Source organism: Acomys minous (assembly GCF_964271855.1).
Source record: "Acomys minous genome assembly, chromosome: 16".
NCBI lineage: Eukaryota > Metazoa > Chordata > Mammalia > Rodentia > Muridae > Acomys > Acomys minous.
In genome coordinates, this window is record NC_140498.1 from 3,317,350 (window position 1) to 3,378,540 (window position 61,191).

Genomic DNA, 61,191 nt, shown 5'->3' on the forward strand with positions numbered 1-61,191 from the left:
GTTCCAGGCCCTGGCATCCGACAGTCACTCTCCCTCCTTCCCGTGTTTTCTACACTTAAACTCCCAGGCCCTCAGCATCTCTTTCCTCTCTAACGCCATGTTCCCAGGATGTGAAGTGCAGCGGGAACTGGATGTGGGCAGCCAAGCTCCCAGGTGAGGGTGCAGCGCTGGCCGATGCCTGTGAGGCTATGGTGACAGTGATGGCAGCGCTGGGTGTGGCAGTAGATGGTGGCAAGGATTCCCTCAGCATGGCTGCTCGGGTTGGCACTGAGACCGTGCAGGCGCCTGGTAAGGAGGAGGCCCTTGTGAGAGGGAGGAAGGGGCTGCGGGCCTGGGCGGGGCCTCGCTTAGTCTTACTTCTCCTTGCCTGTAGGGTCACTGGTCATCTCAGCATATGCTGTCTGCCCAGACATCACAGCCACCGTGACCCCAGACCTCAAGCATCCTGGAGGGAGAGGTATGGCTTCGTCTCCCTCGTGCTTGTGTGTGTCTGAGCTTGTTCCTTAGCTTGGGTCTATGTTATGAGTCCTGGTCCTCCCCCTCTCGGCCCTGAGCTGTGTTGCTTCTAGGACTGGCAGTTGGCGGTGTCTTACTGTGCAATGATTGGCAGTGCTGGGGACACTTTGAGGCGTGCTCTGGAGCTGCCCTCCCCTTCCTTGTTTCCTCAGGTCGGCTGCTCTATGTGCCTCTGAGCCCTGGCCAGCACCGGCTGGGGGGCACGGCTCTGGCCCAGTGTTTCTCCCAGCTCGGGGAGCACCCTCCTGACCTAGACCTTCCGGAGAACCTCGTGCGTGCCTTTCGAATCACCCAGGGGCTGCTGAAAGGTGAGGGGGCCCTGCTGTGTGGTGGCAGACATGTGGCAGGCGCTTGCCTCCTGACCAGTGAGTGTGGGCTGCCTGCCTTCTCACACTCACTGGCTCTCCAGATGCTGTGGAGCTTTGATGGCTGAACTGTATCTTTCCTTGTTCCTCCAGATCGCCGTCTTTGCTCAGGGCATGATGTCAGCGATGGAGGGCTTGTCACCTGCCTGCTAGAGATGGCCTTCGCTGGGAATTGTGGGATGGAGGTGGATGTGCCTGCCCCCGGAGTCCATGGTGAGAAGCTTGAGGTCTAGCGGAAGGCCTGTGCTGCCGTCCTTCCTTGTAGATCTGCTGGGGTAGAGAACGTGATCTCTCTGACCGTTGCTCCTGAGTCTGAGCTGAATCCTCCCTTGCTGTCTCCACTTCTGAGCTGTGCTCTTCTAAGACTCTCACAGCCTCTGCTGCAGCTTCCAGGGACGGCACCTGCTCATCCTCACTCAGCCCCGCTTCCCTTCCAGCGCTGCCTGTGCTGTTTGCTGAGGAGCCTGGCCTGGTGTTGGAGGTACAAGAGGCAGATGTAGCCGGAGTCCTGCAGCGGTACCAGAGTGCAGGCCTACACTGTCTGGAGCTGGGCCACACTGGTGCTGCTGGGCCGCAGGCCATGGTGAGGAAGCCAAGGAGAGGATAGTATGCAAACCTGTCAGCAAGTGCCACTCTGGAACCATCATGGGGCCACACTTTCTCCTGGCCCTTCATCACTGTCCCCTCTCCAGGTCCGAGTGTCAGTGAATGGGGCTGTAGTGGTAGAGCAGCCTGTTGGGCAGTTGAGAGCCCTCTGGGAAGAGACAAGTTTCCAGCTGGACCTCCTGCAGGCTGAGCCACGCTGTGTGACAGAGGAGAATCGGGGCCTGAAGGAGAGGACAGGACCCAGCTACTGCCTGCCACCTACCTTCCCCGTGGCCTCTGTGCCCTGCAACCCTGGTAAGGGAGTGTGGACGGACCTGCCCTGGGGTTTTGGGGTGGATAGGTGCCCTTCTACTCAGAGACACATCTTCCAGGTGGCCTCATCCCCCGAGTTGCCATCTTGCGAGAAGAGGGCAGTAATGGAGACCGGGAGATGGCTGACGCCTTTCACCTGGCTGGGTTTGAGGTAGGCGCGGTGCCTAGCAGAGCTGGACATCTCGAGCTCATCTTGGCTGTGTGTCGCCTGACAGTTTCCTCCCTGTGCTATTAGGTGTGGGATGTGACCATGCAGGATCTCTGCTCTGGGGCCATCAAGCTGGACACGTTCCGCGGTGTGGCCTTTGTGGGCGGCTTCAGCTATGCAGACGTCCTGGGCTCTGCCAAAGGTCAGTGTGCAGACTCCTTGAGAAAATGTCTTCGGCTCCTTCTCCCCAGCCTGGGGCTGGCTTGTCACCCCCACAGAGTCAGGCAAAGTGTTCCACTTCAGGGCCAGAGGCCAGCAGAAGGAGTAAGGTATCTGAAATGAGGCAGGTGGCTTTGCAGAGCTGTGCAAGCCTGGGTGGCCTAGTCCATCTGAACAGGTGGCTGCGCGTCAACTTGGTCAGATTGCCCTGCTCTGTGGGGAGGTGGCTGAGCACAACGAGGCCTTCGAGTTCAAGTGAGGCCAAAAGTTCAGGCTTTTTATGTGTGATTTTTAAAAATTTTTTATTTTATTATTATTATTTTTTAAAGATTTATTTATCATTCTGTATACAGTGCTCTCCTTGCATGTACACCTGCAGGCCAGAAGAGGGCAGCAGATCACACTACAGATGGTTGTGATCCACCATGTGGTTGCTGGGAATTGAACTCAGGATGTTTGGAAGAGCAGGTGGCGCTATTAACCACTGAGCCTTTATTTTTTATTTTAAATGAAATAGGATTTCACAAAGCTCAAACGCACAAAATGGCCTTGGAAGCCATCTTCTTACTCTGGCCTTTCAGGTATTGGGATTTGCAGGTGTGAGCTACCCACACTCAATTGAAATCTTACTAATGAATCTTGGACAACTACATAAAATTGTTAACAAATGTTTTGGCTTCGTGTAAAGACTGTGTCAGGCTTTCTTCCCTCGGGTTTGCCCCAGGCTCTGCAGAGGGGGCCTGGCTGCTAGAGTGAAGGCTGCTGTCTCCTTCATCCCCTGCTTCTGCTTTTCTCAGGGCCCTTTACATCTCACTCTGACCTACTGTTCTTCCTAGGTTGGGCAGCTGCAGTGACCTTTAACCCACAGGCCAGGGCAGAGCTGGGCCGCTTCCGCAGGCGGCCAGACACCTTCAGCCTGGGCGTGTGCAATGGCTGTCAGCTGCTGGCCCTTCTGGGCTGGGTGGGAGGTGACCCCGATGCAGAGCAAGACGCGCCAGGCCAGGCCTCCCGACCAGTCCAGCCGGGCCTCCTCCTCCGCCACAATCTGTCTGGGCGCTATGAGTCCCGGTGGGCCACTGTGCGTGTGGGGCCCGGGCCAGCCCTGATGCTTCAAGGGATGGCAGGCTCTGTGCTGCCTGTGTGGAGCGCTCATGGGGAAGGTGAGGCTGGGGAGGGCGGGGCTGGGGCTGGGGCTGAGGCCTGGGCTGGGCCTGAAGAGGCTTGGCCTTCACTTTCCTCTCCTTTGCTCCCAGGTTACATGGCGTTTTCTTCTCCTGAACTCCAAGCCAAGATCAAGGCCAGGGGCTTAGTTCCTCTGCACTGGGCAGACGACGATGGGAACCCCACAGAGCAGTACCCCTTGAACCCCAATGGGTCTCCAGGGGGCATGGCTGGCATCTGCTCCCAGGATGGCCGCCACCTGGCGCTCATGCCGCACCCCGAGCGGGCTGTGAGGCTCTGGCAGTGGGCGTGGCGGCCCGCTCCCTGTGCTGCCCTGGCCTCCTCCCCGTGGCTGCAGCTCTTCATCAACGCCTGGAACTGGACCCAGCAGGACAGCTGCTGAGGAGGCTGCGTGACCACCCTGGCCACAGCTCATCTTCTGAGTCGGCTGTCCTCTTCCCATGTGCTTTCCAGAAGCATCTTAGACAAGAACCAAAATACTAGGACGATATCAGCTGCTCTGCTCATTTTAGCCTTGCACCTGCTGGAGCTGCCCTCAGTTCTTGAGTTAACATGGCTCCCCGGCACCAGCCTCAGGCTCCAAGGACGGCTGGCAGTGCAGTGGGTGGGCCGGCTGCGCTGCCCTTCTTGCCAGTGATCATCACCATGTCACCCTCTTTCTCTCGTTTTTGAACTCCGAATGAAGTTTTATATCCCCGTTTCTTTCTTTGGCTTTTGAGACAGTCGTTCTGTCTGCAGCCCAGGCTGGTCCTGAACTCACGGATCTCTAGCTTCAGCCTCTGGTGAGGGCCACTGTGCTTGGCGCTGTTGAGGGTCTAGGAAAACTTGCAGCAGCGCCCCCCCTCCCCCGCCCACCCCTCCCAGTCTCCTTGCTCTCATCTGAAGGAGCAGCTTTCTGGACTCCTTCTCAGCCTGTCGCTGCTGGTTGTTGCTTCTGACCATGCTGAGGGGCTAGCCTGCGCCACCTCAGACCTCGTCTCTGATTCTTGGTTCTCATAATTGAGCAGCCACCCTTCCTAGAGCAGCCCCTTAGCTTGTTGGCGTACTGCCTCTGCCGCTCAGTCTGGTTGTTTGTTTTTCGAGACAGGGTTTTTCTGTGCAGCCTTGGCTGTCTTGGTGCTCACGCTGTAGACCAGGCCGGCTTCAAGCAGCCTCTGCCTCCTAAGTCTGGATTAAAGACGCGCTCGCCCACTGTCCGGCCATTCATTCTGTTGTTGTTCCCGCACTGGCACTGCCTCATGGAGTTTATAGTCTTAACTGCAGTGTACTGCCCAGCTAAGGAGATGCTGGGTTATTTGTGTGTCTGAATTCTCATAAAGATTAAGAAAAGTAAGCCCGGCATGGTGGCACACGCCTTTAATCCCAGCACTCAGGGAGGCAGAGGCAGGCAGATCTCTTAGAGGTCAAGGCCAGCCTGGTCTACAAAGTGAGGACAGCCAAGGCTACACAGAGAAACCCTGTCTCAAACCAAAACAAAAAACAAAACAAAATAAAAAATTGAAAGGCAATTTCCAGTTAAAAGGAAAGTGTAATTTTTTACAACTTGAAAAGGACAGCAAGGTGCCCCACCCCCGGGAAGCTCTCCATCATGATTAAAGGAGTTTCTTTATTAAAAACACATTGCATCTTGGATCTCTAAAGGCATGAGGGCTTGGGGGGAGATAGTCATAGTTGAGGGTGTGGTAGAGCGCTTGCCGCGCATGCCGGATGTGTGAGTTCCTGAATTTGATCATCCTCCAGCACCACAGAAGGGAGAGGTGGAGACAGGAGATCAGGTCTTTTTGCTTTGCTTTGTGTATTTCTGAGATTCTTACGTTGTCCTGGCTGGCCTTGAACTCATGTAGCTGAGAATAATCTTTAAATCCTGGTCTTCTAAGTACCATTTTGGGCATGTGAACATTCCCTTTGTTGCTGTACAGGAATTTATATTTTGCCAGTCAGGATGGTACATGTCTTTAATCTCAGCACTTAGGAGGCAGGGGCAGGTGGCTATTTGTAAGTTCAAGGCCAGCCTAATCTGCATAGTGAGTTCCAGGCTAGCCAGGGCACACTGTCTCAAAAGTTACATAGAATATAACATAAATCTATAAACAATATATTTAAACCTGAGCTGGCAAAATGGCTTGGTGTGGCCCTTTAATACAGTTCCTCATGTTTTGACTGCCTCCCAACCATAAAATTATTTTTGCTGCTGTATCTGTGTTTTCTGACAATCTTAGGCAACCCCTCTGAAAGGGGGCATTCAGCACACGCCCAAAGTCACGACCCACAGGTTGAGAACCCCTGACTTTGTGGGTACAGGTGTTTGCCACTGAGTCTAAAGGCTTGAGTTCAATCCCTGGAGCCCACATGGTAAAAGGGAAGAACCAGCTGTCCAAAAGCTGTCTGATGCCTCACACGCATAAAGCCATGGCACTTGTACACGTGCACATCTGTTACCCGCTGTGCAGCAAACTGCTGGTGCATGCCTTTGATCCAGTCAGTGATATTTTAAGGAACTTTTTGACACTGGGAAATCTTAAGTGAACAAAAGTAGGTCCATAATAGTGAGCACCTGTCACTCATCACCTGGCTCCAGCAGAGGCCGCCCGTGTGGCCCACACCTTCTCACCGCCACCTGGCGCTCCGGCTGAGGCTGCCCGTGTGCCCCACACCTTACTATGGCCACCGTTTTGCAGCAAATGTTAGTTCTTCAGCCATAAATACTTAAGCATGTATCTCTAAGGATGAGATTTTTAAAAAAATATATAAGCCACTTAAAAGCCAGGTGTGGGAGGTTGAGAGCATTGGCTGCTCCTCCAGAGGTCCTGAGTTCAATTCCCAGCAACCACTTGGTGGCTTACAACCATCTGTAATGTGATCTGGTGCCCTCTTCTTGTGTGCAGCTGTTATATGTGAATACATTGTATACATAAATAAATTTTTTTAAAAAAATTTTTTACATGCAGAGCTGGGCATGGTGGCACACACCTGTAATCCCTGCACTCAGGAGGCAGAGACAGGCAGGTCTCTGTGAGTTTGAGGCCAGCCTGGTCTACAAAGTGAGTCCAGGACAGCCAAGGATGCACAGAGAGACCCCATCTCAAAACAAACAAACAAAAAAAGATGTGTGTGTGTGCGCGTGCGTGTGTGGCTTGCCTGCATTTATGTGCACTGTGTGTGTGTGTGTGTGTGTGTGTGCACCTAGTATCAGAAGAGGGCATTTCATCCTCTAGAACAGAGTTACCAGTGGTTGCAAACACCGTGTGAGTATGAGTTGAAGCCAGGTCCTCTGCAAGAGCATCAAGTGCTCTTAACGGAGCCATCTCTCCAACCCTCATACCGGATTTTTAAAATTTTTTATTTACTTTTATGTGCATTAGTGTAAATGTTTCAAATCCCTTGGAACTGGAGTTACAGACAGGTGTGAGCTGCCATGTGGGTGCAGGGAAGTGAACCCAGGTCATTTGGAAGAGCAGACCGTTCTCTTTACCACTGAGCTGTCTCTCCTCCATCTGTGCCTCTGCCTCCTGAGTGCTGGGACCAAAGGTGTGCACCACTGACCCCAGCTGCAGTCCTGCCTTAAACAATGCTTTTATTATCAAAGATCTTTCTCCCCAGCATAGTACAAACTCATGACCCTAGGAACTGATTTTATTCTGCTTATTCTACCAATGCCTGACAGCTAAGTGACCAGTAAGTCTATGTTGAACAAATGCGTGACTATGAAAGCTGAAAACTGGCATCAATTTCAAAATGATTTTTTAAGCCAGGCATGGTGGCGCACCCCTTTAATCCCAGCACTCATGAGGCAGAATCAGGTGGATCTCTGTGAGTTCCAGGACAGCCTGGTCTACAAAGGGAGTCCAGGACAGCTGAGACTACACAGAGAAACCCTGACTCAAAAAAAAAAAAAAAAACAACCAACAATAAACAAAAATAAAATGATTTTTAAAAATATTATTATTATGTATACAGTGCTCTTCATGTACACCTGCAGCCAGAAGAGGGCACCAGATCACATTATAGATGGTTGTGAGCCACCATGTGGTTGCTGGGAATTGAACTCAGGCCCTCTGGAAGAGGAGTCAGTGCTCTTAACCTTTGAGCCATCTCTCCAGGCCTAAAATGGTTTTTTAAAGATGTATTTATTAGGCCGGGCGTGGTGGCGCATGCCTTTAATCCCAGCACTCGGGAGGCAGAGGCAGGCGGATCGCTGTGAGTTCGAGGCCAGCCTGGTCTACAAAGTGAGTCCAGGATGGCCAAGGCTACACAGAGAAACCCTGTCTCGAAAAACCAAAAAAAAAAAAAAAAATAAAATAAAGATGTATTTATTTACTGTAGAGTGCTCTATTACCATGTACACCTGCATGCCAGAAGAGGGCACCAGCTCCCAGTGTAGGCGGTTGTCAGCCAGCATGAGACACACCTTTTATCTCAGTACTCGGGAGACACAGGCTGTGAATTCAAGTCCAGGACAGCCAGGGCTCTGTGTAACAGAGAAACCCTGTTCTCGAAAAAACAAAATAAATAAAAAAGGGCAGGCTGGCCTACAGAATGAGTTCCAGGACAGCTAATGTTACACAGAGAAACCTTGCTTCCAAAACCAAACCAAACCAACAACAAACACTGGTTTTTAGTGCACTGGGTTTGTAGATTGGCTGTGCGGCTCCCCTCAGGCACTTCCCCTTTTTATCTCCTTTGGTGTGCCTAGTTACAAAGTTCTTGCCGTCAGGTCAATGGAGGGTACTACCTTGACATTATTAGTGCTTCTTTCTCTTCCCTTCTTCCTCTGTAGCTCTCCTCTCCCCTCCCTCTCTTCTCCCTTCAGTTTTTCAGGAGGATTTATTACAGAACTAGGCACAGTACTGTCCCTTTCCATCTGTGCCCAGGTGCCAGAAGGGGACACCAATGCAGGGGTGGCAGCGGGAGGCTTGTGGACAGAAGGGCCCATTGGGGACTACCAGATGAGAGCTGCCTTCTCCAGGAAGGCCCCCAGCCGGGGTACCCTCTGCTCTCTACTACACTAGCCCCGCTCTGTTTCCCTCCAAATTGCCACTGGCATCTTTCTCTCTCGCAGTACAGTACAAACAAGGCACTGTGACCAGAAAAGGAGGGGGTTCTAGGCAGCAAGCAGTGAGCCTGTGGACAGAGCAAGATGTTGCCTTTGCAGGAGGATCTCTATACATTTGAGACCAGCCTGGTCTACAAAGCGGGTCTAGGGCAGCCAAGATTACACAGAGAAATCCTGTCTCGAAAAACCAAAAAAATAAAAATAAATAAATAAAATAAAAAGATGCTGCCTCTGGAAGCGGAGCCAGGGTTTGTCTTAACAAGCAAGAACGTTCTGGTCCAGCATTGGACACTTGGGGGCAGCAAAGAGCCAGAGAAGGCACTCCATAGGCCTGCTCCGTGGGCCTCAGCATCTCTGGGGCTTCAAAAAAATCAGTCCAGGTAAGCCGGTCACTAGGGTTCACCCAGCACAAACAGACATGGACGACATCATCTATCTGGTCTGGCTTCGGGAGCAGAAAGGGTGGGACAGAGGGCTGTGGCCCTGGGGCCTGCCCACCAGGTAACAACTGTGCAGAACCTTGGCACTGTGGCACAACGGAGGGAGGCTGGCTTGGAATAAGTGATGTCTTTCTTTTACGTTGAAAGCTCTCAACAACACAGGATTCTAGGGGCGAGAACACACAACAGTTTGCTTGCATAAAGGGCGGACGGAGTGTGGAAAACAATATTTGCAGAGCCCCAGAGGCTGGACGGGGTACACTAAGGAACTGAGCAAATGAAAATGACTCTGTCGGGGACACGAAGAGCAAACCCGATCGTGCGGAGACCTAACGGAACATGCTAAGGAACCAGGACAAAGCCAGGCGGTGGTTGGTGGCACACGCCATAATCCTGGCGAAGAGGTGGACACAGGAGATACAGGTGTGAACAGATCTGGCCTTTGGCTGTCTTGAGATAGGAAGGCGTATGATCTACACTGGCCTCAAATCCACTGTGGAGCTGAGAATGACGTTGAACTCCCAGTCCTCTGTCCTTCACTTGTGGAGGGCCGTGGCTACAGGAGCGCACAACCACAGCTGGCTTACGGGAGCGCGCAACCACAGCTGGCTTACAATGTGGTGCTCAGGATGGAACCCAGGACTTCATGCATGCTAGGCAAACTACAGTACTGAGGGAGTGATACCCTCAGTCCCAGACTTGAGACCTACAGAGAGTAGCTGCAGAGCAGGAAAGAGGGTGGGAGGCGGAGAGAGTGCGGTGTGGAAGCTATACAGTGACCGCATAGCAGCTGTGTTGGTCTGGAACGGCCGTGGGACTTAGAGAGATGGAGAGAAACGGGAGGATTTGAGAGCCAGGGGAAGGTGAAAGAGCCAGAGTGAATGTGGAGGGCTAAGTGTGAGGCTGGGATAAGGAAGAAGATGGCGGAGAAGAAAGCAAGCCAGCCATGTTTGGTTTGGTTTGGTTTTGGGTTTTGACAGAGTTTCTCTGTGTAGCCCTGGCAGTCCTGGACTCACTTTGTAGACCAGGCTGGCCTCGAACTCGCAGAGATCCACCAGCCTCTGCCTCCCTGAGTGCTGGGATTACAGGCGTGCGCCACCATGCCTGGCTGAAAGGCAGTTATAAAGCCCAGAGCTCTGGCCTGGCCCCTGGCCCACTGAGTATACAGTCTCTTCACTAAAGGCAAGACACATTTGGGAGGCAATCTTACACTTTGCTTGGGAATCACTGAGTTTGCGCTGTCAATGGGCCATGCTGGTGGAAGCAGTTAGAGGCAGTACCCTGCAGGCAGTTAGGAGGAACCGAGGTCCAGGGATGTGGATGGATGAGGAAGTTTATTTAGGGGGAGTATGCAGGTCTAAGAGCTCAGCACCAAAGGACTTGCCAGAGATTGGCTATTACGATCAGGTCTAACCTGTTGAGTGGCTTTCTGCTGCCTGAGTATGCTGGGAAACCTGGAAGGTATCCAGGGCGACAGAAGAGTGTTCTGTTTCTCCCCCTCCATCTCCTCCCCCCCGCCCCGCCCCCAAGGAGTCCCAGCAGAGCTGGAGGCAAAGTCCTTGCTTCACCACTACTGTGTGGTAGGCCCTCCCTACCTCCCAACAGCTCGCCTGTGGGCATTTGCAAAGAATTGGCCTTGGCCAAATAAAGCAGGTGAGAAGGTTCTGCTGAATAGAGCTTTGTAGACTTGATCCTGCGGGCTTCCAAAATGGACCCCTTTCCTTAAGAACCCTAAGAGGTTTCTTTTTTCTTTTCTTTTTTTTTTTTTTATGGCTATTTTCTTTCTTTTTTGGGTTTCTTGGTTTTGTTTTTGTTTTTGTTTTTTGTTTTTTTTTTTTTTGGTTTTTCAAGACAGGGTTTCTCTATGTAGCCTTGGCTGTCCTGGACTCGCTTTGTAGACCAGGCTGGCCTCAAACTCACAGCAATCCACCTGCCTCTGCCTCCCGAGTGCTGGGATTAAAGGCATACACCACCACGGCCAGCCTGGGGTTCCTTTCTTATGGAAAGGACAGGTGCAGCCCCACAGGGTCCTGGCCTGGGTTGTAGGTCAGGGAACCTCCCCCCCACTTGGCCTGTCATTGTGGGTGACTCTTCCCCACTGAGGTCCGTGGGATCCTGAAGAGCTGGCGTGGGAAAGCACACTCCACACCTTTCCTCACCCTCGGCAGGCCACAGGCTGGACTCTCACACCACACACCGTGTCATCCATTCCCCTGTCCAAATCTTGTCCTCCCTCCACCTCGGGGATATGTGGTGCGACAGGTAAGGGGGGCAGGGGGCCACAACTGGTGAGAAGACTCAAGAGTTTCCAGAGCTGATTATATAACTTGCTTTGTGGTGGTATGAGCTGTTACTGGCTCCAGGCTCCTGGTGACAAAGGTTACAGAGCACTGAGTCCTTGGTCCTCGGTTTGAATAGGCTTGCCCCCCACTACTCACAATGAAGCCTGGGCTCCCGAGCTAGGAGGTGGGACTAGTGGCGCTCGGGCCCACAATAATCGGTAACCGTTTTCCTCAGTTCTCCCTGGTAGTGTAAGGGAGCAGGTGAAAACGAGAACTCGGGGTGGGGGTGGGGTGGGGTGGGTGGGGGTGTAGGTGGGGTGGCTCACACTGTAGCCCCCGGCTAGCTTGAAACTTACTACGTAGCCCAGGATGGCCTCAAACTTGAGGAGATCCCACTTCAGCCTCTGGAGTAGTGGAAATACAGGTCCTAACCACACCTGCATTAAGAACCATGCGCTAAGTATGAGGAGCCATGATGTTTACCTCAGCCTTAGAGGACATGAAAATAAGATTGCCTGGACAGGGCTCTGCCAGCTACGGTGGCCTTGCGTCCTGTGCGATGGCTTTGAAGGCAATGTAAACAGAATGGGAAAGAAAAGGTGGGTTCCAGCTGCCGCCTTTCTCCTTATCTTTCCCCCCAGTGCTCCGGGTTGAACAGAAGGCCCTCTTCCGCTAAGCTGGGTCCTCGTCCTCGGTCCTGCCAGAGTCCCAGGGCTTTGCACTCACTATGAAGCCAAGGACAACCTTGAACTTCCTAAAAGATTTATTATCACAGGGCTGGAGAGAAGACTCAGACACTGAGACTCTGGTAGAGGACTGCAGTTTGGTTCCCAGCGCGCGCACACGCACACACACACACACACACACACACAAACACACACACACATACACACACACACACACACACACACACACACACACACACACACACGGCAGCTCATGACCAGGATCTGGTGTCCTCATCTGGCCTCAGGCACCAGGCACACACAGAGTACACACATGGTATATACACAGATAAGCAGGTACACGTGAGTACATGTACTTTTTTTAAATTTTTTTTTATTTTTTGGTTTTTCAAGACAGGGTTTCTCTGTGTAGCCTTGGCTGTCCTGGACTCACTTTGTAGACCAGGCTGGCCTCGAACTCACAGTGATCCGCCTGCCTCTGCCTCCTGAGTGCTGGGTTTAAAGGCATATGACACCACACCCGGCTTTATAAATTTTTTTTTTTTAATTAAAAAGATTTCTTATGTTTCATCCTGTTTTGGTTTTATTTTTGTGGTGGTTTGATAAAAATGCCCCTTGCAGGTGGGGGTGGGGTGTCTTACATTTGAATACCTTCTCCCTAGTTGGTGGCTGGGAAGGCTCAGGAGGTGTGACCTTGCTGGAGGAGGCATGTGTCTGACGGAGGGCCTTGAAGTCCCCAAAGACTCTTGTGTTAGGATTCTGCTTCACTTTGCCTGCCTGTGATGTCATTGCCTGCCTGTGATGTCATTGCCTGCCTGTGATGTCATTGCCTGCCTGTGATGTCATTGCCTGCCTGTGATGTCATTGCCTGCCTGTGATGTCACTGCCTGCCTGTGATGTCACTGCCTACCTGCCATGGGGTGGGAGGAGCTGGGCATAGCCCTATATAAAAGGGCAAACTCACCTACCACACTCTTACCTCCTTTCCCTCTCCCTCTTCTCTCTGTCTCTCTGTCTCTGTCTCTGTCTCTGTCTCTCTCTCTCTCTCTCTCTCTCTCTCTGTCTCTCTGGGGTACCCCTTCCTCCTTTCTTTCTCTCCCCATGCTAATACAATAAAACAACTCCATCTAATATCTGTTGCATGGGCATCTTATTTTCTTGTTTTTTAAATTATTAAACTCTGGCTATTCCCCCCCCCCCTTTTTTTTCTTTTCCTTCTTAAAAATGATTTTACTTATTTATTTTATGTATATGAGTGCTCTGACCGTACACCTGCATGCCAAAAAAGGGCACCAGATCCCAATACAGATGGTTGTGAGCCATTATGTGGTTGCTGGGAATTGAACTGACCTCTGGAAAAGCAGACAGTGCTCCTAGCTGCTGAGCCATCTCTCCTGCCCCTCCTCCTCCTCCTCTTTTTCTTTTTTTCTTTTTTGAGACAGTTCTTCTTTTTTCAAGACAGGGTTTCTCTGAAATTTGCTCTGTAGGACAGATTGGCCTGAAACTCAAGAGAGCCACTGGCCTCTGTCTTCCAAGTGCTGAAATTATGGGCGTGCGCCATCACCGCCCAGTGCTCTGGCTATTTCTAAATCGGCTCTCTGTGTCTCCTGCTTTTGGCTTAAGCTCTCTCACCCGTGGCTCCAGTCCCCTGCCACCTGCTACGTCTGCTCCACTAGCATGGCCTCAAACCCTCGGAAACCAGAAGCCTGTAATCTACTCCTGTAGATTCCCTTGGTCAGCGTGTCCTATCTCAGCCATAGAGCAGTAACTAACCCAGTTGTGTTTTGTCGTTGTGAGGCAGAGTCCTGCTGCATAGCCATGGTTGACCTGAAATTCACTATGTAGACCAGGCTGGTCTCAAGCTCACAGATCCACCTGCCCCTGCCTCCTGAATGCTAGAATGGAAGGACACGCGCTACCACACCTGGCTATTTAGTTTTGAGTTGTGTGTCTGTGTGACACATATGTGAGTGTAGGTGTCACAGAGTCCAGAAGAGGGGGTTGGATCCCCTGGAACTGGAGTTGCAAATGACACTGCTGCCTGAGATGGGTGCTGGCCACCACACTCAGGTCCTCTGCTAGAGCAGTCTACAGTCAAGAGCACTGAGCCGCCATCTCTCCAGCCATGGCCTTGCACTTCCTATCCTCCTTCCTGTTCCCCAAGAGCCACCAGGACTGGTTCATTTGTGACTGGACCACTTTTGCTGTAGTCCAGGCTGGCCTTGAGCTGAAGATGCTCCTACCTCAGCCTCTCGAGTGCCGGGCTAACAGTAGTGAGCGCCCGAGCCCGGCTCAGCTCTGGACTTCAATGAGCGCATTTTACGTACTTTATGCTGCTTTAGCTTGAGCAGATGAGGCGGCATGTGTCTTTAATTCTAGCACTCTTGGGAGAGCCTGAGAGAAGGCTATCCGGAGGAAGACCTTGTCTCAAGAACCAAACAAATAGTAAGTGACTAATATATAATACACTGGGGGGCGGGGAACTGAGCCGTTAAGAGCACTGGCTGCACCTGGTGGCGATGGCACACACCTTTAGTCCCAGCACTTGGGAGGCAGAGGCAGGTGGATCTCCATGAGCTCAAGACCAGCCTGGTCTACAACAGACAGAGTTCTAGGACAGCCAAGGCTACACAGAGAAAACCCTGTCTTGAAAAACAAAAACAAAAGCACTGGCTGCTCCTCCAGAGGACCTGGGTTCCTAGAACCCACATGGTGGCTCACAACCATCTCTATGTAACCATGGTTACATAGCAGCTCAGAACTGTCTGTAGCTCCAGCTCCAGGGGGTCCATCGCGTCAGGGATGCATGTGGTGCACATACATGTGCATGCAGGCAAAATACTCCTACACAGGAAACAATAAATTTTTTTCCTTTTTGGTTTTTTATTTTTGTTTTTTCGAGACAGGGTTTCTCTGTGTAGCTCTGGTTGTCCTGGACTCACTTTGTAGACCAGGGTGACTCACAGAGATCCGCCTGCCTCAGCCTCCCAAGTGCTAGGATTAAAGGCACGCACCACCACACCCAGCTTCCTTTTTGTTTTTTTTTTGTTTTTTTTTGTTTTCTTTTTATTAAATTCTGGGATTAAAGGTATGTACCATTATGCACAGCAAAATAAATAAATCTTTTAAAAATACAATAATATACTTTTGTTTTAGTGAGGCATGGTGGCACACGTGAAACTCCAGCACTTGGGAGGCTATGGCACAAGGAATTACTAACTCAAATTCAAGGTCAGATTGGACCAACAAGACACTGCCTCAGACAGAACCAGGAGGCTGGAGAGATGGCTTGGAGGCGGCACTCACTGATACTGCAGAGGACCCGGTGCAGCAGCATCCACATGGTGGTCTGTACCTCCAGTCTCAGAGGTTCTGGCACCCTCTGGGCGGCAGGCACACGGGCGGTGTACATACATATGCAAATAGAAGGCTCATGCACATAGAGTAAAATCTAGAAAATAATGAAAAACAAAACTCCACCATCATAATGTGGCTGGAGAGATGTGTGTAGCCTAGCACCCATGTTAGGCAGCTCACAGATGCTTGTAACTCCAGCTCCCAGGGGATCTGACACCTTCTTCTGGCCTCCCAAACACACACACACACACACACACACACACACACACACACACACACGGTGCACATACATTCAGTGGCAGCCTGGTCTACATATTAAGTTCCAGGCCAGGCAAGACTACATAGTGAAAAACAAACCAGTTGCCCTTCTGTTTTTATACATTTTATTTTACAATTTACAAACATCTTTCAGAGTTAAGTACTCATGAATTTCACCAAAATTCCAAAGAGACCCATGGTAGGACTGAGGACTTAAAACTGCTACATATGCTGCCGTGGGCTGGAGAGATGGCTCAGTGGTTAAGAGCACTGCCTGCTCTTCCAAAGGACTCCGGGATCAATTCCCAGCACCCACATGGCAGCTCACAATTGTAACTCCAAGATCTGACACCCCCACACCAATGCACATAAATTAAAATTAAATATTTTAAACAAAAAACAACAAAAAGAAAAGAAATATGCTGCCTTAAACTCTCCCATAGAGAAGGATGTTTGCACCAGTTGCTGCATCACTGGGGGACAAAGTCCTTTTTTTTCCCTTTATATCTATTTATTTTATTTTATGAACTTGGTGTACCTGGTGCCTGTGTAGGTCAGAAGAGGGTACAGGTTCCCCCAGAACTGGCGTTGCAGATGCTTGTGAGCCACCGTGCGGGTGCTGGGTACAGAACCCAGGTCCTCTACAAGGACAGTAAGTGCTGACCCATCTCTGCAGCTGCCTCTAAGTCTGTCTTTTGGTTCTTCCATCCCAGAGCACAGAACCACCTGTCGCAGTCGTAGGTTTTGCTGCCACCGTAGGCTGAGGGCTGGAGACACTCTTACTATGAGAAGAGCAGTTGCGGTCGTCTGAGATTTGTCCCATGATACTGGTCCTAGCTACAGCCGTGCCAAGAGTTTCACTGGACTCTGGCTGGGCGCCTCGGAAGATGTAATCCGGAGAGCTTGCCAAATAGGTACTGCCAGATTCAGTGCCAACAGACTGACCACGGAAGCTCCAGTTTCTTGGGGACTTTGAACACCCTGAGGTGCCAGCATTGAAAAGACCAAAAGAGATGGCACATACCAAGGGACGGATATAGAGATCTGCCAAGACAAGGTGGCCTTCCACCCCACTCTTCCAGGGGAGATCTGCCCCTGGGCCTTGGGACATCTCTGCTCCCTACTGTCCTGTCCCAAGAGCTCCGAGGCTGGGGAAAGGCAGAGGTCTCCAGCGAACTGTAGCCCACACCAGAACATGAGGCATGCGAGGAAGAAACCCTCTCCTCCTTCCTCAGGCTCATGAGTGGGTCTCCTTTCCTGGTACTTGGTGCTATGACCTTGGAGGTCTCCATCTCTGATCTGCTTGACTGTGTACAAGGCACAGTTAACGCTGTTGATGCTCCGGGTGGGGAGGAGAGACAGAGAGGTCTACACAGAGAGACCTCTGTGGCAGAGGGGCCTGCAGCACCCCTTCTCCTTAAAGAGTAAACCTAGTTACAGTACCCAGAAACAGATGGATCAACTATATTTCCCCCCCGCCCCCCGCTTCTATTTCTTCCTCAAGATAGGGTTTCTCTGTGTAGTCTTGACTGTCCTGGACTCACTTTGTAGACCAGGCTGACCTTGAACTCACAGAGCTCCACCTGCCTCTGCCTCCCCAGTGCTGGGATTAAAGGGGTGCACCACCACGTCCCGGCATTCTTTCTTTTCTTTTTCTTTTTAATGTGCACTGGTGTTTTGTCTGCGTGTATGTCTGTGTGAGGGTGTCAGATCTTGGAGTTACAGACAGTTGTGAGCTGCCATGTGGGTGCCAGGAACTGAACCCAGGTTCTTTGGAAGAGCAGCCAGTGCTTTTAACTGCTGAGCCGTCTCTCCAGCCCTTTCTTTTCTTTCTTTCCTTCTTTCTTCCTTTCTTTGACAAAGGGTCTCGCTATGTGACTCTGGCTGGCCTGAAACTACGCAGAACAGGATGGTCTCTAACTACAGAGATGGGATTACTTTTGCCTCTTCAGTGCTGGCATTAAAGGCATGTGCCACCACACCTGGACACCTTCAATCCTAACAGTGGTTTAGAGATGAAGAAACGCCAGGAGAAAAGCCAGATGCCTATGGTAAGAAACAAGGAGTCCAAACTGTGATAGTGGCACATACTCAGTGCACTTAGGAGGCTAAGATGGGAAGAGTGCAGTTACAAAGGGAGGAGAGGAGAGCGGGACAGGGAGGGAGGGGAGGGAGGGTAGAGAGAGGGGGGGAGCGGGGGGAGGGAGGGGGAGAGAGAGGGGGGAGGGAGGGAGGGAGGGAGGGAGAGAGGGAGAGAGGGGGGGAGAAATATGAATCTAATAGTAGAGCAGCCTGGGTTCAAGCCCTAGCATTGCAAACAAGTAACTAAACAAAATCTTCCATGCTTGGCTATCTTCACAACTCCCTGGCACCCATCTTTTTGCCCTCCCCCACGTTTATTTGCATTTCCTAGAATACACACTCTCACCTCCAAGTCACTACACCTATGCCCTGGCTGGAATACCTCTAGGATGCCCTCAGGAGCTCTGCAAATATAACTTTCAGACTCAAAGCAAACTCCACTGGTAGTTTCTCAGCTCAGTAAGATGTACCTTTCTATTGCCTACGAAGGAAACGGTCTATATAGCACCAGGAAACACGGAACCCTTGGCTACGTTTCAGTAAATTATAAGGGGTCCATTTGGCCAGGATGAGAACCCCTTTTCCCGGTTCTCAGCTAGGAAGCCACGAGGGAAGGAGTGGCCTCGTGGCTCCCAGGCACTGGCACTAGCAGATCTACTCAGCAGTGTAACTATATACCTCCACGACTATTATGTTCTAAACATTACGCCAGGTGCTGGGGATCAGGGATGAATGGGGAAATCAACTGGAAGGATAAAGTTTGAACAAATACTTAAAGAACACTCTAAAAGTCTGTAAAGGAAAAACAACAGTTTAATCCGTGCTTTGATCCAGGTGTACTGGGAGAGCGCTTCCCCTCGGCCCTCCCAAGGGGACGACTTGAGGGGATTAGAACGTTAATCCTCAGGTTAGGTGTCAAGGCTTGAGGTCCGAATCCTAACCCAGACCCACACACCTGGGCCTGTTGTTTCCCTAATTCCCAGCACGAGATCCGGAAACTAGTGGTCAGCCCACTGGGGTCAAGTGGCCGCAGAACACCCTTTACTCCGGAGACCCCCACCTAGACAGGCCCTTTAATGCAACAACTGTTCTTAAGGACGGTCTCAAGTGACCTTCTTAGAAGGTACGAACCCTTTAAAATGAAGGAGCGAGTGGGCACCAGCGATTAACCCGTCGCTAGTATCACAAACTTCGACCCCAAGTAGGATCGCAAGCCAGACCCCCAAACTACGCCCAGACTAAAAGCCGGGCTTTAGAAAACAGCCAAGGATAGCCCCGCCCCGCCCCCGAGCGCGGGCGGCGATTGGTTAGCGTGATCGTGGGGCGTGGCTAGGTCTTAAAGGTACCAGATCCTAGTAGGCCGGGAGGAGGTGGTGGCTGCTCCAGGAACCCGGGGGGCAGGTAATGCCTCGGAGGCCCGTGTAGATTTCTTTAAAACCTCGCTAATGTCCAGACTCAAGTCCTAGATCTATGGAGCCTACCAGAAACTGTCCACTGTTCGGAGGCGCCTTCTCCGCCATCCTCCCCCCTGGGGCCATTGATGTGAGGTAAGAAAGCCCGGGCGGCCCGGAGGCCTGTCGTCGGGTGGGTTTCAAGAAGAAGCCAGAGACAACTAGAGTGTCCCTGCCCCTCTCCAGTGACCTCCGACCGGTCCCGGATAACCAAGAAGTTTTCTGCCATCCCGTGACCGACCAGAGTGTGATCGTGGAACTTCTGGAGCTGCAGGCCCATGTGCGAGGCGAAGCGGCTGCGCGGTGAGAAAGCTAGCCAATGGGAGGCCGGGAGCCGAGGAAGTGGGCGGGGCCTGTGACGGGACGGTTATTCAGGACGGAAAAAAAACTCCAAGGGCAGTAGCAGGCTGGCCACAAGAGAGCCTGTCTCGAGGGTGGTGATGGGTCATTCAGAGATGCCCCTTCCTACCTCTGTCCCCCCAACTTCAGGTACCATTTTGAGGACGTTGGCGGGGTGCAGGGGGCTAGGGCCGTGCACGTGTTATCTGTGCAGCCTCTCTGTTTGGAGAACTTATCCCTGAGGGGCTGCTGTCAAGATGCCTGGTTCCTTTCTGGCAAGCAGCAGGTAGCTAAAGAAAACCAGCAGGTGAGGGCCACGGCTACTGGGATGCCCTGGAGTGGGGGAGGGGAAGCCCCAGGTACCCCGTTAGCATGGCGATTCTGATCTCTTTAGGTAGCAAAGGATGTCACACTGCATCAGGCCTTGCTTCGGCTGCCCCGGTACCAGACTGACCTCCTGCTCACCTTCAACCAGCCCCCGTAAGGACGAATGAAAGGGGGGCGGGGAGCTCGCAATTGGGTCCCCATGACAGGTTGGGTGGGTCAAACTAGGAAGAGTGGCTTGTGGGCCCCTTCAAGGAAGCAGAACCGGGTCCCAGGCTGAGAGGTCAGGGATACCTGGTCTTGTGGGGACTAGGACGTGCGATCTCCAAAAACCTCAAGCTGCAGCGTTCTCTTTCTCCCTGTAAGGTCTAACAGCAGGTCTCTTGGCCCTGAAAGTCTGACACGTCCACCTTGGAGCCTGGATAACTTTCAACAACTGGTGACTAGCTTGACTCTCCATGACCCCAACATCTTTGGTCCCCAGTAAAGATGGTTAAAAAACACAACATACTGCTGCTGAGGCCTCGGGGACCCAGTTCTGAGAGTGGGAGCTCCCTTCCGCTTCTTCCCTGGAAGTAAACGTAAGACACTTCCTCTGCAGAAATAAACTTGCTTTATGAACAATAGCGTTTCTGTGGGCTTTGAATCTGAGGGGACACCTGGGTCTCCCCATTCCCCTTTGGTCTTGGAGAGGGGAGTTTTAAAGCTGTGCACAGGAGCAGGAGGGACCCAAGAATGACAGTAGAAAATATACTTTGGAGTGACTGATTCAACCCTGAGCTGGGTGTGAAGTACAGAGGGGAACTTGTGGGGGCAATTTAAAGCAGCACTCAAGGGAAGGAATATAAATTACCGCTCAAATGATTCAACCCTAAAGGAGCAGAGAAAAAGTGGGCACAGCTGTCCCCCTAAAATGGATGAAAAGTCCATCTGTCAGTAAATAGTCACCGAGATAGGAAGTAGTGGAGGCAGAGGTGCCCAGAGAGAGCTGGCTGGTCTGGAGTGCAGGCGAGCGACTGTCAGTTAGCGTATGTGTTGTAAAGGAAGCGCAGCTGATCCCAGAAGAAGAGGGAGAGGATAGTGTGGGGGCCGAGGCGAAAATAGGAGGCACCTATGCCCTTGTACATGCCAAAGAGGCCCTCTGTCCGAGCTGTCTGCAGCAGAGCGTCCAAGATCCCCCGGTACATGAGGCCCTGGAGCGTGTTGGAGAGGGAGGGAGAGCACGGGGAGCAGGTCAGAGCCCACCTGCGCAGGCAGCGTCTGCACACCTGCTTCTCCGCCCCCAGCTCTTCCTGCCAGCCCGCGTCCTCCGGTACGCCCTTACCTTGCCTTGAGTGTCCGTGGGTTGGTTATAAAGCCTTGTGCTAGCCACATCAAAGGGCGTCATGGCCAGGACAACTGCCACGCCACTCACCATGGCAGCCGCCAGAGCCACCTTCCAGCTCTGGGGAGGAAAAATCTGTAAGAAAGAGAACGAATTTTATTAACCACACAGTCGTTCAACCTTGGAGCAGGAGAGGCCCCGCCCTGGGAACATAACTGGTAATTCTGGGAGCTTCCATAGCACCAGAGATAGCAATGTGATAGCTAGCCCTGAAGGAGGGTGTCCGGAGGGCTGAGGTACCCTTTCTTAGGCTGTGACAACAGAGTCCAATCTAAGGAGTCTGGTTCCCACGCCCTCCTGCTCCCTCGCCTTTGGCACCAGGGCCCACCCCCCTTTTCCCGCCCTTGTTCCCCACTTCAGGGATGGCCCCACCCCTCCCAGGCAGTACCTCCCACTGGCTCAGGAGGTCCTTGGCGGATGAGAAGGTGCACAGCTGCGTGGAGGAGCCGATGACAACTCTGGGCAGGCCGCCCACGGCCCCACGCCACAACCCCACTAGACCATGTTTCTGGCCAATCTCGGTTAGTGCCTGAAACATGCCCTGGGGGGGGGGAGACCACGGGGTTGGAGTTCAGTCACCCCAGCATCAGGGACTGCCTCCTGCTAACACTGTCAAGGATCACGCACCTGCTGTCCAGACAGCACAGGCTTAGAGCCAGAACGGGGGGCCCTCAGGTATCTATTGACTCTTGTCAATCCCAAATTCAGGTACATAAATGAGGCCATCACCAGGCCAAGAGGATGGGCAGGAGAAACAGGAGCGGGGGATTTGAGGATCGAGGGCGAATGAGGGTCAGGGTGGGCTCCAGGGTCTGATGGGTGAAACTTGATGGGGCTGGGCAGAGCAGTGGCTAGGGTTGGCGCTCGCTGCCAGGCCAGAAGTTGGGAGAAAATGGGGGAGATGGTTGCTTTGGGGACCCCCCTCACCTGATGCTTATACTGGTGCCCTACAGCAATTTCAGAGGTTGCCTGTGCCTGTAGGTGTGTCTTCACCTGGAGACAAGAAAGTGTCACAGCCTGTGCCCCACTGGTCATCCTCCCACCCCGGAGACCAAAACACCTGAACCCCCACTTCCTCTAGGGTATTAAGCAGTGAATATATTCTCTTAATCTGGTAATTACTGTTGCTCCCACTTAACAAGTTGGTCATGAGACTCTGTCTCTTGGCTGCACTCCCAGGGGACAGACCTCCCAGCACTGCAAGACACCCTGCCCCCTCCACATCCTCCTTCCCTTGGGGCTGGGGGTGGGGAGTGGAAGTTGGGGAGTAGCAGTATTTCCTAAGTATTTCCTAAGACTTCATGTTAGGCAAGGTCTGGATGTCCAGCCTCTTATGCCAGCTTCCAGATCAGCTCTCCAGCTGCCACCTCCACCTGCCTGGCTGTCAGACTGCCTAAAACCTGTCCTTCGGCTCCCACAGCCCAAAGCGGGTCTGAATTCCGCTGATTTTTGGAAATGCTTTTGCCCTCAAATCTCATACGCCAGGGACGAGACCGAGTTGGCCTCCCCATAGCTCACCTCATTCTCTGAGCTGCACTGTGCCTGGCCGAGTCCCAACAACAGCAGCTGTGTGACCTTGAGCAGGGAAACCTACCATCTCTGGGTCTCAGCATCCCAACCCTTCACCCAGATCTGATCACTCAAAGAACTAAACTATGAGACTGCGATCCTGCGATGCCCAGGACTTTCCTGAGCCTACACTCAGGCTGCTCTGCTCGTCCTGCTCCACAAAGTCAACCTCAGTGTTAGTAATAAGATAAGTTACAGGGTCACAGGGCGTGGGGCACAGGTCTGTAGTCGAAGCACTCCCGTGGCACACGCAAGGAGAATCAAGAGTTTGAAGCCAGCTTGGGCTCATAGTGAGTTTCAGTTTAGCCTGGTCTATACAGCCAGACACTGTATTTAAACAGAAAAGAAGCTGGGTGTGGTGGCGCATGCCTTCAATCCCAGCACTCCGGAGGCAGATGCAGGTGGATCTCTGTGTGTTCGAGGCCAGCCTGGTGTACAAAGTGAGTCCAGGACAGACAAAGCTAACACAGAGAGACTCAAGTCTCGAAAAACCAAAAAAAAAAAAAAAGAAAAAGAAAAAGAAAAAGAAAAAGGAAGCTTGCCAACCACTTGCCCTCAGCCAGGACCTACATTGATGCTTCACATGTGTCTTATTTGCCTCCCTTCATCCTCCTGACAACCACACAAAAGTCTGTACTTAGTCCTGCTTTATAGATGTGGCAACAACGAATAATTTTCAAAGCCAGGGTTGGAATTCCAGAAAGCCTGATTCCAAAGCTCAGGGGTAGGTAGATACGAATCACACCTCTTAGCTGGAGCACAGAGATGGCTGAGGTTGGGCTGTGGTTTGAAGCCAGGCTGTGCTCCAGAAACTACAATATGGGGAGACCCTGCCTCAACAAACTAGCAACACCAGCACTCCAAAGAAAGTGCCCGGAAGCAAACTCTGTAATCTCCAGCAAGTCAGTGGGGTGGGGATGCATAAGGCAGATCAGAAGGCCTTGATGCTCACCCGCACTTTCCTGTGCCTTTGCCTGCTTACAGGGAACAGCACCCTGTCACTAATGCCCTTTGGAAGGCCAGGCTCCCACTCGACACCAAGGTCCTGACAAGACCCCCGCCTCCTCTTACCATGTAGATTGGACTTCCCAAATAGGCTCCCATGACCCCAGCTAGAGCCCCCGCTGCGGCGCTGCGGACAGGACTGTGGGTGCCTTCGTCGGTACGCAGGTATCCCCTAGCCTCCGCCAGCCCGTAGGTGCCCAGTCGGATGCCATTCATCAGGAACTGGTACAAGAGCGCTGGGGCCAGGCCCTTCTGCAGGGCAGCCAGGCCATCCACCCTGCCGATGGTGACGAAGGCGTGGAAGACGTTTCGGTAGTGGCGCTGGTAGGTGCCAGGGGCCCGCAGTTCTCCCTGCAATTGCATTCTGGTCTTCACGACCTCCAGGGGATTGGTGAACACACAGGCCCCGCAGGCAGCCAGACCACTCATCAAGAAATCCATGGTAAGGGTAGCAATCGCCTCAGAAAGCAGGGGTGGATACCAGGGCAACACCTGGCTTCCTGAAGCCCAGGCTGCGACAGATAGAAATTTACAGGGCTAAAGTGCCAGGGTCGAAAGTCAAGCAGTGAAGTAAAGTTAGAGGGAATTTGGGGGTCAGAGGGTGGCAAAGAGGCACGAAAGTGGAGTGGAGTGGAGTGTGGCAGGAAGGCGCCGTTGACCAAGGGATCTGAGGTCAGGGAGAAGCAGAAGTTAGAAGCTGGCAGGCGGGGATGCCTGGGATGACAGGCTATAAGGACCGGGGAGTTATCTTAGGAAAACGCGGGGCTGGGAAACGGTAGCTGGGGAAGCAAGAAAAAAAAAAAGGCAACAGGAGGAAAAGACTCAGAGGGAAGACCCGGAGGTGGCTCGGCGACAGCAAGAGGAGCGTGGCGAAGAGAGTTAGGGTCCCGGGGCTGAGGATGAGCGGTGGCCACGGGAGCAGGAGCACCTTTCCCCGGAGGTAGCCTGCCGAGGCCGGGCCGCCACTCTCAGGTCTCTGGATCGTAGCGCCAATGAGGACTCCGGGGGGGGAGCCGCAGCCGAGCGCCTCAGCCAATGAGCGCAGAGCCGGCTCGGCGACCAATGGGAGCGCTCCCAGCGGCCCGGCCCTCGGCCGCGGCACGAGCAGCTCGAGTTAACTCTCCTCGCCCCGGCTCCAAGGCCAGGCGCTCGCCCCTGGGTACCCGGAGCTGCGGTGGGCACGGGATGCTGAGCGCCCGAGGTTGGGCAGTTCCTCCAGCGGCTGGCGGCCTTCCCGGAGGTAGTCCTCCAACCCAGAACGGGACACACCTGCTCACAGGCACCCATCCCCTAAGGCCCAATAAAGTGTTTGTAAGATCTCGCACCGGGGTGTGGCCAGCGGCGGGCGCCGAGGGAGGGGAAGCCTGAAAGGCCAGCCAGCGAACGGAGCTCGATTTTATTAAGCTCTTGATCCTCACGATGACCTAGAGGAGGCGGAGGCAGGCCAAGACAAGGATTTCCATCTCCTGCTCTCCAGCGAGGCTTAGGTTACAGAGGACAAACGTGTCTCTTGTCCTTGCTTCATTCGTGTGGATAATTATGAAAGGACCCGTGGGAAAGAACCGGGAAAGAGCGGAGAGGGAAAGCTTGGGAGAAGGAAGACAGGCACTTAGGGCTTGTCATCCGGGGGCGGGTGGGGGGAGGAGGGGGGAAGGGGAGGAGAAGCAGAGGGTTCGCTCACCGGAGGAACCCTAAGGACCCTGCTGAGCGCTGAGTTTCGACTTGAGTGTTCCTTCCTGCCATCTGGATCACCCTGGGCAAGTTCTCCTGTAAAAGGAGAAAGACTGCCTGTGGGACAAACTTGAGGAAACTGTAAACGGAACTTTTCTTCGCCTGCTTCAGTTGTTGTCTGGGTTACTGCCTCTGTCTGCTAACCTGGGCCTAGTCCTGGAAGCTTCTAGCCTCCATACAATTCTAACCTAGGCCTGGAATGTTTTCAGCCCGGAGATTTATGCTTAATAAGTTACGAGCTTATTTTTCCGTTCTGCGCTCTGGGCTGGGTGGTTCAACTCAGCTGTTCCGGCTCAAACTCCTCTCCCAGCTGATTTACTCAATCCGACTTCTCTCTCAGCCCAGAACTGAGCTCTGCTTGGCCTCAGACTAACTCTAGTAACCTGCTCTAATCTCATTGGCTCCTTCTCAGTCTCTGGCTCCGTTGGTCTTCCTTCACCTGTGGTCTCTCTCCACCCCGTGTCTCTCTATTGCTGTCCCGGCAAAGCTGTCTTCTCTCCCTCTCTCTCTGCACTGCTCTCCTAGGCGACTGCCTTTCCTCTCTCTTCTCCTGAGTGTTGGGCATCTCCTATTCTGTTAAATGTTTCTCTGATTTGTCACTTGTCTGCTTCTCAGACTTCACTTTCAAACGTGGTGCTGCGTGCTTCCTTCCACAAGCTAACTTTACCTTCATTGTTTGGGATTACAGGTGTGTACTGGGGGTGTGTCTGTATTAACAGCCTGAGGAACCCTGCTGTCGGATCAAAACTCCTCCACAAGAAAGGATGTACTGGTGTTACAACTTAGTAATTTCCTGGAAAGTAACTTTTATTTCCCTGTTCTTTTTTTTGGGGGGGGTTTGGTTTTGGTTTTTCAAGACAGGGTTTCTCTGTGTAGCCTTAACTATTCTGGACTCGATTTGTAGACCAGGCTGGCCTTGAACTCATAGAGATCTGCCTGCCTCTGCCTCCCAAGTACTGGGATTCAGGCATGCACCACCATTGCCCTGCAATTTTTTTTTTCCTTTTTAAGGGTTTTTTGAGATAAGGTTTCTCTGTAACAGTCCTACCTGTCCTGGAACCACTTTTGTAGACCAGGCTGGCCTCGAACTCACAGAGAGCTACCTGCCTCTGCCTCCCGAGTGTTGGAAATAAAGGCGTGCGCCACCAAACCCGGCCTTCCTACTCAGTTGTTGTCTGAGGCTCACTGCCTCCTCTGCTAACCTAGGCCTAGTCCTGGCAGCTTCTAGCCTCCACACAATCTAACCTAGGCTTAGAATGTTTTCTTTCTTTCTTTCTTTCTTTTTTGGTTTTTTTGTTTGTTTGTTTTTGAGGTAGAATGTTTTCAGCCTCTGAGACAAACTACTTAATAAGCTCACACTTCCTTGTTCTTTCTGAGCTCTGGGCTGGCTGGTTCAACTCAGCTGTTCTGGCTCAAATTCTTCTCCCAGCTGGCTTATTTAATTTGGCTTCTCTCTCTGTCTGGCATTGCTCTGCTTGGCCTCAAACTAACTCCAACAACCGGCTCTAATCTTCTGGCTCCTTCTGTCTTCACCTGAATTCTCTCTCTCTGCAAACCATCTCTTTATTGCTGTCCTGTTAAAACTTAAGTAGTATCCTATTCTGTTAAATCTGCTCTGGTTCGCTACTCGACTAGACATCACTTTCAAACATGGGTGCTTCCTTCTACAAACTATCTTTACCTCAGTTTGGGATAGAAGGCACGTACCACCACGCCTGGACCTAAGCTTTTCTTTACCTGATACTTGCTCTATACCAGGCTGGCCTTGAACTCAGATCTGTTTGCCTCTGTCTCCTGGATTAAAGGTGTGTTTGTATTCCAGCAGGATCACACAGACCTAGAAGATCTTTGGATGTGATCTCTTGCCAGGACAACCAAGTTCTGAACTAACATTCCTCTACAGTTGACAGAGCTCTTCCCACTTCCTGGAGGTCCTTGCTCCTTTCTTTGGTGATGTCCCGTCAGAATGCACCTTGAACATCTTCTGATGGCTTTCCCCAATTGTCCTTATTCACTCTCATCCTCTGTCGCGCCCTCCCGCTGGCAGGAACGACGCAGACACCAGGATTCTTCTCAATCGCGTTTTATTGGGAGCACCCTTGAAGCTGAAGCGAAAGACCCCGAATGCCCACGAGCACGTCGTTTAAATACTGTCTGTATGTGGTGTGTCAAAGTCTCATTGGTTGCATTTGGATGCCTCATTAGCATGCCTACAGTCGAGAGTGCTTCATTTGCATACCCCTGTTCGGGAGGGGTGCATTGAGAGGGCTTATGTCTGCGTATGCGCTGGAGCGTTAACGGTCGACGCCAAGTGGTAACGGTCGCCGCCATTATCAGGTGCGGCCACGCCTTACAATCCTCCTTTGTTCCTATTTTAGGGACACCTCAGGAATGTTCCTATTGTCCTCAGTTAGCAGTTGCCAATTTCCCTGCCTCACTAGCCTGGAAGCTCCTAGAAGGCCTGGGGATCAAATCTGAGTCATATAATTTGTTGTTTGTAAGACAACCTTACTGTGTGCAGCCTAAATGGGCCTCAAACTCAAATCCTCCTGCCTCAGCGTGTGGAATACTGGAGCTTTCAGGACTGCCGCCATAGCAGGTGACAGGGTGACACCACACATCCATGCCGCTTTCCATATTATTCTACCTGTCACTATTATCATATACTGCTGTGTGGTTTTTTGTTTTTTTCCCAAGACAGGCTTCCTCTGTGTAACATCCCTGGCTGTCCTGGACTCACTTTGTAAACCCTTGAACTCGGAGCTGGAGAGATGGCTCAGAGGTAAGAGCACTGACTGCTCTTCCAGAGGTCTTGAGTTCAATTCCCAGCAACCACATGGTGGCTCACAGCCATCTATAATGAGATCTGATGCTCTCTTCTGGCTTGCAGGCAGAATACTGTATACATAATAAATAAATAAATCTTTAAAAAAAAGCCCTTGAACTCACAGAGATCCACCTGCCTCTGCCTCCCAAGTGCCGAGATTATTAGTGTGCCCCACCACTGCCAGCTACCGCTATGACATTTGTGTTTGTTTGTTTTTCCAGTCAGGGTTTCTCTGTGTAGCCTTGGCTGTCCTGGACTTGCTTTGTAGACCAGGCTGGCCTCGAACTCAGAGCAATCTGCCTGCCTCTGCCTCCTGAGTGCTGGGATTAAAGGCGTGCGCCACCATGCCCAACCTGTGTTATGATTCTTTAAAAAAAAGATTTATTTATTAATTATTATGTATACAGTACTCTGCCTGCATGTATACCTGCAGGCCAGAAGAAGGCATCAGATCACATCATAAATGGTTGTGAGCCACCATGTAGTTGCTGGGAATTGAACTCAGGGCCTCTGGAAGAATAGTTGATGCTCTTAACCTCTGAGCCATCTCTCCAGCCCCCACATACTGCTATGATTAGTGAAACAACATTGAAGCGTTTTTGTTTTTGTTTTTGTTTTTCGAGATAGTGTCTCTCTGTGTTAGCTTTGGCTGTCCTGGACTCGCTTTGTAGACCAGGCTGGCCTCGAACTCACAGCGATCCACCTGCCTCTGCCTCCCGAGTGCTGGGATTAAAGGCGTGCGCCACCACTCCCGGTTCATTGAAGCATTTTTAATTGAAGTCCAAACTGTATTCAAATTTCTTTGACTCCTTTTCTGTTCCAGGACCACATACAGAATATTAAATTACATTTAATTGTCACAGTTCCTTCTTCTCAATTATGGCAGTTCCTCAAGCTTCCTTTGTTTTGTTTCTGCTTTTTTGTTTTTAAGATTTAACCTTTGTTAAATCTTGTTTATAGATAGGGTCTTACTATGTAGCCTTGGCTGTCCTCAAACTCAGATCTGCCTGCTTCTGTCTCCTGAGTGCTGCCATTAAAGGCATTCACAACTATTGCTGGTCTCCAGAGGACCCGGTTTTAATTCTCAGCACCACATGACAGCTCATAATCCCTCCATAACGTCAATTCTAGGGGTATTTGATTCCCCCTTCTGGCCTCTGATGGTACTGCATGCACTTGTATAAGTACACAGAGGTGAATAAATAATAAAAATACCTCTTTTTAAAAAACAAAATAATGGCTGCATGTGGTGGCCCACGCCTTTAATCACAGCACTCAGGAGGCAGAGGCAGGCGGATCTCTGTGAGTTGGAGGCCAGCCTTGTCTACAAGGTGAAGCCAAGACAGCCAAGGCTACACGGAGAAACCTTGTCAGTAAAACCAAAAATAAATAAGCCATCACCAGATGGGTGCTTTTGGCATTGGTCGGAGCTCTGCTACTTTTCCCCTTGCTGTGACCGCATGCCTCACAAGGAACAAATTAAGGGAGGAGAGGAGTGTTCGGCCTCACGGCTCAAGAGACGGAGCCCATCGTGACAAGCAAGGCTGGCCCCCTGTATCCAGTCAGGAAGCAGAGAAAGACGAATGGTAATGTGTAGTGGAAAGTGCTGGTGTCTTTAAAAACTCAGTTATGTTATGTAAACATGTTTTTGTTTTACTACCAGGTGTAGGATATGGGCCTGATTCAGATTGTCCACAGCAGCAAACTATTTGCCTCCTGTGGGCTCCGAGAGGGGCTCTTGGCCAGCTGCAGATAGTTTAATTCTGAGGACTCTGGAGAATAAATAAAGGGGGGTGGGGGTGATGGTGGGGGTAGGGAGTGGGAAAGAGGAAGGCTGCTGCTGCTGCTCCCCCATTGCTGCTGCTCCCCCATTGCTGCTCCCGGTTGCTATCATCGACGTAGTTTGAGGAAGCTGGAGATATCTGGAGATGGAGACCGGCTTAACCCAAGGAACCAGCAACGCTAACCACCTGGAACTAACTAAGGAGAATTCTGCTGCCTCCGCCCACGAACCTTCTTTCTCTCCTACCTGGTGTCTGGGTGTTGGAAGATCGGAGTGGCAAAGGGAAAAAGAGACATAAGGAGCCCAATTAAAATAGAATAAAAGGGCTGGAGAGATGGCTCAGAGGTTAAGGGCACTGCCTGCTCTTTGAAAGGTCCTTAGTTCAATTCCCAGCAACCACATGGTGTCTCACAACCATCTACGATGAGATCTTGTGCCCCCTTTTGGCCTGCAGGCATTACATGCAGGCAGAACACTGTATAAATAATAAATAAATCTTAAAAAAATAAAATAAAATAAAAAGCGGGGCGTGGTGGCGCACACCTTTAATCCCAGCACTCGGGAGGCAGAGGCAGGTGGATCGCTGTGAGTTCGAGGCCAGCCTGGTCTACAAAGCGAGTCCAGGATAGCCAGGGCTATCCAGAGAGACTCTGTCTCGAAAAACAAAAATAAAACAAAAACAAAGACAAAAGGGTCTCAGAATGTAGCCCTGGTTGGCCTGGCACTTCCTATGCAGACCAGCCTGGCCTCGAACTCACAGAGATTAAGCTGCTGCCTCTTAAGTTTTGGAGTTAAAGGTATGCACCACTGTGCCCAGCTTCATCTTTGTTGTTGCTGCCATTTATTTTTATATTTCACGTATACAGGTGTTTTACCTTCATGTATGTCTTTGCGCCACATTCATGGCTGGTGGCCCTGGGGGTCCAAAGAGGTGTTGTATTTCCTGGAACTGGAGTTACAGGGAGTTTGTGAGCCGTCATTGTAGGAGCTGGGAACTGAACCCGGATCCTCTGCAAGAACAGCAAGTGCTCTTGACCACTGCGCCGTCTCTCCAATCCTGTTGTGCTGGCTTGGTTATTGTAAAAGGGTTACTTCCCCCCTGAAGTCTCTCTACAGATTTGAGGCAAGCTGCACAGGGAGCGGAAAGGTCCCTAAATGCCGGGTTGAAAGCCACGGTAGCATAGAGGAAGGTGCAGCCCCCGGGAGGGTCACCACAGCTTTGCCTCGATCGCTTCTGGGCTGCCAGAAGGGACACCTGAAGTACTGGACTCCAGCCAGTGGCAGTTCAGCAGCATCTTCCTGCCTCAGCTTCCTGGTGCTGGGACCTTCAAAATGTTACTTTTGTAAGCGGCAAAACTAAAAACAAAACAAAACAAAACCCCACCCCCAAATAAATGAAAAACAAACAAACAAGAAAACCCTTAACATTTCAGTCAAAATAAATGAATACATGACTTGTTTGTCTACATAAATGTATAGTTGCTATAGTCTCCAAAACTCTTAGGGGAAAATATTTCTTCTCCTTAAATGCCTGAAGGACCTAGAGGTGGGTGCTTGGCTCTAGAGTGGGCTGTAAGGGGACCCCAGATTATAGATGCTCTGGGGCTGGAGAGATGGCTCAGAGGTTGGGAGCACCACCTGCTCATCCAGAGGTCCTGGGTTCAATTCCCAGCAACCACATGGTGGCTCACAACCATCTATAATGTGATCTGATGCCCTCTTCTGACATGCAGGTGTACATGCAGGCAAAGCACTGTATACATAATAATAGATAAATACATCTTTGAAAAATGTAACAATTAAGCTTTCATTAAGCCAACTATTGTATGCCTGACCCTGTTTCAAAACTTTCGGAATACATTACATTATTAGTCTGTCTTTGTTAATTTTTATTGATTGATTGATTGATTGATTGATTGATTGGTTTTTCTAGACAGGGTTTCTCTGTGTTAGCCTTGGCTGTCCTGGACTCCTGCTTTGTAGACCAGGCTGACCTTGAACTCACAGCAATCCATCTGCCTCTGCCTCCCAAGTGCTGGGTGAACCATGGCTTATTGGGAACAGAACTCAGGTCCTTTGAAGTCTCTCAGCCACTGAGCCATCATCTCTCTCGCTCCCTTAGTCTCCTTTCTTTGCCTTTGCAGGACTCAGATGAGGCACAGAGCCTCATAAGGCACTCAACAGGAGCCCTACTGCTAACTCATGTGTTCTTCAGTCTGGATTCCCTCTCCACCCCCACCCCACCCCACCCCCTTTTTTTTTTTTAAGACAATGCTTCACCATGTAGCCCATTGGACTAATTTTTTTTTTCAAGACAGGGTTTCTCTGTCTCTAGCTTTGTAGACCAGGGTGGCCTTGAACTCATAGTGATCCGCCTGCCTCTGCTTCCCAAGTGCTGGGATTAAAGACATGCGCCACCACCGCCTGGCTGGACTGAATTTTTAGAGTGGCGGGGAAAAACCTCTTTGAGAGAGTTTCTCCTGACTGCCTGGAGGAGGGGAAGGGATGCTTCATGGAGCTTTTTCAGGACGATTTCCAGGCATCAGGCACAACTCCAAGAACCCTAAGGCAGGAGCAGGCCTGAAGGGAGAAGCAGGGGAATAGGGTAGATTGTGTAGTTCCTTAGAAAGACTTCATGCTGCCGTGCGTGGTGGCGCACCCCTTTAATCCCAGCACTCAGGGAGGCAGAGGCAGGTGGATCGCTGTGAGTTTGAGGCCAGCCTGGTCTACAAGTGAGTCCAGGACAGCCAGGACTGTTACACACAGAAACCCTCTCTCAGAAAAACAAAAACAAAGAAAACCAAACAAAAAGAAAGACTTGGGCTGGAGAGATGGCTCACAGGTTTAAGAGCACCGGCTGCTCTTCTGAAGGTCCCGAGTTCAATTCCCGGCAACCACATGGTGGCTTACAACCATCTGTAATGAGATCTGGTTCCTTCTTCTTCTTCTTCTTCTTCTTCTTCTTCTTCTTCTTCTTCTTCTTCTTCTTCTTCTTCTTCTTCTTCTTCTTCGTTGTTGTTTTTTGGGAGACAGGGTTTCTCTGTGTAGCCTTGGCTGTCCTGGACTCACTCTGAAGACCAGGCTGGCCTCGAACTCACAGCGATCCGCCTGCCTCTGCCTCCCGAGTGCTGGGATTAAAGGCGTGCGTCACCACGCCCGGCCTGGTTCCTTCTTGTGGTGGGCAGGCACACATGTGGGCAGAATAATAAATAATAAATAAATCTTAAAAAAAAAAAAAGACTTGTGCTTTTGACATTGAGCAAAAAGGCACTTAAAACATCCTTCAATACTAGTTTATGGGATTTTCTTCCCAGTGTCTGGCTTGGAGATTAGAGATGTGTGTCCAGGTGACATGAGGGCTGACAGGGACCTGCCCCTGCAACTCCCACCACTATCCCTCCCAGGCTGGGGTGTGGCTCACTTCCACCCCTTTCAGTTGTTTTTATGACACATTCCCAGCCCTGGGGACTCAGTTTCCCAATGAGAGAGGAAATTAAAGGTATCTGGTGTGTGTTGTGTGTGAGGTGCAGACTCCACAACCTGTCTCCCTTTCCCCGCAGGCACGCGTTGACTTCTGGGACAATCACTGTGGGAGCCTCCCAGTGGGGCAGGGACTGGGAGTCAAGAGAAACTAGGAATAAAGAAGAGTGGGCGGCAGGTCACCCTGCAAATCTGCAAGACCCCCCTTCCCCACCTCTCCTGGCCTGACACAATGGCTGGGTGGGGCGGAGGAACCAGCTTCCTCTGTGGAGATGGAAATCTAGGCCTTCAGTTCCCGCCCCAAAGACTCAGGAACAGTTATTTGGAGTTACAGACCTTGGTGCAGGCATTTGGTGCTCCAAGGGGACAGGAAGATAGGCCGAAAACAGAAACCCCTTCAAACCATAAAGGTAAATTCCTGGGGTGGGGGGGGTCCTCTGCAGATGGCAGGGGGTTGGCGGAATGAAGAGAGGTTCCCTCCCTCGGTGCGAAGTGTGCTTGGCTCACCCCAAGGCAATCCGTTGGAAATCGGGGTGATAGACAGTTATTCAAGTGGTAGGAGCCACGGCCAGACATCCCTTAGCTAAGAGGGAGGCACGCGGATGGGCATGCCGCACTGTATCGCCAGCCTGGCTTGCCAGGGCCACCCCATCCTCTTCCAACCCCGCCACACAGCAGAACAGGTGAAGGCGGGGTGGAGGTGGGGGTGTCACAAAGCAGCCTCTTCCCTCCATACCTGGCCTCCAGCCTTTTCAAACCTCGGACACCTTGGGTGCGGGATTCCTCCCATCCTCTAGGCCCGGTGTGCGCATGTGGAGCACCGTGGTGCGGCTGAGGGGGGTGTCGTCCGGTTGGGAGGAGGATCGGATTCCTGTTTCCTGCCCCTACTCACACAGCCCGAGGAGGTGACTGAGAGTGGAGGGAACTGGAGGGTAAGTGCCTGGGGCCTCCCACTATCCGGGCCCTGTAAACCGCCTGAGTCTGGAGCAGGCAAGGAAGTGAAATGCAGGTCCCTGGGACGGGGGAAGAGTGGGTTCGCGGAAGGGGCAGAGGCTGGGAACAGGAGGGCAAGCTTGGGTGACCTCACTGAAGGGTTGGCTTCCTGGCAGCATGTAGGGGCCACTGAGCGAGCTGTGATCTAAGGGGTCCCCGCTACCCATCTTTTCTCAAGAACCTAACCTGGGACCTGGAAGGCTATGACTTCTGACTGCTCCAGGGAACTTAGGGGCACTCTTGTGTCCGAGCTCTGGTCCCCCACCCTCCTTGTCCCCAAGAGGAAGAGAAGCGTAGGACCCAGCGTCCCAGGACCACTGGTCCTGTGCTTCGGCCCGGCTTGCGGCCACCTCCCTGGCATCCAGACAGGACCCAGCGTCCCACTGGAGCCTCTCTCTGTGACCAGACCTAGGTGCGGCAGGAACCAGGATGGGGAGCAGAAGAGACCAGGCTGGGGCCCCCTGGTCTCCTGGGGTCAGAGGCTCCAGGAATCTTCATGGCAGGAAAAGGAGACTAAAAATAATCCGGAAAGGGAGGGAGAGTCAGTCGGGAGAGAGGAACTGGGAAATGGGAGGGGGAGGAGGGGCAGCCGGAGCCGGGAAACAGTGATGCATCCCTCAGCTCAGCCGCCACAGAACCACAGAACGCGGGCCACAGCCACTCACTTCTCGGTGCATCCGTGACACGTCACGATTCACCCCCCTCACCCACGGCACACCCAAGCCCCACTCGTCCAGGACTATAAACCCCTACACACACACACACACACACACACACACACACACACACACACACTGGTTAAACCAGCAAGCTGAGTTCCCCTGGCTGCGCCTTACTGGTTCTCTGTCACCCCATACTCCCCAACTGCTTGTCCTTAGCCCCGCTGTGTCCTCTGGCCTGACTCCCAGCGAATGTCAAAACACACAAAAGCTGGGCATTGCGGGCACAGGTCTGTAATCCCAGCAGCGCTCCGCTTCGGAGGGAGGCTGAGGCAGGAGGATCAGAAGTATGAGGCCAGTCTGCGATGCCTAATGAGAGACCTTATCTTTAAAAAGGAAAAACTAGGCTGGGGTGTGGTGGCGCCGTCTTTAATCCCAGCACTGGGGAGGCAGAGGCAGGAGGAACGCTGTGAGTTCGAGGGCAGCCTGGTCTAAAAAGCGAGTCTAGGACAGCCAAAGGCTACCATAGAGACCCTGTCTCGAAAACCCAAAAAACAAACAAACAAACGCATAGAAGAGGGGAAAAAAGGAGGGAAGTGCACCAGCCTTCAATCTCCACTCAAAAACATGGCCCCAGTCCACCCACCAGGGGAGACACTGAGGGCCACTTTCTCCCTCCACCCTCCTCAGGGATGACTTTCTCAGAACACTCCACTTCTCGGAAACACTCAGAAGACGATGTCAGCGCAGTCTCTTCCTGCAGCCACACCCCCTACCCTGAAGCCCCCTCGGATCATCCGCCCCCGGCCCCCTTCTCGCCACAGAGCTCCACACTCGCCTGGGCCTCCTCACAATGGCTCCTCCCCGAAAGCATGTCCTCAGATTTCCAACGATGCCCCTTCGGCTCCGATGTGCACCTCCATCTTCTGGGAACCCCCCACCGCTTCCCTGAAGCCCTCTGCCCTTCTACCCCCCTCGGCTTCTAGAGCCAGCCTGGATTCTCAGACTTCCGACTCACCTTCCAGCACACCCAGTCCCAGCCCAGTGTCCCGGCGCTCCGCCTCCCCGGAGCCGGCTCCCTGCTCTCCTGTACCCCCACCCAAGCCCTCGGGGTCTCCCCGAACACCGCTGCCCTCGCTCCCTGTGCCTCTCCAGGATGGCTCGGCCTCGGCCCCTGGCACGGTTCGCAGGCTGGCGGGCAAGTTTGAATGGGGGGCTGACGGCAAGGCCAGGTCCTCAGACTCTCTGGAGCGATGCTCCCAAGGGAGCGCGGACGTGAATGGGGAGAGAGAGACCCCCCTAGTCGCCCTTCCCGGGACCGGGTCGCAGGAGAACGGCGCTCCCGGAGGTAAGCTTATGCTGCGGTTGGGCGGCCTCAACGTAGCTCTTTGTTTTCCATGTTTGTAGACTGTAGACTTTGAAGGGCTAGACTTTCTTTTTGGTTTCTCTGTGTAACCTTGGCTGTCCTAGACTCGCTTTGTAGACCAGGCTGGCCTCAAACTCACAGCGATCCACCTGTCTCTGCCTCCCGAAGGCTGGGATTAAAGGTGTGCGCGCCACCACCACCCGGCTAAGGCTAAGGCTAGAATTTCTAATGTAGATTTTGCGTTTGAGAAATCCGTTTTCTGCGTTTCTCAGAGTGCGCGGACCGTGGCGGTGGAGGAGACCTGTAGATAGCCTGGGTTAGCCCTTGATGTGGGGTAGAGTTGTAGACGGGATGGGCAATGCTCCTTAGGCAACCTCTTCTGCCACAGACGCTGCCCTGGCCTGCCCGCCACGCTGCCCCTGTGTTTGCCACGTAGCAAAGCCTGGCCTGGAGCTCCGATGGGTGCCTGTGGGGAGTACTGAGGACATCCTCAGGGCGCCCTGCCGGGCATCCCCACTCCGAGCCTCACGCTCCCGCATCAACGCTCCAGTCATCAGCCACCCTCCTGTTGTCCTCACATCCTACCGCTCCACCGCCGAGCGCAAACTCCTACCTCCCCTCAAGCCGCCCAAGCCAACTAGAGTCAGACAGGGTACCAGCACCTCTGAGGAGCTTCCACAGCCGGACCTGGAACTGCCTTCAGAAGATGGAATCCAAACAGGTGCAAGACCTGAGAGTTCAGGACGCGGAGGGGAGGGAGGGGACGTGGCGCCTGGAGTTGGTAGGATCGCTGGGCTTTGGGGGGGGGGGGGTTGGGGGGGGTGGGACTTGGGTAGCCATCTACAATCCCACGGTGGCTTGGACTTCTCCTTTTTTTCTCTCCCAGCTGCTGCTCTGGGGAGTGGTAGTTTTGGAGATGGGGGTGGGGAGTGGGGGGATGGGGCAGCGCTGAGGCTCGGTGTCTTAGGCTGAGATTAGTTCTGGTCACTCTGGGTTTTCTCTCCAGGGGACAGACCTGAAGAAATTCCTCAGCATGCTCCTCCTGTAGCCCTGGAGAAAAGGTACCGAACTCCGAACTCCCCACGTAGGCTTCCCCTCTCCTCTCACCTCACCGTGCTCTCACCTAGGGTCGCTAACCTTCAGATCCCCAGGAATACTAGCTTACTCAGGTATGGGGGGGCAGGGGGAGCCAGGACTCCAGAGACAAGGAGCCCAGGATTTTAATCTGACCTCTCTCCCTATTAGTCATGAAACCTTTAGTACATTATCTTTTCCTGGGTCTCGGAGTCTTTCCCTTAGAAATAGGGCTAAGCACGCCTCTGTCCCATCCGGCTAGTGAGGCAAGTCGTGCAGAACTTCTGGCCGCAGGCCAGGCTACGTGGCACAGCTCTAATCTCAGCACTCAGCACACCGAGGCAGGGAAATCAGGAGTCCAGGCCGGCCTGGAATAGTTTCACAGTTCATTTTCAAAACAACAACAATGAACCAACAGCAAAGCAAAGCAACAAACCCCAAAAGGCAGGGCCAAGCTCTGATTTTCTTTTCTTTTTTCTTTTTTCTTTTTTTTTGGTTTTTCAAGACAGGGTTTCTCTGTGTAGCCTTAGCTATCCAGGACTCGCTTTGTAGACCAGGCTGGCCTCGAACTCAAAGTGATCCGCCTGCCTCTGCCTCTGCCTCCCAAGTGCTGGGACTACAGGTGTGCGCCACCACGCCCGGCCTTACTTTAATTTTCTTATTGTGACTTTATATTAATTTTTTTTCAGACAGGGTTTCTCTGTGTAGCCTTGGCTGTCCTGGACTCACTGTATAGACCAGGCTGGCCTTGAACTCACAGTGATCCACCTGCCTCTGCCTTCCTAAGTGCTGGGATTAAAGGTGTGCGCCACCACGCCTGGGTAAAACACATTTTTAATATTTATTTTTTTATTTTTCATTTCTTTGTTTGTTTTTTTTCCAGACAGGGTTTTTCTGTGTAACAGCCCTAGAACTCACTTTGTAGCCCAGCGTGGCCTTGAACTCATATGAATCCTCCTGCTTCTGCCTCCCTAGTGCTGGGATTAAAGGCATAGAGAGCCATGCCTGGCTAAAATTTCTTTTTAATTATGTGTAAGGGCCCACTGATCCCCAACCCCCTCCATAGGTTGAGTTACAGGCAGTTATGAGCCACCTGATGTGGACGCCATGAATCAAATTTGGATCCCTCTGCGAAAGTAGCGCAGGCTCTTACCCGCTGAGCCATTTCTCAAGCCCTCTGTTAAAATGATGGTTGGCAAAACCATTTGGCAACCATGGCCACCTATTACGCTGTCCAGGCTTGCTAATCATCTTAGATTGGTTTTTTTTTTTGTTTTTTGTTTTTAATCAGAAGTAATCATCTAGGTATGTTTTTTTAATCAGACATAATCATCTGGGCATGTCCGTTTGCTTAGAGGATATTTACTGCAGCAGCTTTTACCTTGAGTGAATGAACGGCTGGCAACCAGAAGATGCTACCAGAGCTGTCCAGACAAGGCAGCGCTGCGAGCCGGCTAGAGGGAGGGGCCGGAAAGCATCTGCTTCACGCTAGTTGATGTGGCAGGAGTGTTTAGGGCCTGATTTGCCCAGGGCCTCCCCTCCAACAGGCACATAGGAACACATGGGATTTGATCTGGGGAGCTCCCTCCACACAATGTGTGTCTCTCTCTTCTGGTACCAGGGGAATTACACCACCACCACCACCCCTCACATGGCTTCCTTTCTTTCTCCACAGGGATGAGGAAGGACCCGAAGGGCTGAGGGAGCAGCAGTGGGAGCTGCCTCTGCAGGACGGTGGGTCTCTGCTGTGACAGGCAGGAGGGGAGGGTTCTGCTCCCTGGACTTCCCTGACGTCGTGCTCTGTCTACCTTCCAGAACCTTTATACCAGACGTACCGAGCAGCTGTGCTGTCAGAGGAGCTGTGGGGCGTGGGTGAGGATGGGGGTCCCTCTCCAGCTAATCCCGGAGAAGCGCCCACCTTCTCCAGGCTCCCCGGACCTCGAAACACCCTGTGGCAGGAGCTCCCAGCTGTGCGAGCCAGCGGTCTCTTAGAGAGTCTAAGCCCGGAGGAAAGGCGCATGCAGGAGGTGGGCGCCTGTGTGGGACTGAGATGGCTGGGCTGGGGGCAGGGAGGGCACGTGGCCTGAGTACTAGGGCAGGTGGGAGGTGGCTGGCCTTTCTACTGTGGCCCTGTCCCCTGTCTAGAGCCTGTTTGAGGTGGTGACCTCAGAAGCCTCCTACCTGCGCTCCCTGAGGCTGCTGACTGACACCTTCGTCCTGAGCCAGGCTCTCCGGGACACACTCACACCTAGGGATCACCACACGCTTTTCTCCAATGTGCAGCGCGTCCAGGGTGTCAGTGAGCGGTCAGTGGGGCCCTGTCTTCCTAGGAATCTGGGCCTTGGGCTGTTGAACAACCTCCCTTAGCTTTCTTCCTCTTCTAGATCTTTCCATAAACCCAGTTAGTTTTCAGCACTCTCCTGAAAACCCTGGAAAACCAGACTCTTTGTGTGCCCCCCCCCTTTTTTTTTTCTGGTTTTTCGAGACAGGGTTTCTCTGTGTAGCCTTGGTGTCCTGGACTCACTTTGTAGACCAGGCTGGCCTTGAACTCATAGCGAATGCAGGCATTCAAGGCGCGCACCACTGCGCCCGGCTTTCTGTCCCCCTTTTTTGTTGTTGTTTTTCGAGACAGGGTTTCTCTGTGTAGCCTTGGCTGTCCTGGACCCGCTTTATAGACCAGGCTGGCCTCGAACTCACAGCGATCCACCTGCCTCTGCCTCCCAAGTGCTGAGATTATAGGTGTGCGCCACCGTGCCCAGCTTCTGTCCCCTTAATTGCTTCCTCTGTGCTCTCAGGTTTCTAGGAACACTACTGTCTCGTGTCCGTTCCTCCCCACACATCAGTGACCTGTGTGATGTGGTGCACGCCCACGCCGTCGGCCCTTTCACAGTGTACGTGGATTACGTACGGAACCAACAGTACCAGGAGGAGACCTACAGCCGACTTCTGTGAGGACCGCGGTTTTCTCCTTTCTCCCCGGAATGCGTTCCCAAGAACACCAGTGTGTAGAGCTGAGCCTTATATGTACATATCTACGAAAATAATTTACAAACTAGGCCCAGGAATAGACTAACAGTAGCTAACAATAAAACAGAAAACTTAGATCCATATAATGTGCTAAAATTGTCGGCATCACTATGCTCGCACTTTATGGACATTAGTAAGTACAGTAAGAATTACTTGGATGCAGCTCCGTTGACGCCACCGTGGTCAGTTTGATAAGCAGGACAGCTACCAGGTCTAATGGGCGGGTGGCGCATACACACGGATACACCAGACAAAGGACTGATTATTGCTGTCCCAGATAAGATAGGGTGGGGCGCCTTTCGATTTTTATCTCTGCTAGTCAGAAAAGCATTTGAAATGTATGAATTGTCTGTTTCTGGAGCATTCCACTTAACGGTGTTGGGTCCTTGAAATTATAAAAGTAAAACTATGGAGAAGGGCATTTCTGTATCCCAAAGGTGGAGGCGGAGCCTGTGGAAACCTGTTAAGGCTGAGGCCAGAGCTCCTGGCAGGGCTCCTGGCCGACCTTCAGGGAGTCCCTAAGCATCTGGGCTTTCTTCTCAGGGACACAAACATGCGCTTCTCCGCGGAGCTGAGAAAGCTTCAGAGCCTCCCCAAATGTGAGCGCCTCCCGCTGCCTTCTTTTCTGCTGCTGCCCTTCCAGCGCATCACCCGCCTCCGGATGCTGTTGCAGGTTAGCGTCCTGGCTCAGGCCTGCCCTCAGCTCCTCAGTGGGCAGACTGGTTTAGAGAAAGCCTTCTGGATACTTCCTTCCACTCAGTCTCAAACTAGTTGAGATCTCCAAAGGAACAAACAATGGTTTGGGGGAGGAATGAAAACCAAACTTTAAGCTGGGTGGTGGTGTCGCAAGCCTTACAGCCCAGCACCCAGCAGGCAGAGGCAGGTGGATCTCTGTGAGTTCAAGGCCAGCCTGGTCTATAGAGTGAGTTCCAGAACAGCCAACAGCTACACAGAGAAACCCTGTCTTGAAGACAGACAAACAAAAAACAAACCTCAGATATTCCAGTGTTTGTGGACTTCAGAGGGCCACTGTAAATACTGTATATAATGTATCTATAAAATTGGATTTTGCTGGTGGCTGCGTGGTGAGTGGAGAACTGTAGACAGCATGCCCAGCATGTACAAAGAAGGCCTTGGATACAGTCTCCAGTGCAAGTAAAATAAATGTAAAAAAAAAAAAAAGTAGGATTTAAAAATGGGGTTTTGAGAGGATTTTTTTTTTTTTTTTTTTTGGTTTTTGGTTTTTGGTTTTTAACTGTCCTGGACTCACTTTGTAGACCAGGCTGGCCTCGAACTCACAGCGATCTGCCTGCCTCTGCATCCCGAGTGCTGGGACTACAGGCGTGCACCATTACACTCGGCATTTTTTTTTCTTATTTTTTTGAAAGAGTTTCTGTGTAGTCCTAGCTGTCTTGGAACTGGCTTTGTAGACCAGGCTGGCCTTGAACTCAGAGATCTGCCTTTCCCCACTGTGCCATGACAGGACACATCGCAGGAATCAGTTCTCGAGTTCTCTCCCTTGGTCCCACAAAAGCTCTTACCCTCTGAGCCAGAGAAACGCCTTTCAACCCCAAGTATAGACGCCCCTTCGACTAACTTACCTAATATTGGAATTTTACAATGTATTTATATATTTTGATTTTCTATGTATGTTTTGCCTGCGTGTATATATGTGTGTCGCATGTGTGCCTAGTGCCTGTGGAGGCTGGAAAAGTGGGTTGTATCCTCTGGAACTGGAGTTACAGTCAGTTGTGAGCTACCGTGTGACTGCTGGGAGCTGAACCTGGGTCCTCTGAAAAGGCACTGAGCGCTCTTAACTGCTGAGCCATCCCTTCAGCCTTCCAATATTTCTTCCTTTCTTTTCTTTTTCTTTTCAAGACAGGGTTTCTCTGTGTAGCCTTGGCTGTCCTGGACTTGACCAGGCTGGCCTCGAACTCAGAGATCCGACTTCCTCTGCCTCCTGAGTGCTGGGATTACAGGTGTGCGCCACTACACTGGACTAGTATTAGAATCTTAATGTGAAAACTATTGTTTTCTTTCTTTCTTTTTTTTTTTCTTCTTTGTTTTGAGACATCTGGCTTTGGTTTTTTTGGTTTGTTTGTTTGTTTTGTTTATTGTTTTACAGTTTGCGTTTGGTTGTTGTTGTTTTTTAGAACTTACTACAAAGTTCAGGCCAGCCTCACACTTGCAGTCTTCTGCCTCAGCTTCTTGTGTTTCCGGACTATCTTTTGTTATTTTTATTTTTTAAATTTAATTCTCCTCAGCCAGGCCGTGGTGGCGCAGACCTTTGATCCCAGCACTTGGGAGGCAGAAGCAGGTGGATCACTGTGAGTTTGAGGCCATCCTGGTCTATAAAGCAAGTCCAGGACAGCCAAGGCTACACAGAGAAACCCTGTCTCAGAAAAGCAACAACAAAAACATTGAATTCTTCTCATGTGTTGGAGGATGGAGCTGATGCCTCACTCATGCTGAACAAGTGTTCTACCACGGAGCTTCTAGCCAGCTTCTGTTAGTTTTATTCAGCTTTGTCTGGCTTCTGTGCAGACAGCATGCGAACAGTAACACCGTCCTACCTCAGGGAGTGCTGGGTGTGTCCTTTGAGGCCCAGTGCTGAGCGCTCTATGGTTGTGTAGCCCCAGGGATAAGTGTACAAGGACAGGAGCCATTATTTACACGACTTTTATAAAGGAGGAGACTGAGGTGCAGTTTGAATAATTTGGCTTAATTCATGCAAAAAATAATGGATGGAACCAGGTGTGGTGGTTCATGCCTGTACTCCCAGCATTCCAGAGGCTTGGGCAGAAGGATTCAGAGTTCAAGGCCAGCCAGGGCTGCTTAGCAGAAAACAAACAAAAACAAAACCCCCCACTAAACCAAAAAATACTGTTTCAGAAAAACATACACACTAAAAATAAAATAAACAGGAATCCAGGCATTTCTAACTGCCCTGCTATACTGTTAGGCTGGTTATATAAAAGCAACACCCCTCTCCCCGGCCCCCCCGCATTTATGGGTGCCCAGAGTCCTTGTATATATTATCTCATAGAATCCTCAGAATGCTAAGTAGGTATCAGCTCCATCTTATAAATGGGGAAACTGAGGCTCTGAGCAGTAACATGGCTTGCTCAGGCTCTGGCAGCTGGTAAACGGTAGGTCTCATGGCCTTGCTGAGGGTTATCTGGGTGGCCCTGTGAACCCTAAAGGGAATTATTTGGTAAAACTGGGCGGGGTCCGCAGCACCTCAGAATCTCAGGGGCACGAAGGACTCAGTCACCCTTCCTCCTTGTTTTCCAGAATATCCTAAGCCAGACAGAGGAGGGGTCCAGTCGTCAGGAGAATGCCCAGAAGGCACTGGGTGCTGTGAGCAAGGTGGGCAGGGCGGAAGTGGAGGAGGAAAGAGGTGCCAAGTGGTAGAGGGGAGGTGGGAGGGGCAGACGGCCACTGGGATGCGTGACTCCACTTTCCTCACCAGATCATTGAGCGCTGCAGCCTTGAGGTGGGGCGCATGAAGCAGACCGAAGAGCTGATCCGCCTCACCCAAAGGTTGCGCTTCCACAAAGTCAAGGTTAGTCCTGCCCAGACTCTCCATTTGGCCTTTCCTCACCATGCTGCCGAGGTTAGACCCTTCTCTCTCCCCGCCCCCGCCCCCCACAGGCTCTACCGCTGGTCTCCTGGTCAAGACGCCTGGAGCTGCAGGGGGAGCTGACGGAGCTGGGGTGTCGGAGGGGTGGTGTGCTCTTCACCTCCCGCCCCCGCTTCACTCCCCTCTGCCTGCTGCTCTTCAGTGACCTGCTGCTCATCACTCAGCCCAAGAGGTGAGTCCTGCGTGGGAGTGGAGGGAGGCGGAGCCGGGGTGGGGAAGAGGCACCCAGCGCGACGGACGCCTGGCTCTCCTCTGAACGCCCTCTTCCCCGGGCAGTGGGCAGCGGCTGCAGGTTCTGGACTATGCCCATCGCTCCCTGGTGCAGGCCCAGCAGGTTCCTGACCCATCCGGACCCCCTACATTCCGGCTCTCGCTTCTCAGCAACCATCAGGGCCGCCCCACCCACAGGCTATTGCAAGCCGCCTCTCTGTGAGTCGTGAGGACAGCCTTGGGGGTTGGTAGAGCGCTGGCCTAGCAGGCACCAGACCCTCGATACAAACCCCAGCACTGCCGAAGACAACCAACCATCATGGCAGCATGCCTCTCTTATCTGAGCCCTGGGGAGACTGGGCGGCCTTATCAAAACATGCAAACAAAGCCAGGCTGTGGTGGCGCACGCACGCACGCACGCACGCACGCACGCACGCCTTTAATCTCAGCACTTGGGAGGCAGAGGCAGGTGGAGTTCGAGGCCAGCGTCGACATAAAGCAAGTCTAGGACAGTCACGACTACACAAAGAAACTCTGCCTGGAAAAACAAAACAAAACAAAAATACAAAACAAAACATGCAAACAAGCAAGCCACCCATAGGACCCTCACCTGACCTTTCACACTGCGTACGTACTCTACTGCTGTTCTCTCTCCTCTGACGTCCCTGTTTCTTCTCCGAGGAGTAGCCCGGGGCCAACCGTGAACCCCCTCCCCTGTTCACCACTAGGTCAGACATGCAGCGCTGGCTGGGAGCCTTTCCCACCCCGGGTCCCCTTCCCTGTTCCTCAGACACCATCTATGAGGACTGTGGTAAGTACCTCTCAAAAGGCGGAGGGGAAGAAACAGGAGTCTTAGGGGGAATTCAGGATGGCAACTAAAAGGAAACAGGGTCCAACTGAAACGGTACCCACACTTCCTTCACCAGAGTGCTCCCAAGAGCTGTGTACAGAGCCGTCTACACCGTCCAAGCCTGAGGGGCAAAGTCTGGAGCCCAAGGGCCCCCGAAAGCATCTGCACAAGAATCCTGAAGGTGAGGGAGCCTTTCATGTAATCATTCAGGAAATATTTATTGAGCAGCATGAGCCAAACACTAATGTTTGATTTTCCTCCTGGCAGTGCTGGCCTCTAGTCCTTGCCTTACGCATGATAGGCAAATGCTGCACTAAGGAGCCACACCCTGGCCCTGGTGGCATATACTTAATTTTATTTTTATTATTATTATTATTTTTTGTTTTGTTTTGTTTTTTGAGACAGGGTTTCTCTGTGTAGCCTTGGCTGTTCTGGACTCACTTTGTAGACCAGGCTGGCCTCAAACTCACAGCGATCCATATTTATTTGTTTTTTTAAAAATAGTTTATTTAATTTTACTTTGTACATTGGTAGGAGGATATCAGATCCTGTGGAACTGGAGTTGTGAGCTGCCATGTGGTTGCTGGAATTGAACCTAGGTCCTTTGGAAGAACAGACAGTGCTCTTAACCACTGAGCCATCTCTCCAGCCCCTGTTTATTATGTATACAGTGTTCTGCCCAAAGGTGCGCCTGCACACCAGAAGAGGGCACCAGATCTCATTATAGATGGTTGTGAGCCACAAGGTGGTTGCTGGGAACTGAACTCAGGACCTCTGGAAGAACAGTCAGTACTTTTAACCTCTAAGCCATCTCTCCAGCCACAGTTTGTTTTGGTTTTCCCAAGATAGGTTTTTTTCTGTGTAGCTCTGGCTGTCCTAGAACTCACTCCATAGACCATGCTAACCTTGAACTCAGAGAGATCCACCTGCCTTTGCCTTCCAAGTGCTAAGATTAAAGACATGGGCTACCACTGCCTGCCTGAGACTCCGTCTCAAAAATAAAATAAAATAAAATAAATCCAGTAGTGGCTTCTATTCCCACTTCCAGCACGGGGGAGGTTGTTTGTTTGATTGGGTTACATAGTGAATTCTGAACCAGCTAGAACTAGATAGCAGGACATTGTCTCAAACAAAACAGGTCTAAATGGGATAAATAAGTATAAATTATATGTAGTATGTGGGAAGGGGTGGGGCGCAATGAAAAAAGGAGTAAGGAAGGTGGGGGTTCTAGGGTTCGGGGAGACAGACCTCACTAGGAGGCAAGGTGTGAGCTTGGCAGAGGTGGCTCAGTCTGCGTGGCCAGTGTCTGGAGGGGGCGTAGAGCAGGTGGACTGTACAGCGAAGGCCTGGTTCCTGTTGTGCAGGAGAGGAGGTGTAAGGAGGCCCCTGGGCCGAGGCTCATCCGGGAAGGGGGGCGGGAGCAAATCAGGCCACAGAGACAGGATCTTTCCGTCCCCCGAAGGGATTCTTTTTTCAGATTTATTTTTCTTCATTATTTAAGTTTTTGTTTGTTTTGTTTTGTTTTGGGTTTTTTGTTTTTGTTTTTGTTTTTGAAGACAGGGTTTCTCTGTGTATCCTTGGCTGTCCTGGACTCACTTTGTAGACCAGGCTGGCCTCGAGCTCACAGAGACCCACCTGCCTCTGTCTCCCGAGTGCTGGGATTAAAGGTATGCACCACCACGGCCGGCCCTATTTAAGTTTTTAAAGATTCATCTGTTTTATTATTTTATGTATATGAGTGTCTTGCCAGCCTGTATGTCTGTGCACATGTGTGTGCCTGGCGCCTGCTGGGGTCAGAAGATGGCACTGGAGCCCTTGGGACTGGAGTTCCTGATGGTTGTGGGTCACCATGGGGGTGGTGGGAATTGAACCAGGTCCTCTGGAAGAGCACCAGTTTCTCTTAACTCCGGCTCAGAGGCTCTTCTGATTGAGTAACGTGAGTCGTCACTGCAGGACCCAGCATAGAATTGACACACATCCTCTCGGATGCTGACATCCCTTCCAGGAGCAATAGTGGCTGAGATGGAGTGTTCTGGGCTTTTCCGCTAGTCTCCAACCCGCCATGTCCCTGAGACCTCCCCCCGCCACACCCCACCACCTGGCTTCTGTCCTTGCTCCACACAAGCCTTTCTTTCCTTCTGCCCCAGGTTGGCTCAAGGGGCTTCCTGGAGCCTTCCCTGCCCAACTGGTGTGTGAGGTCACAGGAGAACATGAGAGGAGAAAGCATCTTCGCCAGCATCAGAAGCTCCTTGAGGCTGCGGGACCCTCTTCAGACACTCCCGACACCCCTCAACCCTAATGCAGCCTAGGGAGGGGCACAGATTGGGACACTGGCAGCAGCATGCAGAAGACAAAGTCTGCCCACCTGTCCATCCATCCGTCCGTCCACTCATCCATCTACCTATTTGCTGTCAGTGGAAACACTACCTCTCGTGGCAGCCAATAGGGATAGAGCTTCCAGACAGAGGAGCTCATGGACAAGGCCATCTGAGCCCAGGACAACAAGAAAGAACGAGGATTGCTTGAATGTGTTGCCAGCAGAGTCAGGAGCTAAGTACAGAGTGGCCAAGGCTGAGGCCCTGGCTCTCAAGTATCCCCGAATGGTCACAACCTAGGAAGACAAAGCCGGGGCATTGAGAAATGGCATCACTGGAGTAGTCCTGTTGGAAGCAGGGATGGGCCGGGACCCATCAGCCCAAGGAGATGGTGATTTGGGCCCAGGAAATCAGTAGTCACCCAACTTGGCTCTTCACAAGCCACTGGTCCTGCTTTTTGAGTATAGGAAGAAACATTAATCCGATACTTCTGTTTCTGGGATGTTTCCTGTGCCCTTTCAAACCACTTCCTTTCTTCTAGAAGAACCAAGAGTGCATCTCAGAGGACATGTTTGCATTTGTGTCCATGTATATAGGAAGGCAATTGTGTTGAGTGTGTGTGTGTGTGTGTAACAGAGAGAGAGAGAGAGAGAGAGAGAGACTCCTGTCAGTGACTGAAAACGTATATTTCTTTTTTCATCTCACATTTTTCCTGTTATTTTCTCCAAAGAAATCATTTGCCCTGAGTTCTAAAGGAGAGTAGAGTGTAGCTTGCCCAGAGGCTGGGACTGTGGATGGACGCCACGGATTCTGGGTCTCTTGTCTCTCTCTGGGTTCCATGACAGTTGAAGGGTGACGTAATGAAGCAGCCAGTGGCCTGGCAAAGAAGGCACAAGGAACCAAACATCTGGGATGCAGAATCCTCTGCAGTCTGTGGACTTTTTCCTATCCCAGGCACTGACCTCCGCCCCCCACGTCTCCCAGCTTGAGGTGTCCTCGTGATGTCCGCCCGCCTCAGCCTCAGGCTGCAGAACAAGCTGCGTCCCTGGCCAGCCGGCCAGCCGGTGACCGTGCTGGGCTTCTATCCCCTCAAGCAGCCGGTGACCATGCTGGGCCTCTATCCTCTCAGAAACAGAAGGGCAGATTCAGGAGGGATTAGAAAGCTGGTGCAGCTGGTTGCCCAACCTCAACTGCGGTTTCTGCGGCTGAGAGCCTGTCCTGCGTGATGCCGGCAAAGGAGGTGAAGCAGACAGTTGCTGGGGGCGGGGCCCAGGCCTGGTCAAAGGCTTTTCTTTCACAACTGTGCAGTACTGTCCCTTTATCTATGACAAGCTGCCCAGACAGAAGCTGCCGTGAAGACTAGGGGAGGTGTGATGACTCTGGGGTCTTGAAGGCAGAAGGGCACTCGGCATGTCCTCAGTGTTCACTCAGCAAAGTGCTGGCCACGTGAGATGGTGGCATCTTTCTGAGGCTCTTCAAGGCTTGAAAGAGCAGTGGTCTACAATATGGTTTTATATGGGGAAATGCAAATAAAATGCATTTTAGAAAAGAAACACATACATATAATGTTCAATTTCTTTCTGTTGTTTTTTTTTAGGTTTTTTGAGACAGGGTTTCTCTGTGTAGCCTTGGCTGTCCTGGACTCACTTTGTAATCCAGGCTGGCCTCGAACTCACAGTGATCCACCTGTTTCTGCCTCCCGAGCGCTGGGATTAAAGGCATGCGCCACCACGCCCGGCTTCTTTTTTTTTTTTTAAATTAATTTATTTTTATGTTACATGCATCGCTGTTTTACCTGCATGTAAGTCTGTGTGAGGGTGTCAGCTCTTGGAGGTACAGACAGTTGTGAACTGCCATGTGGTTGCTGGGAATTGAACCCGGGTCCTCTGGAAAAGCAGCCAGTGCTCTTAACCACAGAGCCATCTCTCCAGCCCCTTTTTATTTTTAATTTTTGTATTTTATTTATTTATTTATTTTTGGGTTTTTTGAGACAGGGTTTCTCTGTATAACCTAGACTCACTTTGTACACCAGGCTGGCCTCGAACTCACAGCGATCTACCTGCTGCTGCCTCCTGAGTGCTGGGAATTGAACTCAGGACCTCTGCTCTTAACCACTGAGCCATCTCTCCAGCCCTTAAATATTTTCTTTAACAGAGGGCAGGTTCGGCGCTTTTATACCTATGCCATTGATGTTGCTATTTCTTGGGATCTGGGGAAGGTTCGTGTTCTTTTTTTTTTTTTTTTTTTTTTTTTTTTTTTGGTTTTTTGAGACAGGGTTTCTCTGTGTAGCCTTGGTTGTCCTGGACTCACTTTGTAGACCAGGCTGGCCTCGAACTCACAGCAATCCGCCTGCCTCTGCCTCCCGAGTGCTAGGATTAAAGGCGTGCGCCACCACGCCCCGCTAAGGTTCGTGTTCTTTACAGTTGGGCCGGCGTGGCTGCGTCTCCCGCTAAGCTAGCGTCAGATCGCGCCGCTGTGCACACGGGTCTCGGTCTCATTCCCTCCAGCGCCCTCTCGCGTCACCGTTCCTGCAAGATGGTGATGAACCTGGTCTACATGAAATACCAAATCCACTTTACCGCCATCTTCAAGACATTTGTCTGATATTTCCGTGAATACTAGAATTAGATCTAAAAGCCAAGTTTGCAGCCGGGTGGTGGTGGCGTATGCTTTTATTTCCAGCACTCGGGAGGTGGAGGTAGAGGCAGGCGGACCGATGTGAGTTTGAGGCCAGCCTGGTCCACAAAGCGAGTCCAAGACAGTTAGGGCTACACAGAGAAACCCTGTCTCGAAAAACAAACAAACAAAACGTTTGCTTTCTGAGGAGGCACGAAGAAGACAAAACATGGCATAATACAATGTCTGTGGTCAGACCGTCCAGTTACAAACTGTAACTCCGTGGGGGTAAGATAGATACATGGCTTAAGAGCGATCATTGAAATCCTCCTAGGAAATTATATTGCCAACCTGCTCAGATACCAAATGGGAAAATCTCTCTGATGACGTGCTGCTTGGTAAGGCAAGGATGGCCTTGGTCATGGCTGGGTTACCCCACTGGGAAGATGCTGGGGCCAGGGCAAGGAGGGCTCGTGGACCTTGCCTCTGGAGCTAGCAAATGCTGATTCTCCTACTAGTGAATCTCCTTGAGCAATTAAGAATTGAGGGGTTGGCGGGCGTGGTGGCACACGCCTGTAATCCCAGCACTCCCGGAGGCAGAGGCAGGTGGACCTCTGTGAGTTCGAAGCCAGCTTGGTCTACAAAAAGAGTCCAGGTCAGCCAAGGCTACACAGAGAAACCCTGTCTCAAAACACACACATACACACACACACACACACACACACACACACACACACACACACACACACAAAATTTACTCCTCAGGGTAGCACTCCTGGGAAGTGGTGGAACTTTAAAAGGCAAGGCCTGGTGGGAGCTCTCCCGGCCATCATGAGGAGACTGTGGGGCCCTGAGGTAGGCAGGTTTGCAGGGTCAGCTGTTAGCTTTTCTTTATACCTGCAGTTAGAATCCTGTCTCCTGATTAGGACCCTTAAAGTTAATAGCTTAGGCTGTTGGGGGTGCGTAAGAAGCCAAACTAAAAGACCTGCTTCCAAGAGGAGAAAGCGTTTAAGCAAAATGTCTGTGACAGCAGGCGCTTGACAGAACTTGGTCAGGGTTAAGCGAAATGTCTGTGACAGCAGGCGCTTGACAGAACTTGGTCAGGGTGTTGGGAATCAAGGGACAATTGTAGGGACAGGCATGTTCAGTGTCTGGGGGTTAGGGAAGTCTCACCCAGAATGTGTTAAACTCGTCTTGAATGCTGGCTGTTCCCTCCACCCCAGGATGGATCCCCAGAGGCCGTACATTGCTGTCACCCCAGGATGGCTCCCCATACATTGCTGCCACCCCAGGATGGATCCCCATACATTGCTGTCACCCCAGGATGGATCCCCATACATTGCTGCCACCCCAGGATGGATCCCCATACATTGCTGCCACCCCAGGATGGATCCCCATACATTGCTGTCACCCCAGGATGGATCCCCATACATTGCTGTCACCCCAGGATGGATCCCCATACATTGCTGTCACCCCAGGATGGATCCCCATACATTGCTGCCACCCCAGGATGGATCCCCATACATTGCTGTCACCCCAGGATGGATCCCCATACATTGCTGTCACCCCAGGATGGATCCCCATACATTGCTGCAGAAGCCATATTTGTGCTCAGGACAAATAGGCCAAGAAATGAACAACTGCTCCAAGCTGGGCTAATAATCAGTGTATCTTTCTTTTGAAATTTGGTATCGAACCCAGAAATATTACATATAGGCCAAATGAGATGCCTCCGTACGGAAAGGCTCTTGCTGCGATGGACCAGGCCCCCAGACCTTAGCACAACTGACTCCATGATGGAAGAGCAGTGCAGGTCATAAAACTCAGCACAGCATCAGCTGCCAAAACAAAAACAGAAACTTAATCTATCAAAGTCCATAGCTCTGGGAATCTCTCTCTCCCTCTCTCCCTCTCTCCCTCTCTCCCTCTCTCCCTCTCCAAGGACAGAGCTTCTCTGTGTCGCTCCACTGTCCTGGAACTCCTTCTGTAAACCAGGCAGAGATGTCTTACCTGTAGCAACAGAAGTTTGGTTTGATCGCATGCACCTGTAGTCCTGGCTTCCTGGGAGGCTGAGGTAAGAGGATCACTTAAGCGTAGGTGTGCGACGCCAGCCTGAGCAGAGCAGGACCCCTCCTCTGAGACAGCTTGCACCCACCTTGTGCTCTATGTGAGAAAAAATTTTTTTTCTTGAAGACGGGTGGTGGGGGTGGTTGGGGGGGTGGTGGTTGGGGCTGGGGGGGGTGGGAGGGTAGGGGGTGAGGGGGGTGTGTTTCTCTGTGTAGTCTTGGCTGTCCTGGACTCACTTTGTAGACTAGGCTGGCCTAGAACTTGCCAAGATCTACCTGCCTCCTGCCTCTGTCTCCTGAGTGCTGGGATTAAAGGTGTGCACCACCACCTGGCTAGATTTACTTTTATGTATATTCTCCCACCCCCTCTCTGTGTCTCTCTCTCTTGAGACAGGGTTTCTCTGTGTAACTTTGGCTATCCTGAAACTCGCTCTGTAAACCATGCTGGCCTACAGCTCAGAGATCTGCCTGCCTGTGCTTCCCAAGTGCCACCACCACCTGGCATAATTGATCTTTTTATTTATTTATTTATTTTTCATTTTGTTTTTTCAAGACAGGGTTTCTCTTGGCTGTCCAGGACTCACTTTGTAGACCAGGCTGGCCTCAAACTTACAGAGATCTGCCTGCCTCTGCCTCCCGAGTGCTGGGATTAAAGGTGTGCACCACCATCGCCTGGGGATAATTGATCTTTTTTTTCCAAAGATTTATTTATTATTATACATACAGTGCTCTATTTGCATGTACACCTGCACAGCAGAAGAGGGCACCAGATCTCACTACAGACGGTTGTGAGCCACCGTGTGGTTGCTGGGACTTGAACTCAGGACCTCTGGAAGAGCAGACAGTACTCTTAACCTCTGAGCCATCTCTCCAGCCCCAATAATTGATGTTTAAAAAATAAATATTACATATTATTATTGGAAGGGGCACTGTGTGGGGGTCAGGTGATAGTCCTCTGCTCTTACCTTTAAGTAGGTTCTGGGGATCAAATTCAGGCTGCCAGGATTGCACAGCCAACCACTCTAATGACTTAGCTGTCTTGTCAGCTCTTATAATTCACCTCAAGTTTTGAATTAGAATCTTTATTATACCATGATTACAGTGTAAAGCACAAAATAGCTTGCTGTTCCCACTTACTAGGTCGTGGCTCCTGACCAGGTGTCTCCTATGTTAGACAGGTATATCCACGGGTCCTTTAGGGTCTTGGTGGCCTTGCATTGCTTCTCTGTTAAGTTCAGGTGATGAGAACATTTGTGACTTCCTATCTACGTCACTGTGCCAGAGTCATTTCCCCAGGGCTGCGCTTATCCTACCCACCGCTCTCCAGAATTTCTCTCATCCTTGGGCGGAAGGCCCTGACGCCTCTGACCACTGTCTCCATCCTCCCATTTGCTGATCTTCCATGGCACTTTGATATATCTAGAGATTTCCAATGGAACTTTCTGGATTCAAATGCGGACTCCACTACTTGCTGCCTTTGTGCCTTGAGTAAATTACTCAGCCAGAACCAGTGCAAAGAATGGTAGTTCCCACCTGCCATTATTTGGGTTCCCCAGAAGTTGACCCCAGAAGTCCTGGGGAGGTGAACCCAAGACACACTTAAGAAAGACATAAGGAAGTGAGAGAGGAAAGGCCTGCCAAACTGGAGACAACCAGGACCAGGGGGAGCTGTAGGTGACTGACAGGATTGGAGAGGGCAAAGTGTGGCCCCAGGCTATGAAACAAAGTTTTACACAATGGAACAGCTGACAGTGATGATTTCAGACCATGCTAGCCTGATTTTAAAAGCCTAAGAATACACACACACACACACACACACACACACACACACACACACAAACACACACACATACATATAAATATATATATATAATTATGTGTTCATGCATGCCAGTGCACCACATGTGTAGTAGCAGTGGGTGTCAGAGGCAGCGTGGAACCCCTTATGGACATCTGTGAGTCATCGCGCGTGCGCTGGACACTGAACCTGGATTCCCCGCAAGAGCAGTCAGTGCTTTAAACCACCAAGCCGTTGCTGCAGCCCCATGCAAGGCCTGGGCAGTTACTGCCTGGACTCTCACAGGAAAACATCTCCAGCTCCTGAAACAGCTCCCTTACCTGTTCTAGTCAGGGGTTGAGACATTTAGGGGATCCATGCCACATCTGCCACCCTTCCCTTGACGCTCTACTGCCTCGCTCTTTCAGACTTTTCCTTGGGCAAGGCGGAGGCTGCTGTGTTTACTGTGTCGTCTTTAATGCGTCTTCCGAGCTTTGTCTGTCTGTTGACACTAACGGTGGAAATTCATCAGGCAGTGTTTACCTTGTGCACTGTAACTCCGTAAACATTCCACTGCAGGGCTGGAGGCCGCTAAGATTACATTTCCTTTCTTGAACTGTCCTCTTTCATTCTTTCCTGCCTTTTATTTTATTTATTTATTTTTGGTTTTTTGAGACAGGGTTTCTCTGTGTAGCCCTGGCTGCCCTGGACTAGCTTTGTAGACCAGGCTGGCCTCGAACTTACAGAGAACTGTCTGCCTCTGCCTCCCGAGTGCTGGGATTAAAGGCGTGCGCCAGCATGCCCAGCTATGTTTCAAATTCTCTTCTTCCCTTTATTCTATTGTTGTACTATGATTTCAAAAGTCCAGAATTTTGACATTGATCGCTGGAGTTCTGAGGAGCTGACGGAGCCCTCACTGCTTTCTACTCAGTCGTAAGCTCAGGGCTTTGAGTTTTCTCTTCTTCTCCTCCTCTTCCTCCTCTTCCTCCTCCTTTCTTCTTCTTTTGGTTTTGACAGGAGATCAAGTGGACTCCAGACAAACACAGCCTAAGTTTCTGCACTGTCTGTTCCTCCTCTTTCTTGGTTACTAGGAAATTTTACCTCTGTCTCTATTCTACGTTTGTCTCGGCAGATTCCCACCTGGCTGACAAACGTCATGCAGGGAGCACCTGCGGACTTACTCTGGACCTGCGGACTGCAAACTGCAGAGCTCTGGACTTACTGAAAGCTGGTGTGAACCAGGCCAGCCATCCCGGGGACAACCTGTGAGGAGACAGTTGCCTGAGTCCAGCCATCTCAAGGACAACTTCTCCATCTTGCTGGCAGGTTAAACTAAGTTCACGTCCCCAGGCCCAGGGACCTACTCCTATCCTGATTGGTGGGAAAATGTGACAAAGAGCTGGCACAGGTGCCTGTGATTTCATCTTCTGAATATGCTGTACAACTGCCCTTCAAGGTTGCAGCTCAGCTCCCGGGTCTGTTCTGAGGCTCTGATCCATCAGTAGCAGTTTGACTACAATACATTTTTGTCATCTGTATTTGAGCCATGTTGGATCTAAGTGGACCCCATAACCAGATTGAGAAGTAAAGATGAAAAGGGGGGGAAAAAGTAAGTAAAGAGGCTAGGGATGGAATCTCATACCTGTAAAATCCTAGCATTTTGGGAGGCAGAGGCAAGAGGATGTCCATGAGGTCATTGCTTTGTCTCAAACCTGGGGAAAATGGCTGAGGTGCCTATTTAACATGTCAAAGCAGACAGGGCCTGTAGGTTCTCCCAGCATCCCTCAGTCCCTACCTGTTACAGGGTTCTCCTGGCTGGCATACCCAGCCCCCTTACCCTAAACTTCTCCAGCCCAGGGGCTGGGCTGCCCTTCCCTATATAATCCAAACACTTTTGCTACCTGCTCCTTTTGAACCTTTGGCCTCCTGGCTGCTGCACCTGGCTCCCCTCTCCTCACGTGTTCAGGGCCACGTCCACTCTGGACCCTCCCCATGCGTCAGCCCCTGGCTGTGCTCTCCCTTTTGTCTATATAAACTTCCTCCTCTACCACACCAGGGGCAGTCATGTCCTTTCCTTTTCATTTCTTTTTTTTTCACTCAGCCATTCTGGGCTATCTAGTGAGTCGCAGGCCAGAGTACCTGTCAAGAGAAAGTGGGGAGCTGAGAGACAGGGACGAAGAGACTGACCATTGTTGATTTGGAACTGAGTCGAGAGGTGAGATGGGAGAAACTGAGGAAGCAGTGGGAAGGTTGGCACGGGCTTGGGAGAAGGAAGGCATGTGGGTCTTTTCCTGGCGGCACATCTTTCTCCCTCCCCACTGTCAGCATTTGGGAAAGGGGCGGGTGTGTCTCTCAGATCACCACCTTAGGTAAAGGGGACAGTAGCTAGAGAGACGCATCATCTGGTCCACAGGGGCTGGAGTGCAAGGAATAGAATTTTGAGAAAGGGTTAGAGCTGAGTCCTTGGCCCATCCCCCGTCTCACTGCTCCCCAGCAGTATTCCACGGCAGTTAGGGTCTGCTCAGCAGAATGGAGCGAGGCCTTCTCTTGGATCTGGAGCTCAGATGCCTGAAAAGAGCGCTGCCCCCTTTCTTCCTTGGACACTAGGCCTGTGATGGAAGCTGATTTGACTGAGGAAAATGTTGTGAAGCTAAGGGCCAGGTGAGTGTGGGGAGGGAAAGGGACTAGCGGGTGTTAGGGCCAGAGGAGCAACACCCAAGGCCCAGAGAGGGAGAGAGAGCAGGCATAGGAGGCCTAGGCAGGAAGAGGAGGCTGGCACAGGAGGCAGGGCGGAGGAGGGGTGGCCTGGGCACAGGGGCTGGTGCGGGACTCCCGCCTCTTGTTCCAGCAGGAACAGGCGCTCGCTCATGGCGTACCGCCGCAACTCCATGCTGCCCTTCCAGTGGAAAATCACACACAGCTCCCGCTGGATGGCCCAGGTGGTGGCCTCGGAGTTCAGCCTGGTGGCCTTCCTGGTGCTTCTGGTCATGGTCTTCTCCAAGAAATGGCTGTACCCCTGCAGGAGTCGCTTCCATCAGCGCTTCCCCAAAAACGTCACCAACAAAATTTACACCTCCATTCACACCATGTCCACGGGGCCCCTGTACGTGTGCATATCTAAAAGCTGCTCCGAGGACGACAAAGGTGAGTTCCTTCCTCTTTCCATCCACGGTCCCCAGCCTGCCTTGACCTCTGACCTCTCGGGTGGGCCCCCACCGCCTTGTTCCCTCCCGTCAGTCAGCCATCTTCATTTGGCTTACAAGATGGCTCTCTGCTGGCGTGGTGATCTCAGGGTCGTTTTCTTCCTTTGGTTTGACCCAAATCAGTTTGCCCGACCCAGTAGAAAATGTCAGGTCCTTCCTTTAAGGGTGTTAAGAGGATCATTCCCAAATAAAATCATTTTTTAGCTGGGAGCTGCTATCTCCTTCTAGTTTGCATACCCAGAGCTCTGAGAAGAGCCCAGAACGCTCCCTTGCTGCCATTCCCCAGTTTCCTGTCATTTTCCTTTCTGCCTGAGACCCCGCCTCTCTGGATCTGGGACCCCGCCTCCGGGCCTGAGGCCCCGCCTCTCTGGATCTGGGACCCCCGCCTCTGAGCCTGAGGCCCCGCCTCCGGGCCTGAGGCCCCGCCTCTCTGGAGCTGGGACCCCGCCTCTGAGCCTGGGGCCCCGCCTCCGGGCCTGAGGCCCCGCCTCTGGGACAGCTCTGCATTTCCTTTTTATTGTTTGGCTTCCTTATTCCTTCCTTCCCTGAATTCTCACAGCTGCTTAATTTCTGACTTGAGTTTCGTTTCCTGTTGTCCCTTCAACCACCTCAGAAATGTCCAGGTCTAGGTGTCCCTTACCATCTTTCTCCTTCACGTGAGCGGAAACAGGGATATAACAATTTTGTCTTTTTTGTTGTTGTTTTTGAGACAGGGTTTCTCTGTGTAGCCCTGGCTGTCCTGGAACTCGTTCGCTCTGTAGACCAGGCTGGCCTTGAACTCAGACTCCAGCCTGCCTCTGGCACCAGAGTGCCGGGATTAAAGGCATGCGCCACCACACCTGGCTTTGCTTTCTGTCTTCTGATAAGTGAAGAATCTGTGCTTTCCACAGCTTTTGCCACCCACTCCTGCCACTGTGATGGAACAAAGTGACCAGGGCCCAAAATCAACCTTTCTCATTTTAAGTTGTTGCCGGGTATTTAGTCCCGGTGCTGAGTAGAGTAGATAACTAATACAGAAAAGTGGTGACAGAAGGGGAGGGCCGTTCCTGCACCCACCTCTGATCACGTGGAAGCAAGCCCTTGGAACAGGTTTACCGGAAGAATCTAGCTCCTTTTAGCCAGATTATAGTGAGACCTGGGAGTGAAAAACGGAGTAAAGGGTCTGGAAAACAACACAGCTTTTTCACAAAAGGAGCAAACTGGAAGGCGTGGACAGCAATGGCACAGTCGTTAATGAACTCAGGCTCTTTCAAAATAAGCCAAACACTTTGCATTGGGACAATGGGGAAGATGGTTTGAAGCCAGTCTCAGGAACTGGCCAGGCTTCAGGGTCTAAAATTATAATGGTGTTTACAAGATTTCTTTTGAAATCTTTCCTAAATCCATTGACAATTTGCTAACTTTTCTTCTGAGAATTGCTATTTGTGTCATTCCCTCCCCCCCCCTTCTTTCTATTTTTTTCTTATTGACTTTTTTGTATTGATTTGTTGAGATAAGTTTCCTCTATGTAGCCCTGGCTGTCCTGGAACTTGCTATATAGACCAGGCTGGCCTTGAATTTACAAAAATCTGCTTGCCTCTGCCTCTGGAATGCTGAGATTAAAGACATATGCCACCACCATGCCGGGCTTTTAAAATTTTATTATTATCATTATTGTTGACTCAAGATCTTAGTATGCAACTCTGACTGTCCTGGAACTCACTCTGTAGACCAGACTGGCCTTGAACTCACAGATAGCCGACCACCTCTGCCTCTCTCTCTCTCTCTCTCTCTCTCTCTCTCTCTCTCGTGTTGATATATTAAAAGGCATGAGCCACCACATCTGTCTATTTTTATTTATTTATTTATTTAGAAACATTGTATTGTAGTCTATATTGGCCAGTAAAACAACCAGGCAGCTTAAACTCATGGCTATTCCGTTGCCTCAGCCTATAGGTGTGGGCGACCACATTGGCTTTCAGCCAGTTAATCAAATGGTTGGAATTACCAATATCAGGAGTCTGCTTTCGTGATCCCTCCTGTGCGGTATTATTTCTTTGGTTCTGAATGACCTGTTTCCTCCTGTTTGCTCACTTACTTGTATTTCTTTCATTTTTGTGAATCCTGAGTTCCTCCCTATTTTTGTCTCCCACCCACCCACCCCAAGACATTTTTAGGCTGTGGACAGTCCATCCAATTTTTGGGGTGGTTAAGATAAGTTTCATGCTGGCCTTGGGGCTGGGCTTTGCCCTCACCACCTGGCTGCACCTGCCATACCTGACGCGCCTGGAGAGACTGCCTTTCTTTGGCTTGATTGGAATCATCCTGAGCTTCTGTGAAGGTGCCCCCCAGCTCTGAAAAAGGTCCTTAATTCCCTAACCCACATAGTCCCGGGCCGGTCTCCCTCTTATCTGGGGGTGGGGGTGGGGGAGGGGTGGAGTCAGGGCTTAGGGGGCGGGGAAAGAACTGAGAACGGAGGTACACCGTTTTCTGATTGCTGGAGACGGGAGGGGATGATTTCCTCAGTGTAAGTGGTTTGCGGCTGTAGCTCGGCCGATGAGGCAGATCCATTGTGCGATTCTTAGGTGAGAATAAGATTTCTCCACTCCTGCCTCCCAGTCGCCTTCATTTTCCTCACCCTCATGTTGTTCCCCGCTAACCTCTGGATCTACGAGCTGAAGAAGAACATCTCGGTCCCTGTTGGCTGGAGCTATTTCATTGGTTGGCTGGTGTTCATCCTGTATTTCACTTGTGGTAAGTGTGTGTGTTGGGGTGGGGCACGAAGGCACGTGGGAGGGTCAGGGCAGAGAGTCTGTGGAGGGAAGGGGCAGGCAATCCCCCCGCCCCAGGTCCACCCCGAGAGTCCATGGGGTCTTAACTTTCCCTTGGGCTCACCTCACCCCCTTTCTTGTTTTTCTCACTAGGGGTCCTTTGCTACCTCAATTATAAAAACTTCTGGAGCCTGATTGCAAGCTGCTCCTCGCCCAAGGGTGCTTGCAACAATGGAGTGGAAAAGTCTCTGATGGGTACCTGCCAGACCTCCTGCGCTCAGGAGGAGAGCCTAGACCCTGCTAAGCAAAACGATGAGCAACCGGCATCCTCCCCAGCAACCGACAGCTACATCTGCCCTTGTCATGACAAAAAATGAGCAAAGGATGATTTGGGGACCAGTTCTGCATCCCTCTTCCTCAACTTGGCCTTGTCTGTGCCTTCAGGTGATGTGGAATAAATTGTCCATCTCTTCTTCATCGTGTCTGGTGGTCGTTGAGGAGAACCAGAGGAGGCAGAGGGGAAAGGAAGGGGGGAAAACAAACATCGTGTCTGTTTCCCAGTCGTTCCTGCCTATGAACTTTTTGGCACCCTTGTCCCTAAACCTGACTAGCAGCCTCAATCATGGTACATCTGCTTGTGGGTAGGAGGGACTCTGTGGCGGAACATTTACCTGACACTCATGAGAACCTGGCTTTGATGCAACAGAACTGGAAACAGAAAAAAACAAATGTAATCCTAGCCAGGTTTGGTGATAGATGCCTATAATCCCAGGAGGCTGAGGCAGAAGGATGGCTAGCCTGAGCCCTATGAGATGATGGCTTCAAAAACAAAAAATAAAATATAACAAGTCAAAAAAATATATATATAAAACAAGCCAAACTTATTATATGTATCTGGCTGGGGAAAGTGCAGTGTTTTGTTTTTTCAAGACAGGGTTTCTCTGTGTAGCCCTGGCTGTCCTGGACTCACTTGTAGACCAGGCTGGCCTCAAACTCACAGTGATCCTCCTGCCTCTGCCTCCCAAGTGTTGTGACTGAAGGTTTTGCAGGATCACAAATAGATATGCAGAGTGGTGTGGTGGATGTAAACATGCTTTTGTTTTGATACCAAGTGTGGGATGGGGAACAGCCTTGTGAGAGAGCAGGTGATGTTTATCCACTGGAAGACCACGGACCACTTTGTGTGGGGGCTTGGTTTTTGCCAGCTGAAACACATCAGTACACCATACCCGGCTAAGACCAA

General features: G+C 51.5%; 5 protein-coding genes and 2 long non-coding RNA genes across 21 annotated transcripts in view; 5 read left to right on the top strand and 2 right to left on the bottom strand.

Annotated features, from left to right (window-relative positions):
- The window catches only part of PFAS (phosphoribosylformylglycinamidine synthase), an 18,777-nt gene extending 13,811 nt beyond the window's left edge, over positions 1 to 4,966 (top strand). The window contains exons 19-28 of the mRNA XM_084764114.1: positions 108 to 288; positions 374 to 457; positions 669 to 824; positions 975 to 1,094; positions 1,319 to 1,464; positions 1,574 to 1,781; positions 1,859 to 1,950; positions 2,035 to 2,149; positions 3,003 to 3,326; positions 3,420 to 4,966. Coding sequence (XP_084620240.1) covers positions 108 to 288; positions 374 to 457; positions 669 to 824; positions 975 to 1,094; positions 1,319 to 1,464; positions 1,574 to 1,781; positions 1,859 to 1,950; positions 2,035 to 2,149; positions 3,003 to 3,326; positions 3,420 to 3,730 — 1,737 coding nt within the window. The 3' untranslated portion in view covers positions 3,731 to 4,966. The remainder of the gene's footprint in view (positions 1 to 107; positions 289 to 373; positions 458 to 668; positions 825 to 974; positions 1,095 to 1,318; positions 1,465 to 1,573; positions 1,782 to 1,858; positions 1,951 to 2,034; positions 2,150 to 3,002; positions 3,327 to 3,419) is intronic.
- A 5,472-nt stretch (positions 4,967 to 10,438) lies between these two features.
- On the top strand, positions 10,439 to 17,566 carry LOC311585880. The gene is made up of 3 exons (XR_014775379.1): positions 10,439 to 10,494; positions 11,010 to 11,103; positions 17,288 to 17,566. It is a non-coding gene; the product is annotated as an uncharacterized lncRNA (long non-coding RNA).
- Positions 17,567 to 18,285: 719 nt separating this feature from the next.
- RANGRF (RAN guanine nucleotide release factor) lies at positions 18,286 to 20,244 on the top strand. The gene is made up of 5 exons (XM_084761563.1): positions 18,286 to 19,053; positions 19,144 to 19,260; positions 19,447 to 19,603; positions 19,691 to 19,776; positions 19,987 to 20,244. Exons 1-5 carry the CDS (start codon positions 18,977 to 18,979, stop codon positions 20,105 to 20,107), a joined length of 558 nt encoding a protein of 185 aa, XP_084617689.1. The 5' UTR covers positions 18,286 to 18,976; the 3' UTR covers positions 20,108 to 20,244.
- SLC25A35 (solute carrier family 25 member 35) lies at positions 20,217 to 24,886 on the bottom strand. 2 transcript variants are annotated; one of them, XM_084761554.1, is made up of 5 exons: positions 23,645 to 24,883; positions 21,932 to 21,997; positions 21,393 to 21,545; positions 20,945 to 21,079; positions 20,217 to 20,813 (listed from the first exon to the last, which is right to left on the bottom strand). In XM_084761554.1, the coding sequence occupies exons 1-5, from the start codon at positions 24,017 to 24,019 to the stop codon at positions 20,640 to 20,642; spliced, it is 903 nt and encodes a 300-aa protein (XP_084617680.1). In that variant the 5' UTR covers positions 24,020 to 24,883; the 3' UTR covers positions 20,217 to 20,639. The 2 variants fall into 2 exon arrangements, with proteins under 2 accessions (XP_084617680.1, XP_084617681.1); XM_084761555.1 differs by lacking the exon at positions 21,393 to 21,545 and having other exon boundaries at positions 23,645 to 24,886.
- An 8,403-nt stretch (positions 24,887 to 33,289) lies between these two features.
- On the top strand, positions 33,290 to 49,089 carry ARHGEF15 (Rho guanine nucleotide exchange factor 15). Of its 8 annotated transcripts, none has more exons than XM_084761542.1 (17): positions 33,290 to 33,809; positions 34,147 to 34,331; positions 35,742 to 36,399; positions 36,806 to 37,138; positions 37,424 to 37,478; positions 39,167 to 39,225; positions 39,307 to 39,518; positions 39,637 to 39,797; positions 40,287 to 40,439; positions 41,062 to 41,191; positions 43,813 to 43,887; positions 43,991 to 44,083; positions 44,173 to 44,333; positions 44,487 to 44,590; positions 45,100 to 45,181; positions 45,276 to 45,402; positions 47,369 to 49,089. In XM_084761542.1, the coding sequence occupies exons 3-17, from the start codon at positions 35,790 to 35,792 to the stop codon at positions 47,528 to 47,530; spliced, it is 2,517 nt and encodes an 838-aa protein (XP_084617668.1). In that variant the 5' UTR covers positions 33,290 to 33,809; positions 34,147 to 34,331; positions 35,742 to 35,789; the 3' UTR covers positions 47,531 to 49,089. The 8 variants fall into 8 exon arrangements, with proteins under 8 accessions (XP_084617668.1, XP_084617666.1, XP_084617662.1 ...); XM_084761536.1 differs by having other exon boundaries at positions 33,293 to 33,809; positions 44,438 to 44,590; XM_084761537.1 differs by having other exon boundaries at positions 33,293 to 33,809; positions 34,197 to 34,331; positions 44,438 to 44,590.
- On the bottom strand, positions 48,224 to 52,664 carry LOC311585879. Its single transcript, XR_014775378.1, has 3 exons — positions 52,456 to 52,664; positions 52,163 to 52,315; positions 48,224 to 49,034 (listed from the first exon to the last, which is right to left on the bottom strand). It is a non-coding gene; the product is annotated as an uncharacterized lncRNA (long non-coding RNA).
- On the top strand, positions 52,242 to 60,420 carry ODF4 (outer dense fiber of sperm tails 4). Of its 7 annotated transcripts, none has more exons than XM_084761558.1 (8): positions 52,242 to 52,319; positions 55,128 to 55,321; positions 56,097 to 56,210; positions 56,493 to 56,656; positions 56,844 to 57,139; positions 59,345 to 59,518; positions 59,797 to 59,931; positions 60,102 to 60,420. In XM_084761558.1, exons 4-8 carry the CDS (start codon positions 56,610 to 56,612, stop codon positions 60,323 to 60,325), a joined length of 876 nt encoding a protein of 291 aa, XP_084617684.1. In that variant the 5' UTR covers positions 52,242 to 52,319; positions 55,128 to 55,321; positions 56,097 to 56,210; positions 56,493 to 56,609; the 3' UTR covers positions 60,326 to 60,420. The 7 variants fall into 7 exon arrangements, with proteins under 7 accessions (XP_084617684.1, XP_084617683.1, XP_084617686.1 ...); XM_084761557.1 differs by lacking the exon at positions 52,242 to 52,319 and adding an exon at positions 54,908 to 54,928; XM_084761560.1 differs by lacking the exon at positions 52,242 to 52,319 and having other exon boundaries at positions 54,935 to 55,321; positions 56,847 to 57,139.
- The last annotated feature ends 771 nt before the right edge of the window (positions 60,421 to 61,191 follow it).

What these genes read in the sequence shown, in the direction of transcription:
- ARHGEF15 (XM_084761540.1), top strand. Translation starts at nt 35,790, where the DNA reads ATGTCAGCGCAGTCTCTTCCTGCAGCCACACCCCCTACCCTGAAGCCC. An exon ending in GGAGCTGCCTCTGCAGGACG is followed by an intron (nt 39,226 to 39,306) that starts GTGGGTCTCTGC and finishes TCTACCTTCCAG; the next exon opens with AACCTTTATACCAGACGTAC. An exon ending in TCTGCACAAGAATCCTGAAG is followed by an intron (nt 45,403 to 47,368) that starts GTGAGGGAGCCT and finishes CTTCTGCCCCAG; the next exon opens with GTTGGCTCAAGGGGCTTCCT.
- SLC25A35 (XM_084761554.1), bottom strand. Translation starts at nt 24,019, where the DNA reads ATGGATTTCTTGATGAGTGGTCTGGCTGCCTGCGGGGCCTGTGTGTTC. An exon ending in TGGGAAGTCCAATCTACATG is followed by an intron (nt 21,998 to 23,644) that starts GTAAGAGGAGGC and finishes TCTTGTCTCCAG; the next exon opens with GTGAAGACACACCTACAGGC. An exon ending in ACCTCCTGAGCCAGTGGGAG is followed by an intron (nt 21,080 to 21,392) that starts GTACTGCCTGGG and finishes TCTTTCTTACAG; the next exon opens with ATTTTTCCTCCCCAGAGCTG.
- RANGRF (XM_084761563.1), top strand. Translation starts at nt 18,977, where the DNA reads ATGGAGCCTACCAGAAACTGTCCACTGTTCGGAGGCGCCTTCTCCGCC. An exon ending in CCTGGGGCCATTGATGTGAG is followed by an intron (nt 19,054 to 19,143) that starts GTAAGAAAGCCC and finishes GCCCCTCTCCAG; the next exon opens with TGACCTCCGACCGGTCCCGG. An exon ending in CTCACCTTCAACCAGCCCCC is followed by an intron (nt 19,777 to 19,986) that starts GTAAGGACGAAT and finishes TCTCCCTGTAAG; the next exon opens with GTCTAACAGCAGGTCTCTTG.
- ODF4 (XM_084761558.1), top strand. Translation starts at nt 56,610, where the DNA reads ATGGAAGCTGATTTGACTGAGGAAAATGTTGTGAAGCTAAGGGCCAG. An exon ending in GTTGTGAAGCTAAGGGCCAG is followed by an intron (nt 56,657 to 56,843) that starts GTGAGTGTGGGG and finishes CTCTTGTTCCAG; the next exon opens with CAGGAACAGGCGCTCGCTCA. An exon ending in CTGCTCCGAGGACGACAAAG is followed by an intron (nt 57,140 to 59,344) that starts GTGAGTTCCTTC and finishes ACCCACCCCAAG; the next exon opens with ACATTTTTAGGCTGTGGACA.